This window comes from Martes martes (genome assembly GCF_963455335.1).
Source record: "Martes martes genome assembly, chromosome: X".
NCBI classification, from domain to species: domain Eukaryota; kingdom Metazoa; phylum Chordata; class Mammalia; order Carnivora; family Mustelidae; genus Martes; species Martes martes.
The window spans coordinates 24,479,259-24,551,347 of NC_137897.1; the positions used below are offsets into that span (position 1 = coordinate 24,479,259).

The 72,089-nt window shown below is 39.6% G+C and overlaps 1 long non-coding RNA gene and 1 pseudogene across 2 annotated transcripts; one reads left to right on the top strand and one right to left on the bottom strand.

Moving 5' to 3' along the window:
- Positions 1–33,132: 33,132 nt before the first annotated feature.
- On the bottom strand, positions 33,133–37,397 carry LOC308336941. Its single transcript, XR_013966285.1, has 3 exons — positions 37,121–37,397; positions 34,368–34,578; positions 33,133–33,834 (listed from the first exon to the last, which is right to left on the bottom strand). It is a non-coding gene; the product is annotated as an uncharacterized lncRNA (long non-coding RNA).
- Positions 37,398–55,623: 18,226 nt separating this feature from the next.
- LOC308337099 (large ribosomal subunit protein uL22-like) lies at positions 55,624–56,183 on the top strand (annotated as a pseudogene). Its single transcript has one exon. The product of its transcript is annotated as a large ribosomal subunit protein uL22-like (transcript).
- The last annotated feature ends 15,906 nt before the right edge of the window (positions 56,184–72,089 follow it).

Here is a 72,089-nt window from a genome sequence, read left to right on the forward strand (position 1 = left end):
CGGCTATCCCTGGCCTTCCCAGCTGGACCAGGGCTGAGTCAGCTGACTTTTAAAGCTCCAGGATCCAAGTTCCACTGGTTTTACAAACTCAGGGAATTCATCCTCTCTGGTTTTTAAAGCCAAAAGTTCTGGGGATTAGTCTTCCCGGTGTGAATCCCCTAGTGTGAAGGCCCGTTTCTCTGCCCTCTCCATGCATCCAGCTCCCTCTCTCCTGGGGGGAACTTCCTTCTTCGGCCTTTCTGACCTTCCCAACCTTCCAGATGCAGCTTCTTCTCTATATTTAGTTGTGGAGTTTATTCTGCCTGTCTTCAGATTGCTTTCCTGGTTTCTGACTGGGATATGGATGATATCTAGTTGTAAACTGGGATGGGGTGAGCTCAGGGTCCTTCTACTCCACCATTTTCCCAGACTCCTTACAATCAAGGTAATTAACACATCCGTCACCCCATATACTTACCATTTTTGTGTGTGGTGAGAACACTTGAGAACTACTGTCAGCATATTTCAGGTATACAAGACAATATTATTAACTATGGTCATCATGGTGTACATTACATTCTCAGAACTTACACATTTTACAACTAAAAGTTTGTACCCATTGTGTAACATCTCCCCATTTCTTTCACTCTTCTCCCTAGCCCCTAGCAACTACCATTCTACACTCTGCTTCTCTGGGTTTGATTTTTTTTTTTTTTTAGGTTCCACGTATGAGTGAGATTATACAGTATTTATCTTATATCACTCAACATATTGTCCTCCAGGTCTACCCATGTTGTCACAAATGGCAGAATTTTCTTCTTTCTCATGGCTGAAAAATATTCCATTGTATATATATACACCACATTTTATCTTTATCCATTCACTTACGTTGTCTTCATATATTGGTTGTTGTGAATAATGCTGCACTGAGCAGTTATCTCTTGGAGATAATTGATTTTCTTTCCTTTGGTCATAGACCCAGTGGTAAAACTGCTGCATCATATGGTGTTTCCATTTTTAATTTTTGGGGGGAATTTCCATACTGTTTTCCATAGTGGTTGCACCAGTTTGCATTCTCACCAACAGTGCACAAGTTTCCCTTTTCTCTACTCCCTCACCTGCACTTGTTCTTTCTTGTCTTTTTGGTAATGATCATCCTAACATCGGTTATGTCATACCTCATTGTGGTTTTGATTTGCATTTCCTTGATGACTAGTGATGTTAAGAACATTTTCATTTATTTTTTTGCCATTTGTATGTCTTCTTTGGGAAAATGTCTATTCTGAGATGCTTTATCTAGAAAGAATTGTGGGTCACTGGTGATAGTCACCAAAACAAATTTCTCAAAAGAATCTCTATTCCTCCTTGAGGTTATTCCTACCCCATTCATCTATGGAATCTGCTTTGGCAGGAAATTGGAATAAATATCTATAAATTTAGAATAAGGAAAATGAAGGATATTTCATGTGTATGGATAATCTTCATAAAGTAGAACCAGAGCTATTAAATATAATAATACTTGCTTTGTGGCAAGCACAAAACTCAGCCTCAGAGAGCAGTCACAGAGCCAGTAAGTGATGGAGCAAGGACTTGACCATAAGTCTTGGGATTCCAAGTCTAATGTTTTTCTAAGACTCAGAATACCAAAATTATTAATTAATTAATTATCCACTGCACTTTACTACTAGTGACCTAAATTGGGAGTGTACTTTTGTTTGTCCTTTTCCTTTATTGGAGTTCCCTTTCTCTTTCCTTCAGAGACTCAAATTCTACCCATCTTCCAGGGCAACACAAGCTCCAGCTCCTCTGTCTTCATTGACTTCCCTCTCATTTCACTTTCTTTTTTTTTTTTTTTAAGATTTTACTTTTTTTTTTTTTTTTAGATTTACCCCTTTTAGAGAGAGAGAATGAGAGGGCAGGGAGAGGAGCAGAGGGAGAGGGACAAGCAGGCTCCTGCACTCTGCACACAGAGTCCGATGTGGGGCTTGAACCCAGGACCCTGAGATTATGACCTGAGCCAAAATCAAGAGCCAACTACTCAGCTGATTGAGCCACCCAGGCACTTTCACTTTCTAAAGCATATTAAAAATTTGCAGTATTACCATGCTGTCATCATTATTTTTTGAACATTAATCATCCCTACCAAAACATACTGTGAGCTGCCCGAGGGCAAGACCATGTTTTATATGCCTTTGGTATTTCTTGGCAGGGTCATAAGCCCATTGTAAATGATAATAAATGCTGGCTGTTTAACTTTTATTTTGCTTTAAATGAGCCTTTCCTTTTTTGGCCTTTTCTCAATGAGAATAAAAAGGATTTATTCAAAGACTGTCATTGAACTTTAGCTATCAGTCATTCTGCATTTTAGTTTTGTAATATTATAACAGTAATTCTTATTAGGTTTCTCTTTTACCCATTCAACATAAAATAGTAAATGTAAAACATGGGAAATAACAAATTACTTTAGGAAGCATTCTGAACGCCCTTTGGAGTTCTCAGGCTGACCTGAATAAATAATTTGAAAATCCTGGTGTGTCCTGCATTTTTATGCTTCTAAAATGGTCTATGAAGAAAAATTCTTAATCGTTTATGAAAAACAAACACAGATCATTGAGACCCAGGAAAACGTAGTAGGCAGAGTAAGATTAACCCCTTTAGTTGCTGATGTCACATCATACTGTCTAAACAACATAGGGGTGGGGAGACCCCTCAGTACTGAGTACTGAGTGCTGGCTGGTGCATGTGCACCGGCTTGCTGCTTCTTTCTTTATGGAGAGCTGTTTCTCTCCCAGGTCCTTCACCTCTGCCTTGCACCCCTCCATCCCTCCCTTCCCCCTGCCTGGCCTAGCGTCAAAACATTTTGTAGGACTAATCGAGTCTAAATAATTTCATTTGAATTTTGGTAAAGTGACATTCAGAAGTTATTTCTCTTTGGATAAATCTTCCTCTTAGTAGGTATAGGTCTCAAAGATATAAAAGAAGAAAGTCATATATATGTATATGTACATGTAAATATGTGTATATGTTAGAGAATATCTCCATACTAGCTTGATAAATAAGTACCTAAGTGATAAATATGTATATCAAAGGTATAAAAGAAGAAAGTCACATATATACATATAGACATACACATGTGTATTCGAGTGTATGTATGGAGAGAGTGGGCGAAGAATTCCCCCATATTAGCTTGGTAGTCCATTTAACATTCCTAGTGATGATTCCTTAGATGGAAAGTTTGTATCCTTTTTGTATCTTTTTTCTTCCTACATCACCCTTTTCTCAACTTTCTTGTGCATTAATGATCCTGGTATAGGCATTTTCCAAGATTGATGGACGACTAGCTAAAAGGTTTCATAGCCCAAGGCAAGGGCGAGGTCCATTAACTTCACATGGTCAATAATTTCCCTGGGTAATGCCCTCTTCTGAGATTTTATTGCTAATAAAACCCATGTTTTAATGTTCAGAAAAATTAAACATCATTTTAAGTTGCTCATTCTTAAAATTAAACCTGTCCTTGTCTTTTTGCTGTGTCTTCATTCCTCAAATATGAAGGTATACTCTTTTCACATATTTCTTTAAAACTTAAGTTTAATTTTCTTTTTATAAATTGAGTCCTACACTTAAAAACTAATACTCATTTTCCAGGGACACATTTGTATAATTCCCTTAACTAAAGGAATCCGGCATGGTATTCTGAAATGGAGTGTCTGTAACTAATAGCTTTAGTCAAACCATGTATTTATATCTGGTAGGTATATTAGGATTTCTAGGTTGCCAAGTCCACCTGAAAAATAGGGAAAAAGGAGAAAAAGACACTCACCATCAGTTGGGAAAAAATAACATAACTTTGTTGTTTCTGTGGTGTTTAATGAATTGGCTGAGCCAGGCTGAATATAAGGCCATCTTTCCTGCAGACCTTCCTTTTTCATCCAAAGAAACATTTTGTGGACTATTACTGGCCTTTTAGTTGAATTTGTCACCCCAGTCTGACATCATTAATTCTTTATATGACTTTCAATTTTTAAATATCTTCAGATCACAGAACTTAAAATGGTGCTTTGCATTTTCTGAGATAGGATGAAATGAGTTTTGATTTTTATTTAAGAAAATAAGTTTAAATAATCTTAAATTTAAATAAGTTTAAGTTTATTTATTTATTTAAACTTAAAATTATTTAAGTTTAATTTAAACTTAAATAATTTTAAGTTTAAATAAGTTTAAGTTTAAATAATTTTTATTTAAGAAAAAGTTTAAGAAGTTTTTATTTTTATTTATTTATTAAAGGGTCCAAAAAAGTGAGAAAGTCTACTTAAATATTTTTCACTTGGGGAAATTACCAGTAATCTCTAGACCGTAAAATCTCATCCACATTGTATCCAAATACACAGTACAGGGTGTCTTCTCCCAGTTTGCTTTCTTTCTATGATGGAATTAAAAAGTACAGAGGGAATAAATTGGGAATCGAAACACTTTCTTTTGAACTCACCCTTACCAGCCGGGTGACCTCTGCAAAATCGCTTAACCTGCTAATACATTAGTTATATATCACCTCCTCAAAACACTATTTAGTAACAGCGGTATTTTTGCCTTGCCTAGCTTATAGGGCTGTAGTGAGAAGCAATGAAGGCAATGTGGGTGAAAGTGCTTTCTAAAATCTAAAACCCCAAACAAATCTCATATACCAAACAGGAACAGAGCTGCAGTTCAGCCTTGCTACTTTCCTTGGCATGGAATGTCTCTCTATAAATTACTTGGCCTGCCATTGGCAACTTGGGAAAGAAAAAAAGAATCAAGGTCAAGAAAATATGCCCATGAGTTATCCGTCTGCATGTTAATAAGTGAAAATGGTACCCATTATGGCCCTGTAAGTTGTAAAACCTGGGGGAGCCATGTTGGCTAATTATGTTAATGGTTAGATGCTGGAGGATGTTGAATATTAATTCCTGTATAGAATTTGTCTAATCATCCATTTCTTACCTGCCAATCTGTTCCAACTACTAATCAATCAGGCAGAAAGCACAGAACTCCAGCTCTTAGAAAACAAATGACCACACATATGTATCCAGCCATGCGCCTGAATCCTTCGTTTTTGATGAAAACCTATTGCCTGTAATAAAACCACGTTGTGAATATTTACTTGACCTTTTCATGTAGAATGGATTTCCCTTTCTGTAGGGAGCTATATAATACATGCAGACATAAAAATGGCTGTCCAATGAGGTCAAATATTTCCAATAATATTACCCCTATAATCTGGTTTTGAAAAACCACTCCATTTTCTAACGGATAAGATAGAGAACTAAAAGAAGCTACTGATGTGAGGCTGCCTAAAATGGACCATGGGAAAATTATTAAAATTATTAAGACGTGAGTAGATTTGAAGATGGCGGAGAAGTAGCAGGCTGAGACGACATCGGGTAGCAGGAGATCAGCTAGATAGCTTATCTAACCATTGTGAACACCTACAAATCCAACGGGAAATCAAAGAGAAGAAGAGCAACAATCCCAGAAACAGAAAATCGATCACTTTCTGAAAGGTAGGACCTGCGGAGAAGTGAATCCAAAGCGACGGGAAGATAGACCCCGGGGGGAGGGGCCGGCACCCGGCAAGCGGCGGAGCGACGGAGCACAAAATCGGGACTTTTAAAAGTCGGCTCCACTGGGAGACATCGCTCCAGAGGCTAAACTGGGGGGAAACCCAGGCGGGGTCAGCATAACCCCAGGACCCGCAGGGTCACAGAAGGACTGGGGGTGTCTGAGTGCCACAGAGCTCGCAGGTATTGGAGCGGGGAAGCCGGCTATAGCGACAAAGCCGAGGAGTGAGCTCTAAGCCCAGGGTTACCTTGTGCCGGTCGCAGGCTGGGTGGGCTCGGAGCGCGGCCGGAGGCCACAGAGACAAAAGCGACCCGGCGCTTTTCTCCAGCTCCAACAATTGACTGCTTTCCTCGAGGCGCGACCGCAAGCCAGGGAGGCGGGACTGTTGGGCGCTTTGCTCTGAGAGCGCACTGAGGAGCGGAACCCCAAGCTCTCGGCTCCTCCGGGCCGAGAGACTGGGAGGCCGCCATCTTCATTCCCGTCCTCCGGAACTCTACGGAAAGCGCTCAGGGAACAAAAGCTCCCGAAAGCAAACCCGAGCGGATTCCTTAGCCCGGCCCCTGGCAAGGGCGGTGCAATTCCGCCTGCGGCAAGGACACTTGAGAATCACTACAACAGGCCCCTCCCCCAGAAGATCAACAAGAAACCGATCCAAAACCAACTTCAGTCACCAAGAACAGCGGAATTCCACAGCAGGAGAAAGCAAATCCTACCTGGACAAAATGACAAGGCGGAAAAACTCACCTCAAAAAAAAGAACAAGAGGCCGTACCGAAGGCTGGAGACCTAATCAATACAGACATAGGTAGCATGACAGATCTAGAGTTCAGAATGACAATTCTCAAGGTTCTAGCCGGGCTCGAAAAAGGCATAGAAGATATTAGAGAAACCCTCTCCGGAGAGATAAAAGCCCTTTCTGGAGAAATAAAAGAACTAAAATCTAACCAAGTTGAAATAAAAAAAGCTATTCATGAGGTGCAATCAAAAATGGAAGCTCTCACTGCCAGGATAAATGAGGCAGAAGAAAGAATTAGTGACATAGAAGACCAAATGACAGAGAATAAAGAAGCTGAGCAAAAGAGAGACAAACAACTACTGGAACACGAGGAGAGGATTCGAGAGATAAGTGACACCATAAGACGACACAACATTAGAATAATTGGGATTCCAGAAGAAGAAGAAAGAGAGAGGGGAGCAGAAGGTATATTGGAGACAATTATTGGAGAGAATTTCCCTAATATGGCAAAGGGAACAAACATCAAAATCCAGGAGATGCTAAGAACGCCCCTCAAAATCAATAAAAATAGGTCCACACCTCGTCACCTGATAGTAAAATTTACAAGTCTTAGCGACAAAGAGAAAATCCTGAAAGCAGCCCGGGAAAAGAAGTCTGTAACATACAAGGGTAAAAACATTAGATTGGCAGCGGACCTATCCACAGAGACCTGGCAGGCCAGAAAGAACTGGCATGACATATTCAGAGCACTAAACGGGAAAAACATGCAGCCAAGAATACTATATCCGGCTAGGCTATCATTGAAAATAGAAGGAGAGATAAAGAGCTTCCAGGACAAACAAAAGCTGAAAGAATTTGCAAACACCAAACCAGCTCTACAGGAAATATTGAAAGGGGTCCTCTAAGCAAAGAGAGACCCTAAAAGTAGTAGATCAGAAAGAAGCAGAAACAATATACAGTAACAATCACCTTACAGGCAATACAATGGCACTAAATTCATATCTCTCAATAGTTACCCTGAATGTTAATGGACTAAATGCCCCAATCAAAAGACACAGGGTATCAGAATGGATAAAAAAACAAAACCCATCAATATGCTGCCTACAAGAAACTCATTTTAGATCCGAAGACACCTCCAGATTTAAAGTGAGGGGGTGGAAAACAATCTACCATGCTAATGGACATCAGAAGAAAGCTGGGGTGGCAATCCTTATATCAGATCAATTAGATTTTAAGCCAAAGACTATAATAAGAGATGAGGAAGGACACTATATCCTACTCAAAGGGTCTGTCCAACAAGAAGATCTAACAATCTTAAATATCTATGCCCCTAACATGGGAGCAGCCAACTATATAAACCAATTAATAACAAAATCAAAGAAATACATCGACAGTAATACAATAATAGCAGGGGACTTTAACACTCCCCTCACTGAAATGGACAGATCGTCTAAGCAAAAGATCAACAAGGAAATAAAGGCCTTAAATGACACACTGGACCAGATGGACATCACAGATATATTCAGAACATTCCATCCCAAAGCAACAGAATATACATTCTTCTCTAGTGCACATGGAACATTCTCCAGAATAGACCACATCCTGGGTCATAAATCAGGTCTCAATCAGTACCAAAAGATCGAGATCATTCCCTGCATATTTTCAGACCACAATGCTCTGAAGCTCGAACTCAATCACAAGAGGAAATTTGGAAAGAACGCAAATACATGGAGACTAAACAGCATCCTTCTAAAAAATGAATGGGTCAACCAGGAAATTGAAGAAGAATTGAAAAAATTCATGGAAACAAATGATAATGAAAACACAACAGTTCAAAATCTGTGGGATACAACAAAGGCAGTCCTGAGAGGAAAATATATAGCAGTGCAAGCCTTTCTCAAGAAACAAGAAAGGTCTCAAATACACAACCTAACCCTACACCTAAAGGAGCTGGAGAGAGAACAACAAAGAAAGCCTAAACCCAGCAGGAGAAGAGAAATCATAAAGATCAGAGCAGAAATCAATGAAATAGAAACTAAAAAAACAATAGAACAAATCAACAAAACTAGGAGCTGGTTCTTTGAAAGAATTAATAAGATTGATAAGCCCCTGGCCAGACTTATCAAAAAGAAAAGAGAAAGGACGCAAATAAATAAAATCATGAATGAAAGAGGAGAGATCACAACCAACACCAAAGAAATACAAACAATTATAAGAACATACTACGAGCAACTCTATGGCAACAAATTTGACAACCTGGAAGAAATGGATACATTTCTAGAGATGTATAAACTACCACAACTGAACCAGGAAGAAATAGATAACCTGAACAGACCCATAACCAGTAAGGAGATTGAAACAGTCATCAAAAATCTCCAAACAAACAAAAGTCCAGGACCAGACGGCTTCCCAGGGGAATTCTACCAAACATTTAAAGAAGAATTAATTCCTATTCTCCTGAAACTGTTCCAAAAAATAGAAATGGAAGGAAAACTTCCAAACTCATTCTATGAGGCCAGCATCACCTTGATCCCAAAACCAGACAAGGATCCCACCAAAAAAGAGAATTACAGACCAATATCTTTGATGAACACAGATGCGAAAATTCTCACCAAAATACTGGCCAATAGGATCCAACAGTACATTAAAAGGATTATTCACCACGACCAAGTGGGATTTATTCCAGGGCTGCAAGGTTGGTTCAACATCCGCAAATCCATCAATGTGATACAATACATTAATAAAAGAAAGAGTAAGAACCATATGATACTCTCAATAGATGCTGAAAAAGCGTTTGACAAAGTGCAGCATCCCTTCCTGATTAAAACTCTTCAAAGTGTAGGGATAGAAGGCACATACCTCAATATTATCAAAGCCATCTATGAAAAACCCACCGCAAATATCATTCTCAATGGAGAAAAACTGAAAGCTTTTCCGCTAAGGTCAGGAACACGGCAGGGATGTCCGTTATCACCACTGCTGTTCAATATAGTACTAGAAGTCCTAGCCTCAGCAATCAGACAACAAAAAGAAATTAAAGGCATCCAAATCGGCAAAGAAGAAGTCAAACTATCACTCTTTGCAGATGATATGATACTATATGTGGAAAACCCAAAAGGTTCCACTCCAAAACTGCTAGAACTTATACAGGAATTCAGTAAAGTGTCAGGATATAAAGTCAATGCACAGAAATCAGTCGCATTTCTTTACACTAACAACAAGACAGAAGAAAGAGAAATTGAGGAGTCAGTCCCATTTACAATCGTACCCAAAACCATAAGATACCTAGGAATAAATCTAACCAAAGAGGCAAAGAATCTATACTCAGAAAACTATAAAGTACTCATGAAAGAAATTGAGGAAGACACAAAGAAATGGAAAAATATTCCATGCTCATGGATTGGAAGAACAAATATTGTGAAAATGTCTATTCTACCTAAAGCAACCTACACATTTAATGCAATCCCTATCAAAATCCCATCCATTTTTTTTAAAGAAATAGAACAAATAATCCTAAAATTTATATGGAACCAGAAAAGACCTCGAATAGCCAAAGGAATATTGAAAAAGAAAGCCAAAGTCGGTGGCATCACAATTCCAGACTTCAAGCTCTATTACAAAGCTGTCATCATCAAGACAGTATGGTACTGGCACAAAAACAGACATATAGATCAATGGAACAGAATAGAGAGCCCAGAAATAGACCCTCAACTCTATGGTCAACTAATCTTCGACAAAGCAGGAAAGAATATCCAATGGAAAAAAGACAGCCTCTTCAACAAATGGTGCTGGGAAAATTGGACAGCCACATGCAGAAAAATGAAATTGGACTATTTCCTTACACCACACACGAAAATAGACTCAAAGTGGATGAAGGACCTCAATGTGCGAAAGGAATCTATCAAAATCCTTGAGGACAATGCAGGCAGCAACCTCTTTGACCTCAACCGCAGCAACTTCTTCCTAGGAACATCGCCAAAGGCAACAGAAGCAAGGGCAAAAATGAACTATTGGGATTTCATCAAGATTAAAAGCTTTTGCACAGCAAAGGAAACAGTAAACAAAACCAAAAGACAACTGACAGAATGGGAGAAGATATTTGCAAATGACATATCAGATAAAGGGCTCGTATCCAAAATCTATAAAGAGCTTATCAAACTCAATACCCAAAGAACAAATAATCCAGTCAAGAAATGGGCAGAGGACATGAACAGACATTTCTGCAAGGAAGACATCCAGATGGCCAACAGACACATGAAAAAATGCTCCACATCACTCGGCATCAGGGAAATACAAATCAAAACCACAATGAGATACCACCTCACACCAGTCAGAATGGCTAAAATTAACAAGTCAAGAAAAGACAGATGCTGGCGAGGATGCGGAGAGAGGGGAACCCTCCTACACTGTTGGTGGGAATGCAAGCTGGTGCAACCACTCTGGAAAACAGTGTGGAGGTTCCTCAAAAAACTGAAAATAGAGCTACCCTACGACCCAGCAATTGCACTACTGGGTATATATCCTAAAGATACAAACGTGGTGCTCCGAAGGGGCACGTGCACCCGAATGTTTATAGCAGCAATGTCCACAATAGCCAAACTGTGGAAAGCGCCTAGATGTCCATCAACAGATGAATGGATAAAGAAGATGTGGTATATATACACAATGGAATACTATGCAGCCATCAAAAGACATGAAATCTTGCCATTTGCGACGACGTGGATGGAACTAGAGGGTATCATGCTTAGCGAAATAAGTCAATCGGAGAAATATAACTATCATATGATCTCTTTGATATGAGGAAGGGGAGATGCAAGGTGGGGGGGTTTGGGGGGAGGTAGGAAAAGAAAAAATGAAAAGATGGGATTGGGAGGGAGACAAACCATAAAAGACTCAATCTCAAGAAACAGACTGAGGGTTGCGGGGGGGAAGGGGGACGGGAGAGGGTGGTGGGGAAATGGACATTGGGGAGGGTATGGGCTATGATGAGTGCTGTGAAATGTGTAAACCAGATGATTCACAGACCTGTACCCCTGGGGATAAAAATACATTATATGTTTATTAAAATAAAAAATTAAAAAAAAAAATTATTAAGACGTTGGGTAGGAAATCTTCATCTCTAGGAGTTCATCAGGCAAGGAAAATCCATATTCCTTAGTAAATTAAAAAGATTCTCAAATGTGTGCAGTGCTTTAACTAGGGTAGTATTGTCATTGGGGGAAGAACAATTCATTGAGGGGGACCATCCCTCAGAGGGCAAGATGTTTAGCAGTCAAGCTCTTGCCCTGTAATGACCCTACCCATAGTCATGGTGACAAATGGCCATTAGGAAGAGAAATGTGTCCCTATTGAGAACCACTGGAAGGAAAATTCTACGTGTTAGGGTTGGACAGACAGAAATCTAGACTTTGGTCAGAGGGTAGAGCCTAGAGACCCAGAGAAAGAATAATAATGAATGGCAGGCAAATGAAACTTTGCAGATAATTTTAATTAACAATAGTGAAGAAAGCAATTTTTTTTAAAGATTTTATTTATTTATTTGACAGACAGAGATCACAAGTAGGCAGAGAGGCAGGCAGAGAGAGAAGGGAGGAAGCAGGCTCCCTGCTGAGCAGAGAGCCCGATGCGGGGCTCGATCCCAGGACGCTGGGATCATGACCTGAGCCGAAGGCAGAGGCTTTAACCCACTGAGCCACCCAGGCGCCCCAAGAAAGCAATTTTAATAGTAGTTTATTACTTATAGATGAGTAGCTTTTGCTGAAACTAATCTTTGCATAATTCTTCTTAATCACTTTGTCACTTTCAGTTATTTCTGATAAAATGCACTTGACTCCACAAAGCAATCATCAGTTATATTTATAAATTGCCAATTTTCTATCATTGACTTTAATTTTCTCAGTAGATACAATTTGCTCGAATTCCCCCAAGAGCCCTGGCTCTGCTGTCTCATCTCCTAACACACATCACCCTGTCCTCACATGGCACTGACACCAGGAATTTTCCTGTTGGTTTCTTCTCCAGATATTTATAGACTGGCTAATAAATGTCCTACCCTTTCCTTAAAACACACAGTCACGAGCGAATAGCTACAAATGCCATCACTCTTTTGACATAAGATCTGTATGACATCCTGTAGGTTCTGTGTGACTTGGTCCCCAGCCAGCTCTGAGACTATTTCCTACTCCTTAGCTCTTCCCTTCCTCTTTTCTGCCCTGGCTGCCTTGTAATCCTGGACACTGTGCCTGCTCCCACTTGAGGAACTCTCCCTGGCAGGCCATCAACCAGGACGTGTCCCTCCTAACCTTCTCATGGCCCTCTCCTTTTCTTCTTTCAGATCTCTACTCATCTCCTCGGAGAGATCTTCTAAGACCTCTAAGACCATCTTGTTCTTCCCCTCTCCCCCACTCTGTCATTCTCTGTAACTTTTGTGGGCTTCACTTCTCTTCAGGGAGCTTTCTGCCCCCTGCCATTTGTTCCATAGTAATTACCCAACAAATTCTTTATCAATGACATCTGAAATGGCTAAGGATAGGCTACCTGGGGCTGAGTCCCAGGGCTGTGCCTTCCTGATGGCGACGTTTGGCCGTTGCTTAACTTTTCAGTGTATCTACTTAGAGTAGATGCTGTCCCACCTTCCTCCTTGGCCTTAAGATATGTCTGACTTGGAAAGAACTATGGAGAATATTGACTCCAACTTTCTGTCAAAGGCAATAATATTTGTTTCTCTCTTCCTGTCCTGCATCCCCTCTTCTCTCTTAATTTTATCTCCTTCTTATTACTCAATCTCAGAATGGTGAGGAGGAAGAATCACCTTCAGAGTTTTTCACCATCTTGTGTATGTCCTTTTTATGAGAATCCTACATGGAAAATGTCAGTGACCTTAACTTCACCTCACATCTGCTTTTCAGTAAACACAGCCTTTCAACTGAACGGATTTTCTCTATCATACAATACAAAGAGTGACAGTTGTCATTTGATTATTTGATTAATTTCAAGTCTCAACAAATACACAGAATAGCTCTTATCTCCTCACAGGTGATAGGTACTGAAAGTAATAGGAGAGAGTGCTGAAAAAGTGTCAGTTATAGTCCACGTCCTTAACAAAACTTGCAATATAATTATGCATATAAAAATCAATGTTCATCAAACAATCTTACTTTAGTTTTTTAAACATCTAAGGGTGTAATTTTTTTGTTCTCTGAAGAAAATTTTTGCAGCTGTATATTTTTTAAATATTTTGGTTAAGTTAAAAAAATTTAGAACTCAGATTTTCTCAAGCATGTAAGTTTAATTACAAATCTTATACTGCTTACATTTCTAAAAGTATAAATAATCATTTATATTTACTCTTTGATTGGTGTTCATTAGCTCACAGTTAGCAGGTTAAATTCCTCTAAACAATTAACCTCAAATTTACTTAAATTTCCTTAAGAATTTCAATTTACATCTCCTGATTTAATATATCTGATTCTTATAATTCTTCACAAGGCTCCCAGCCTGACACAGTCTTCCTCACTTAAGCAACTCCTGTGAATCTGGTAGAACAGAAACATTAATAAAGTAAGCCAGGACCACTTACACATTTAAATATAGCTATCAACTTTAAGATCCTCTTACACCTTTCAAGTCAAAGTCACAAGTCTAACGTTGACAAACCATTTCAAATCAACTCATTTTACATGTCAGATTCTCCCATACATAAGCTGCTTTTAAATGTGTTAAGCATCTTAAAAAGAAAACCTACAGAGATAATAACTGAACTGGCAAAAGGTAATCCTGAACTTAACACAAAATAACATTATTCTGGCTGGGATTGTAAGTATTGCAGAGATATAACTACAGGGTCCAAGACATGGCACCGTAATTTCAGTTTGTGGTAGAAAAGTCAATGTCAGAACATAGGAGCCCCCTCCTAGAGTTTTATGTTGAGTTTCTTTTCCATTTTAGTTAGTTCAGCTAGTCTCTTATCATCTGACTGGATGCCATATTGTTTTAATATTTTTTTCCTGGCTGGTTCTCATCAGCTACCACCCCTCTTACCATAATTTTATATTAGACTACATAACATGAGTTCAAGTATCATATCTAATAGTTCCACTGGGCCATATGCACTGTGTGCACAAAAGTAAACTATTTTTGTGTTACCTGGGGAATTTCTATGAGCAAATATATGCTGGTAATAAAAGATGAGATTCTGTTTTAGCTCATGTTCATGTTTAATTTCAGAAATACACAACTACTTATTAGTGGATCTTAAAGCAAACAGGATAGTGAAAAACCCAGTGTTTTGAGTTTGATTGAGCACCTTTTTAGAATGAGAAAAATTGATTGCAAGGTTAAAAAAAAAAGAACCTAAAACCAATTGGTGTTGGGGGGGGCGATTTCCCATACAGCTTCCCAAGTTAATAAAAAACAAATAGTTTTTTAAGTCTAGTCCAGCTCATGAAACTATGAGATGATGGCCAAGTTCAATAGCTGGAAACCTGTAGTCCAATCCAACTTCATCTGTAGCCCTCCTTTTCTTTTAAACTACCTCAATTTATTGTATTAATGGCATTGTAACTAAAGCCAAAGCTAAAGAAGAGAACCAGAGGACAAGAAAAGCAGTTGAATTAACTTTATAGTCCTCTTCATATTATCCTTCAAAATCTTTACTTCTACAAAAAAGGGGAAAAAAAAGTCTTTAAAGTGGATGTTATTTAAAGGGAATTTTCAAGTGCCGGCGTTTGCAAAGCTGGCCAAGGGAACTATAGGCAATGAAGTAGCCGGAGGAAGAATGTCAGAACGAGCCTGAGGTTTCCATGTGAAGGCCTTGCTTCCTAATTGTTATTATGCTTACAAGGACACTCTGTAAAAAGAAAAATGAATGCCTTGTTCAACACCTGCTGTAAAAAGATGCTGGGACTCTGTGGCTTGCTTAAATCATTTTTTTCCAGAAACAAATTGCCGAACAAGCCCTAGGCCATTTAATTTCCAAATACCAGTAATTAAAATGAGTAACATGGTCAGAATTTGGCAGGGCCACAGCTTTCCTTTCCCTTTTCATTTTCCCATAAATTTTAGTGAAGGTCAGATTTGTTGAAGGGAGGAGAGGGGGCGAAACCTGCCGGCTGCGTGCTCATGGGAGGTTAAAATATGACTTGTTCACAGTGTCCCTCATAGTTCAGGACTTAATGGTCCTTGACGGGGATAACCTAGAAGTTAATTTTACTCTGTCCCAAAAGCAGTCATTGTCAATGTAATCTTTCTTGTGGGCTGAAGGGTATCGTCAACAAATGGTCTGACTTTCAATAGCAATTGACCGGCAACATCTCAGATCCAAAAACTCATGCCTGTGGCTCCTTATTGATCTGTTTCCTACTCAGAGCAGTGAAGATATTTATTCGAGTTTTGTTTCACTTTGTTTCTTTGCTTTATCTCTTCTACCGGTCATTTTTTACACATTTCTCGCCAAAATGAGCTCTGAATAGTTTTTGCATGATTTTTTTTCTTAAGTTCATAGTACATCCAACTCAGAAACTGTGAAATGCTTCACAGTACATCATATACACCTGTGTCGAGGGAAAAAAACCAACAAACTTTTTAAAGGGATGCCTGGCTCTTGGTCTGGGAGAGATGGAGTGCAGTCTTAGTCTCTGCTCCTCAGATGAGCTCTGCTCTTCCTAGATGGGCTGACTGAGGTCCCTCTCTCACCTCTCTCGTCCTCGTTTTCTAGTCTGTAAAAGGGAAAGATGATGAAAAGCTGCCTCAGTGAAAATCCAGTGACACGGAGCCTACAAGGCAGATTAACTTGGGGAAGAATAATGAGTCTAATTTCCACAGTGGTCATCATGGATAAACAAATAAGGCTTTTCCTTTTCCAGTCTCCCCCCACCCTAAAGAGAGCAGTGAAGTCTGAGCTCCTGGAAGTTTGGGTTCTCCTCACCCTGCTGAGAGGAGCAGGCATTGATTTTCAGAATGCTAGCTACCTGGGGTGCTGGCCACAGTGGCCCTGCTAGAAAAGAGGACTCTCCGAATCTATGGAAGCTAGACAATAAATGCCAAGGACATGAACATCATAAGGGCCTTGAGTGGCAGAGCCTGTCACGAGGGACATTGCAGTAGAACGGCTGCAATTTGATTGAAAGCCTTTAATAATGGAAACTGTAGAACTAGAGGACAAAGGACCAGTGGGAAGGTAACTTTTCCGAGGTGGGACTAAGAACACATGGAGATGACCTATTTATTAGCACATTAAGTACAACCTGATAGACTTTTGCAGACAAACGGATAGCAAGACTGAGATCTGCCTGGTTCTCTCCAGCTGAGCCCTGTGAAACCAAGAACTCCAAAGAAACAAAAAAACACAGTGTGGTTAGCCCGAGGACTTGGTGTTTCTGCAAAGGCAACTAGATGAGTCTGTACTTGTGCAGACAGACAGTTCCTTTACTCTTGGTTGGCTTCTGATCACAGATCTTACAATACAACTTGAGAGTTGCTTCTTGTCCAATTATTTCTGACCTGATCCATAGGAGAGGAAAGATGATAAACAGAGCACAATGAACACGGGAGAGAACTAGGTAAGGAGTGAGGCTCCTGTGAATTTCATGGCCTACGTCATCTCTCCAGGCCTCACTTGTCTCCGGAAATGTGGTTGCCTTGACAGTAAAAAATGGATTTTCTAGCCCTGACCAACTTTTCCAGGATGTTTAGGAAAATCCAAGAGAGTACTGCACTCAAGGACAAGTTCACTCCCAGGTTATCACAAAGCTTTGCCAGGAACATGATATTCTGGGTGGAGAAGAGCGCGGGGCTCCTTCCCTTCTGTTGAGTTGGGCTCTGCAAGCAGGGCTCTTCCTGGTCCATATGTTTTGAGTTTAATGAAATAGCTTTCTCAGCTTTTACTTGGGTTCTTTCATTTCAGCATTCACCCTAAGTGTCCCAGTGACTGGAAAAATGGATTCAAGCAAAAGGCAGAATGTTTCCCTTCCCTGGAGGACATAAGACTATATTCAGCCTGTAACAGATACTGGCCATGCCCTGTCTCCCCGTGTCCCTGAGACTTGATGTGTGTTGCTGTAGACGTCCAGCTCCCCACATCTATAACCCTATGCCTAAGCACCTGCGCAGCACTGAGGAATGAATACTTCCTGGGGGCGGCCCTCAACCCTTGATTCTCCTGAGAGGTGTATACACGTCCCAGCTCTCACACTGATGGAGCAGCTCTGGGGATGTGTGGTGTACTCTTTGCCAGAGGAATTCTGCTCCAGGTGGCCGCCATGGTAGTGGGCTTAAAGTATCGGCTACCTTCCCCGCCCTGTCTCATAACCTTGTTCTCCTACCAATGTTATCTGTACCTCCCAAGGAAGCTCCTTGAATTTGAATTCCTGCCTCAGGTCCTGAATCTGGAAAAAAAACACCAACTGAGAGAAGCATCTTCAAATAAATTCTCTTCCAAGAGTTTCTAGTGACTCCTACAAATAGATGACTCTTTGGTCATGCCGCATGCTCATTAGAAGCATTCGGATATGTCTGTGCCGTGGCAACGGGCACACATAGAGCTCTTCCCCAGGACACTTCCATGGCAGGATGACCCCAACCATCCACCAGTCAGGATGGAATTCTTCCTCGATTCAAGCCGAAACCCCTCCTCCTGTACCCAGACTATAGACCAAATCACTTTTAAAAAAAATATTTTATTTATTTATTTGAGAGAGAGACAGAGTGAGAGAGAGAGAGAGAACCCAAGCTGGGGGAGGGGCAGAGGGAGATGCAGACTCTCTGCTGTTCAGGGAGCCTGATGTGGGGCTCAGTCCTGGGACCCCAGGATCATGACCCGAGCCGAAGGCAGATGCTTAATCAACTGAGCCACGTAGGTGTCCCCCAAATTGCTTTTTATTTGAATTTGGCTTTATTGAAATACAACTGAGCAACAAAATTATAAGGTATTTAAAGTGTACATCATGGTGATTTGATAGATGTAAATATCATGGAAGGATCCCCCCCCCATCTTGTTAAGTAGCTTCTCCTCTGCCACACAGATTTATCTATTTTCATTTCAAAGAAAATATTGAAGTTCTACTCTCTTAATAAATTTCAGTCACAAGATAGCATTATCAATCAGATTGCTTTAAGCAAGAAATAGCAAAGGGGTTTTCAGTTTGCCATGATGAGTCAGTTATCAGGATCTTCTATAGTTGTTCAAAACCCCAGAGCACAGAAGGGAAAGTAATGTACTGTCGAGAGCAGCAATGATAGAAGTAGTCATTATTCTAAAATTGTTATTTCCACTTTCCAGTTTCCAATAATAATTTCCAGTTTTCTCTGAACTATTTATTCTGACACCATATATGTGTACTTTACTGTTCCTTGCTTGCTTAGTGGGCATGAGAAGGGGGTTAAGGGAGTGAGAGAAGTTTGCTTTTAACATAAACATTTGAAAAATAAGTATTTTACCTTTAAAATGGATTCTCAAATAAAGACATTTCCTGAGAACACTACTCTTTCAATACCCTTAACCCTGGTAGTTTCCATATGGTCTAATTATTTGAAACATGGTCGATTTGAAAGTCTCTCATTTACTTGTTCACCCTTAACCTTTCCTCAAAAATGAAAAATCAGGCCAGTATAACATAATTTAGGTACAAAGCTCCATGTTATTTTTTAATCTCTAAATAGAAGTGAAATTCACAAATGAGATAACTAAAATGCTGCCCATATGAATCTCTCCATATAGAAATAAAGTAGAAAAGTTACCTTTTCAAGATGTGGTAGGCAGAACCCTAAAATCACCTCCAAGATTCCCACCCATTGGTGTATACATCTTTATGATACTTTGGTGTGGGTGGAATCTGTCAATGTAATAGGAGAGTCCCCTAGTTAGAAGACTGAACTCTCGTGGTTCAGTTGACTTTGAATTAATCAAAAGGGAGATTATCCCTGGTGGGCCTAGCCTAAGCAGGTGAGTCCTTACAAGGGAGATTTGGTCCTTCCTGAAGTCCTAGAGATTTAAAGGCGAGAGGCGGGGGTACCTGGGTGGCTCAGTCGTTAAGCGTCTGCCTTCGGTTCAGGTCATGATCCCAGAGTCCTGGGATCAAGCTCTGCATCGGGCTCCCTGCTCTATAGGAAGCCTGCTTCTCCCTCTCCCATTCCCCCTGCTTGTGTTCCCTCTCTCATTGTGTTTCTCTCTGTCACATAAATAGATAAAATCTTTAAAAAAATAATAAAGGTGAGAGAGATTGTAATTCTGCCCTCAGTGGAGTTAATAGTCATGTTAATGAAGTGGCCTGTGGGGAAGGTGATATGATAAGAACCTGAGTGACCTGTAGGAGCTGAGAACTGTCCCCAGCTGACAGAAAGCAAGAAAACAGAGATCTCCATCATATATTCTTTTTTAAAAAAGATTTTATTTATTTGTCAGCGAGAGAGAGAGAACGTGAGAGCAAGGGGAGGGGCAGAGGGAGACTCCCCACTGAGCAAGGAGCCTGATGAGGGACTCAATTCCAGGACTCTGGGATCATGACCTGAGCTGAAGGCAGACACTTAACAACTGAGCCACTCAGGCGCCCCTCTCAGTCATATATTCTTTTTTTTTTTTTAAGATTTTATTTATTTATTTGACAGACAGAAATCACAAGTAGGCAGAGAGGCAGGCAGAGAAAGAGAGGAGGAAGCAGGCTCCCCGCCGAGCAGAGATCCCGACGTGGGGCTCGATCCCAGGACCCTGGGATCATGACCTGAGCCGAAGGCAGAGGCTTTAACCCGCTGAGCCACCCAGGCGCGCCTCAGTCATGTATTTTTAAGGAAATGGATTTTTCCAACAACTTGGGGAAACTTCAAAGGGAAACTTTCAGCCAGGCTTCCATGTGTGGGCATAATTGGCCAACGTCCTGGTTTCAACCTTTTGAGACCCTCAGCAGAGGGCCCCAGCTAAAATGTGCCAAATTCCTGACCTGTGCAAACTATGAGACCATAAATTTGTGCTGCTTTAACCTGCCAAGTTTGAGATCATTTGTTAAGCAGCAATATATAACCAATACACAATATTTCCTTGGAAATCGAGTGCCAGGACCAGTCTATTATATTAAAGGTCTGTAATTCCCTGCATAAATTCTTTGCATCTCAGAAGACACCATCAAGAGGATGAAAAGACAACCTATAAACTGGGAAAAATATTTGCAAATCATATGCCTAAAAGGGACTTGTACCCAGAAGACTTAAAGGACTCTAAAAAATTCAATAAGACCAGTAAAAAATGTGCAAGGAGTCTGAATAGATGATACCCCAAAAGAGATAGACAGATGGCCAGTAAGTAGAAGAAATGCTACTCAACATTCTGAATCATCAGAAAGATGCAAATCAAAACCACAATGAGACTTCACTTCGTATCTGCTGGGAGAGCTGTAATAAAAACAGGATGTGAAGAAATCCAAACCCTCCTATATTGCTGGCGGACATGTGAAATGGTGCAGCCATATTGATAAAGAGTCTGGCAGGCCCTCAGCAATCCCACTCATAGGAATCTATGAGTGGAGACATGAAAACCTATCATCACGAAGACTAGTATGTGCATGTTCATGGCAGTATTATTCATAACAAAAAGTGGAAACAGTCCAAATGCCCATCAACTGATGAGCAAATTGTGGTCTAGCCATACAATGAACTATTATTTAGCAATAAAAGGGAATGAAACACTGCTGCCTGCCTGCTGTAACATGCTAAGTGAAAGAAGCCTATCAGAAAAGACCACACATTGGGACACCTGGGTGGTTCAGTCTGTTAAGTGGTGGACTCTTGGCTTCAGCTTAGGCCATGATCTCAGGGTTGTGGGATCAAGCCCCATGTGGGGCTCTATGCTGGGCATGGAGCCTGGTTAAGATTCTCTCCCTTTCCCCTCTTCCCTTCCCCATTTCCTCCAACCCCTGCTTGCACTCTATCTGAAAAAAAAAAAAAATCCACGTATTGGGGCCCCTGGTTGGCTTAGTCGGTTAAACATCGGACTCTTGTTCACAGCTCAGGTCTTGATCTCAGGGTCATGTGTTTGAGCCCCATGTTGGGCTCCACACTGGGCTTGGAGCCTACTTTAAAAAAACCAGAAGAGACCACATACTGTATGATACTATTTATATGGAAAGCCCTGAATAGGTAAATCTATATAAACAGAAAATACATTAGTGTTTCCTTGGGGTGAAGGATGAGAAAGGAGCATGACTGTTAATAGTATAGGGATTCTTTAGAGAAAAATGGAAATAATCTAAAATTAGATTGTAGTGATGGTTGCTCAACTCTGTCAATATAGTAAAAACTGTTTAACTGCACACTTAAATGAATTTTATGGTATGTATGTTATACTTCACTAAGCTTCTTTTTAAAGGCTAGCTTCTCCTTTTTTTTGTTGGGACCATGCTTGGAGAGCAAGTGTTCTATAATAATGAGACCCCAAAAAAGAAAAAAAAAAAAGGTCAGTCCCCTGATAGGCATAAGTCAGTGGCCAGCTCTAATATGCTTTCTGATGGTGCTGGAAAGGCAGCAAAGCACAGGGAAAAGCAACAGACATGGAACAGTGAGTTTGCTTACCTTTGCTCACTAGCTTGGGAACCTCTCTGAGCCTTCATATTGCCTGGCTAGCAAAAGGAGGGATTGGACTGGATAAATTCTCAAGCATTCACAATTTTAAATGTTCTATTCACCCTAATGATTAATACAAGATAATCACTAAACTGGCATTTGAAGTATTCAAATATGCCAAGATACCACTGAAAAATGCTCTCATCTTCTTTAAATGAAAGAATTTATTTAAATCCAAAAGTGTCACCAAGAATGACCTCAAGCATTTCATGGTACCTCTTCTGTGTTACTTAGTCTTGATTTTAATGCTAATGTAAAGGTCGGGATTTCATACAAACTACCATTTATGTCTGAAGCACAATTATTTGCCTTGGTTTTCCTTATCCCAGTTTTGTTCTTTACTCTCTAACTAAATTAATTTCAGACCGTTTTCCATTTACCTGTTCTGAAAGCTCAGAAATGAGAAAAAGAAAGAACACAAACCAGTTTAATGCAATGAAAAAAAAAATTCAGGTTCACATAGAACATCTAAATGGCTTTCCACTTTCCTTGGTCACTAAATACTCACAAGGCCTTAGTCTATTAGTTACTAAGGTAACCCAAAGCTGGCAGCATGTTGATATACCTTTCAAGGCCAACAGGTTTTTCAGTATTTCACAGATAATGTCGCATTAACCTCAAACTTGTCCTTTTCCCAAAAGAACAATATTTGCTTGAATGAATCTGTTACAATTTTATTTTGGGGTGTTTTTTTTTAAGGAGCTTTTTGCTGTACTTTCCTTTGGCTCAGGTACCATTTATTCTGTTTTTAAAGTAGCATAGTAGTACAAGTCAGATATCTTTATTGATGCCTGCGTTAAACCACTCATTTGTCCTTTGTGCTGATTACTCACAGTCAGAGCCAGAATCTGTGTAGTCATCCAAATGGTGCTCAAAAGAGAGGACATCTTTCATTTATCCGGACAGCCCCACAGGAGTAGTCCTGGTGTAAATCTAGGCAGAGGATATAAGAGGGATAAAGGATAGAACTGGACAGTCTTTTTGCCTTTTTGTCATTAATGACCATGTATAGACTCACAGGAGAGAAGCAGGATGTTCTTCCCTCATGTTAAGAATGAGAAGTTGTAGCCAGGAATCTGGTATATTCCTTGTAGAACCCATCATTACAGTGGGAAGGTAGGTGTGCCACCTAGCATGTCTAAGAATCAGCTACTTGCCAAATTTACACACTGTGCTGATTGAAAGAGGGAAAAATGTGCTGAGAGTTCATTAGTCTTTGCCAAATAATCCAAATTAATAGTAAATTAAGGTAAATATAAATTTGAGGAGATATATTAAATATTAAAATCAAATATACTGATAGCAGATGATCTCTCTGTTTAACAGTGTATACTTCAGAAACATTTGAGATAATTTACATGTAATAAATCTGATCCAAGAAAATGCTGATATCTGAAATCATGGTAGTGTTTAACCCTCTCCCACAAATCAGGTACTAATATTTGTTGGTGGTGAATTCCTCCTTCTTCTGAAATTCTTCAAGTGCTTGGAGATTAAGTACTTCTTGGGAGCTCTGAGATTTATTTACTTTCAGGGCATCTGGCTGGCGTGGTTGGTAGACCATGTAACTCTTGACCTTGGGGGTTTTGAGTTCATGCCCCACGTTGGGTTAGAGACTATTTAATTTTTTTTTTCTTAGTTTATTTACTTTCAGTTTAGTGAATCTTCAGGTATCCTTAAACCTTGACCTTATTTACTTAGATTCTACTAAAAAATTATTTCTGGACCTTGCCAGTTATATCAAGTTCATATTGAATTCATCAGAGGGGTTACTCAGGTCGTGATCTCAGGGTCCTGGGATTGAGTCGCACTTCGGGCTTCCTGCTCTTCAGGGAGTCTGCTTCTCCCTCTTCCTCTGCTTGCCACCACCTCTGCTTGTGCTCTCTCTCTCTGTCAAATAAATAAATAAAATCTTAAAAAATAAATAAAGTGATAGTACTCTGTTCAATTTAGCAAATATTTACTATGTACCTGTAATAGTTAAGATGCTAAACTAAGCGTTACAATTAATTCATTGGTTTATTTTATTTACTTGTGTAACTGCCCATTTAAAGTTTAGTCTATTAAAAATAATTTTTATTATTTTCCTGTGGTAATCCAATCTAACCCTTGAAGAGTGGGGAGATTATCCACCATATGCATAATTTATACTAGATTATTAGCATCCAGTTATGTTGTAGTTGATTTGAATGTGTTGAAAAACAAATGAAACAAATGAATGTTTTGCTTACTGCAGAAACCTTGTCATTGAAAATTCAATGTTAGTAAATACCCTATTTTTGTAATTCATGATTATAAGAATGCCAATTTGCATGGCACCTTATGATAAATAATGAACAGTATAAGATTAGAATTTGGTGTTTACTTTATGTCATAATACTTCTCAAGAAATATTTTGTAGCTAATAATCCTGTATTACATACTTGAAACTTGCGAAGAGAATAAATCTTACATGTTCTTACCACAAAAAAAGAAAGAGTAATTATGGGACATAATATTGTTAGCTAATGCCATGGTAGTAATCACTTTGCAATATATAAGTGTATCAAATCAATGTATAAGTGTATCAAATCTACACATAGTCTACCCTAAACGTACACAACGCTATATGTCAATTGCATCTTAGTAAAGCTGGTGAAAAGAAATACTTTGTTGAAATTCACTGTGAACAGTGTAGAGTTTGAAAAGAGAATCAACAGAATAAAAAGCTAAAAGACAAGAATTGGGTGCATTTTTTCATAGTTGCATATTCAGGTTTGTCTAGGTAATAAGAACTTCCTTGGTGTTTCCCCCATTTTAACTGATATTTTTTCTGCTTATTTATAGTTTGTTTTGTCTTCCTTGTGTTAATGAAATTCTGAAAGGACAGTCAAATGTCATGGAGCTTTATTTTATCACCTAAACCTTTGGTTTTTCAAAACTAGACTCAAAAAAATAAAAAATAAAAATAAAAACTAGACTTAAGGGGCACATTGATGGCTCAGTTGGTTAAGCATCTGCCTTCGGTTCAGTGGGGATCTGCTTCTTCCTCTCCCTCTGCTCCTCCCCCTGCTTGTGCACATGCTCTCTCTCTCTCTCTCTCTCTGTCTCAAATAAATAAAGTTTAAAAAAAAATAAATAAAACTGGGTTCAAAATTCAATTAAGATCACATAGACTGTTCACGAATAAGCCACCTTAAATAGAATAAATTATTAACCATAACACAGGAAAATGTAAAAACATTTGGAAAGGAGCAGTGTTTGGAAAAATTCTAAAACAGTAGAGATAATCTTATAATATAATTGAAATTATATTTTCAGACACTGAAAAGATAATAAATAGCCTTTGTCTTGTCAGGTTTTATTGAAGAGATAATATACTGAGAGTTTGTTTTCTTGGTTTTTTCAGCTGTGTGTGAGTAACTTCTGATTATTTTACATTTTTACTGAATATATTTGACATATAACACTAAATTTAAGGTGTGTGTGTTACTTTGATACATTTATGTATTGTAATATGATTGCTCTTGTAGCCATACTAATAACATTATATAATTATAGTACAATATTGTTGTCTATATTCATTATACTGTACATTAGATCTCTGTAACTTATTTACTCTATCCCCAGGGTAACCTACCATTTTACTCTGTTTTTTACAAGTTTGAGTTTTTAGATTTCATGTGTAATCTCACGTGATCACACGTGGTATTTGTTTTTCTCTGACTTATCTCATTTAGCATAATGGGCTCAGTGTCCATCTATGCTGTCACAAATGGCAAGATATCTTCCTTTCTGATGGCTGAGTAATATTCCATTTGTGTATAGATACCACATCTTTTTTTTTTTTTAATCCATTTTATCTATTGGTGGCCATTTAAGTTGTTTCCATATCTTGGACTGATTCTTTTTGAAGATTTTTTAATTTATTTTTTGAGAGAAAGAGCAGAGTGAGTGAGAACACAAATTGTGGGGGAGAGGCAGAGGGAGAGGGAAAGGGTGAAGCAGGCTCTCCACTGAACAGGGAATCCGATGCGGGGCTTGGTCCCAGGACCTTGGAATCATGATCTGAGCTGAAGGCAGACCCTTAAGGTGGATGGAGCCACCCAGGCACCCCTGTCTGATTCTTTTTAAATTAAGAGACTTTCCCTTAAATATTTCATTGCTTTACTCAAGAAGACTAAACACTGTAATATATTAGAAGGAACATAGATCTTTAAAGTCAATTCATCCTGACGGGGAAAACCTAGTAATACATGGCCAGTTATAATATCAGATAAACAGGTAATAACTGAATCACAAACATTTTGCCATTTACTCAAAGCCTAACACTGTCACAGAAGTTAATGAATGCAAGGCAGTTATTACACGTTTAAAAGAAATGTAACCTTACTTTGTAAGTAGGCTAGTCACAGGATATATTGACGGCATAATCATGCTTTATCTTTTCTTGTAAACTGTAAACAACTTAAGATCTGGGACCGGTTCTTACTCACTTCTTCATTCTTCATAGTTCATATCACTGATTCCTGAATTCAGAATGTGAACAGATGTAGGAACAAAAACCAGACTTTTCCTTCTTGACAGTTTAGTGTAAATCCTGGAAAGAAAGGCCTCAATGACTATGATTTCTCTAACTGCCCTGCTTGTCCCTACTATCACACATAATCAGCTAAATTGCTATACCTCTAACAAAAGAGACCGACTCTCAGCTGCTTTTCTCTGTTAAAAAAAAGTATCTTACTCATATGGTGACCTCTCAGGATTTTCTGGCCCTTTGTAGCTATTGTGTGCTTTAATGAAGACCCATACATATGCATTGTTTCCTTCAAAACCATTGTTATGAAAATATTCTGAATACGGTAAAAGCACTTCCTAGTAAGTTTCCACCCTTGAAATCCAGCCACTTTTAATGCAAGTTACAGTAATCAAAATTCTTGGTTCAAATAATTTTTAAAAAATTGTACTCTTGTTGGAGTTGGGCTGCAGAAGATGGTGGTCTCCACAGACAAATTATGAAAACAGAATACATAGCCTGAAAGTAAAATGTGGACCTAAATATCCCTCCTCCATCTGTTAGATTTGTAACCAAAATTAATATGAATGGAATTAATAATTCCAGTGGATGCAGAGGGCATATCAGTGTTATCAAAATGGCAAAAGTCATACAGCATTAAAGTTGTATTTCAAAAGCCTAAAACGTCTAGTGATGTCCAAAGAAAACACAAAGTTTCTATAGCCACCAGAAGGAGAGAGAACAATTAATTTTAGTGGATCTTAAACTTGTCTTAAATCAACAATCTTCTGTTCATATTAATATATTGATTAAATAGTACAATGTAAAATACCCACACATTAAGTAAAAGAATTCCCGCTGGTAAACATCACCTGGATGTTTGTAATAATATATTTAATATCTATACACCATTACGTTTTAAGTTTACGGGAGGAAAAATGCAGCACAATTTTCTTTCCTCTTGTTAAGGTGCTGTCACTTAAGCATAAACCCGGAGTACTCCAAATAGAATTCAGGTTTACAGGATGAAAGCCTAGGGAAAAGAGTCAGATGCTATAAAAACGCATGTATTTCTGAAAAGAAAAAAAAAATCTCAAGAAAGAAAAACAGGCATGCTTTATCCAGCTTGCTTCGTGAAAGAGCTTCAGTTGAAATTGTCTAAAGTAACAGGTATAAGGAATATTGTCACAAGTTGCAAATGTTTGAAGCACTATGAGTACTGACTACTAGTAGTAGCATAAATATGTTCAGGATTGTTTTGATGCCTATATTTTATGAGAAAAAATTGTGGTGGAGGAGGTTGATGAATTTCTGTTAAAAACCATTCCTTTGTGTTACAGGAAATGGGGTAAATAATGGTTTACCATCTTCGTTTGACAAACCATGCATTTTAGTGAAATCAACACAAAGGAAATAGATGTATGGATATGTAATTTTGAGATTAAAGTGAGTCTTAAAATGTGAACAGAACGTGGAAAATGTCTGGCGGTGGGGGGCGGGGATTGCACTCTCTTTAATTGGCCAGTTGCACAATAAAGTTCATTTCAGTTTTCACCTGCTTGTTTTATTTGGGGCAACATATCCTCTTACTCATAAAGCATTCAAAACCTTTGAGAAAGAGAACAAGCACAGAGAGGAGGAGAAAAAATATTGACTTGTCTAGGAAAAAATGCAACTGTGATTACCCAAGATTCTAGAGGAAGAACAAGTGCTCAACCAACATGTTCAACTCAGAGCTCCCAGAAAAATCTGTTTTCTTTGACGTGGTCCCAGGTCCATCCTTGGATTTTTGATCCCCAAGAGAGTCTAGTTGACCTTTTGTCTTGGAACTTAAAGTACTTTGTATGCACCTTCTGGCAAAGCCCTTTACTATAACTTTTCTTTGTTGATGTCCAGTCATTCAGCTGCCCCCCTCCACTGATTTTCTGGATTCTACTGTGAATCCCTATAAGTCATTATATTGACAAGTTGGAGTTTATTAGAGAAACCAGTTCACTTACACTCTTGTAACTCTTCAGAAGGAAACTGATTAATTGTAAAATATTAGGAGTAGCTACTATTATTGCATATCTGATCTATTCTAGGTACAGTAGTAGGCATTCTCTACATGCCTCTTAATGATAGAGAAAAATCAGTTTGTTCAGTGGAAGTGTGTAGACCTTCATTCTGCAGTAGGTTGTCTGGTCCAGCTTGTGGAATCCTTAAATACTTAACTTGAGGTTAAGATTTCATAGCTTTGTAGTTCATTTTGTTTGCTCCTCCATCCACAGACCAGGCCATACACAGCCCACACCTGTGGAAGGGAAGTGCTCACATGTGCTCTCACCAGTGGCCTGAGGCCTCAGTTTGACTTTTTTTTTTTTTTAGCTCTAAAATGGTCTCCCTTGGAAGGTTATACACTTACAGATTATAAAATTGAAAGTTGAGAAGGGGTTATTGTTAAGTAAATCCCTGCCCCAGGGAAGGAAGAGATGAAGCAGGGATGTTCCCCACGTGACAGAGTATATGGTCACACACCACCTGTGTATGCAACATAGCATCACAAGGGGCATGTGAGCCCCCAGTTGGGTCACTTACTGCTTGGGAAGAACATTGGTGGTATTGAGACAGCCTCGTGTAGCACTTCAGCCCCCCGAGTACTGCCACAAGTGTAGTGGGTCACCTCAGGATGTTGGCTCTCTTTTTTCGGGCCACTATTTCATGATACATAACAAAAAAAGGATTTGGAGCACCTGGGTGGCCCAGTGGGTTAAGAGTCTGCCTTCGGCTTAAGTCATGATCTCAGGGTCCTGGGATGGAGCCCTGGATCGGGCTCCCTGCTCAGCCTGGAGCCTGCTTCTCCCTCTGCCCTTCCCCCTGCTCATGAGCTCTCATCCTTTCTCTTTCTTTCACTTTGCCTCTTTCTGAAATAAATAAAATCTTAAAAAAAAAGAAAGAAAAAAAGAAAGGATTTGTCTCGGCCTCTCTCCAAACTAAACAATCCATGAACAGAACTCAGAGAAGTTGTTTCACTAAATACATCCTCGCTACTATCACCATAACCTCTAAGCTGATACCAATCAAAAAAGAAGCTAAGACACCATAGCGCTACAAATGCAGGCAGATTTAAGAAAGCAAATGGTGGCCCTGTATTCTGCAACTATATCCTGTATCCAAAGACTGGGCTCTGTGAACCAGACCACACTCCTCCTCCAGAAATTGGGCAGCAACTCTCCCCAGGCCCTAGATCATGGTACAAAGACCAGCCACCCTGATCCCATGAAGGCACAGCAATCTACCTCCCATAGCACCACTTCCTGTGTCTCCCCTCTTTCTCAGATCAGAGGAAAGTGATATTTGCAGTTATCTGTGGTCTAAATGCGGGTGAAATTTTGTTGTTACTCTTAGAACGTTTTGCTCTCCAGATTAGTACTTTTGCCCAAATCCCAGAACCACTGAGTGTGGAGCTGGACATGGGACTCTATCTCAGGACCCCAAGATTATGACCTGAGTGGAAATTGAGAGTCGGACCCTTAACCGACTGAGCCACCCAGGTGTCAGGGCATTAGGATTTTTAGAAGGGATTCTCCGTAACTGATTCTAATGTGCAGTCAAGAGTGAAAAGCACTGATGGATCAGATTTTGATGATGTACCAGACATCACTTGACATGGAAATGACAGATGCAGAGTCCCCCAAGAACCTTAATTCTTGGGGAAGGAGAGATAAATGAAGGAACAGTTTTGGGAACCTAAAATAAATATTATAATGGAGGACTCTACCACAGACTGTAGAAGCACAAGAAAAGGAACCATTCAATCTGTCTTGAGGAGTCAGGGCAAACATTTCAAAGAGTAAGGCGGGCAGACAAATGAGGTGAGCACTCCAGGTGTAGAAGCATTGGAAGGTATAGAGTGCTTCAAAAACTTCAGGCAGTGAAAGTGTTTGAAGATAATGCTGGGTTTGTAGGCAACAAGCAGGTCCTGAAGGATCTTGTCAGTATTGAGAATGATGGGCAGCCTTTGAAAAGTTCTGAGCAGACGAATGATGCAATTACCCCTTCGTCTAATTCACTTGTCTCTGGCATCAGTGTGGATTTAAGGGCCTGGGGAGACTAGATGCAGCAAGATTAGACCAAAGTCTGTAACAAAACTACAAGAGAGCAAGTATGATTGTTTCTGGCTCCGGAAGAAGTCTCCTAGAGATCCGTGATAAATCTCACTTCTCACAATAACTTGCACTTGAATACTAGGTAGTCGTGGTAAAGTTTTCTTCTCTATTTTAGAAACGATATTCTTTTAAAAGCCTATTATTTTGTTCCTGGGGATCAGTGAGTATCCCATTAGGAAATACGGTTAACCCCTACATGGTTCAAAACTAAGAGATCTTAATAGAGAGCTGAGGGGAAAATGAGGCATGCTGACGCACCCAGAGTCTAGCAGGGGTGGAAAGCCATTACCACTTCTGAGGCTGAAGGGGAAAGGGAAGAAGCAGACACTAGTGAGAACCAGAATCAAGGAAGAGATGCTGCCAGCAGGTGTGGACAGAAACAGCTGCTGCCAGAACCGTACCTGGAACAAGGCTGAAACCGAGAAGCCCCCTGACCTTGTTCTCTTTGTCCTCCCCTCTCTGATCTGATGATGACTCCCCTTGGCCAAACCCAACCTGAAGCCATTCATAAAGGAGCCCAGGAGGTTTCATTCAAAGTGTTTGGACTCCTGAGAGCATAAAGAAGGTCAGAAAAGGACAGAGAATGCATCCAGAGGCCAACAGAGAATAACCAGGCTGTGGATGAACATGATATCAGAGCAAAAATATCTTAGACATGATCTCCCTCCTGATGGTCAGTAGATGCCTAAAGAAAAATCATGGTAGACTGTATAACACCACAACCATTGGCTATAAAGCAGGAACCTTCTTCCCACGGACCAGACTACCAAGAAATTCCAGAGAGTCAATAAGGACTTTTGTAGGAGAGAAAAGTAACTGCTACTAAATTGAGGACATTTTAATTAAAAGCTAAAATTAGAGAGTCGACATAGTTCAGGTATTAAAATTTTTCTTATCTACTCAAAACTTTATCCATTTCTTATTATTCCTCTAAGGTATGGCAACATCAAGAACTCATAAGAAATACAGCTAAGGGAAGTATGGTATGCCAGATGCTTTGTATATGGAGTTCAGTGAGACACACACCTGGAGTGTGCTTATAGTAACATTCGTAAAGGTGCACACAGGTATTGGGTACCATTGGGTGAAGACTGTCCTTCCTCTAGCTGGGAATTTTGGCCTCTTTTATGCAGTCTACAGCTTTGGGAGGGTTCAGTGGTTCCCAGAGAGAGAGAATACCTATGTAGACAACTATTCAGAAAATCAGCCCTGGAAATAAATCGGATACGATTTGCCACAGGTATCCCCTTGTTAAAGCATCTGGTCCCTCCTTTTGGGAAATTAACAGTTATCAAGTATCAGATGTTAAATTATAAATCCTAGTGTTTTATTAGCCTAAAAGTCAGGGTAAAACTGAACCACTGGGGTAGGTGAGACAGAATTCTTCATATAAAGTATTGCAAACTCATTACCACTATGTATACTGACCACTGATATTTAAAAATGTTCCTCATCAGGGCACCTGGGTGGCTCAGTTGGTTAAGTGTCTGACTCTTGGTATTGGCTCAGGTCATGACCTCAGGGTTGTGGGATTGAGCTCCACATTGGGCTCTAAGCTCAGTGCAGACTCTGCTTGTCTCTCTCTCTTCTCCTCCCCCCTGCTCCCTTGCCTTCTCTTTCTAAACTAAAATCTTTTTAAAAAACAGAAAAATTTAAATGTTTCTCACAATTCATTTGCAAGATTGTGTGGTAGTGCTTTACACATATGTAAAGGCATTTGTTTAAAAATATTTTCATAAAACTTGTCTGTGGATATACCCTTCTGCCCCATCAGGTTGTGAAGGCCCGAGGGTTTTGTCTTATTCCTTTTGTAGTTTTTACACAGGCTACTACATTTTCTTATATATTGTAGCTGCTCAGAAAATCTGTATCAAATGCTGAAAGGAACTGCTACATTAAATATGAGTACAACTTAAAAATTATACTTCTCATTAGTCAAATAATCTGTGGAACTGAAGGTACTGTACTTCTGTGGCACACTTGGATCATCAGTTTTAAAAGCATTTAATTTTCAGTGGAATAACTGTGGTGATCATTTTGCAGTATATACAAATACTGAATCCTTACATTGTAGGAAACATGTTTAATACTGAGATGATACTGAAGTCATTCCATCTTTCTTTGATAATTTAGGAAAGCTTTCAAATATTTCAGAGCCTCAGGGTCACTAGTGAGAATATCAGTTTTCAATGATCTGTGTGGGAGAAAGCATTAATAGGAATTTCTAGTTGACAGAATATCAGAAAAACTAGACTTTATTTTATTATGGTTGGTTTTCACTGAAGTAACTGGAATGTGGCCTATTGACCTTTTTACTTAAAAGGCTCTAATCTTAATAAAGCTAGCTCTTGGTATCCAAAATTCCTTGCTTTATCCTGTTCCCCATAGTCCATTCTATGAAGTGGGAAAAAGTTTTTAAGTTCGCCCAAGATGACTGAAGTTGACCCCCAGGCTTGAATGAAAGAGACATCTCGTAGGTCCATAGTGAAGATCTCAATCCTTCTAAAGATCTCCTATTTCACTGCCAGGGGCTAAAAAAAGAGCTTTGTAACATTCAGCTGTCCAGCAGGGTTTAATACTTCTACTAAAGAAAAGCTTTTATTTTGGATTTAGGCGAAATGTTCCCATCACTCATGAGTGTGTTGCAAGACTATAAAATTACTCATACAGTTGCAGCAAAGACAAGGCATGTTTGAATGAGAAAAAAACATGAATTATACTTTTTAATAATAGAAGGGATTTCTTACAACCTTCATTCCCACACACATCTAAGCTTGATGGAGAGTTGTACAAATTCAATTTCATAAAAGTAGTTTCAACTTCACACACTTTTTTACTTCTTTCAACACATAACATTCTTCTGTATATCACCCCTAACATAAATCAGTTTTCGTAGATGAGTTTTTTTTTTATTTCCTATTTCTTAGATAACTAAAAACTATTATTTGGGTTATGGTGCTGGTTATAGATCTCTGATTTTTTTTTTATGTCAGGTTGTGCCTTGGTAAACCAGAAGAATTCACACACGTGTATGTGCACACACACACATGCACTCACACTTGCTTTTTGGCTCTTCTTCCAACTAATTGGCTGACAAGGCAGGAGAAAGGAAGGTCCTGGCTTCCATGTTGCCCCACAGTCAACCAACAGGGTTGGTGCATACTAACAGAAATGAATAAGTGTTCTTTCTAGTGCATCAGTTCTTCTGGGAAGCTGGTGTGTTCTCTATGGCCATGAGAGAGAAATTCTCAGTTACCTTCAGAAAGTATGGGGTATCTGTTAAGCCAAAAAGAGAGAATTTTAATGAAGATAAGAATAATGATCACCAATTAGGTATAGCTTGTCCCCATTCCACTAAGTCCCAGCCTTCAAGCACATATTTCAGTTTTCATCTAATTTAGCCAATAGTCTGGTGACCACGTAAAGGGAGTCTCATTATAAGGTGGATATTAATGGCCGTGGAGAAAACCAAAGACCAGAGAGATGTTCCAAGGATTTCCTCCAGTCAAACATGCCATTTACTAAAAGAGGTGAGTTCAGATGGAAGAATTTAGAAACTACTTTCACTTATATCTTGTCAGCAAGACTGTATTCTATAAATTAAAGGGAAAATTTAGATAGACTTAAACAACTAGTATTGCCAACTTAAAAAAAATGTGAAGATGAGAGAAGAAGTTATGAACCCAGTTTTTAAGTAACTGTGAGGATGAATTTACTGATCTAATTCTAATACAGTAAAACCCACTTGAAAGCTGAAAGATACAGGGTAGTGCTAACAAAGGTGCATAACAATCTTAAAGAAGTAGTACCTCCTGGAAATCTGGAGATTGGATTTGTGACCTTTCTGATCGTGCTTCATCTCGGTGGTTCTTTAGAGATTGAAAACCAGACTGGATACTCGTGGCTGATCCAATGGCAGAAGCTTACCCTTATTTAATTTTTCTCCAGTCAAGGGTACAGTGTTTACTCTGGTAAATCATCCTTGAGTCTTGACTCTCTTCTTTTAAACTTCCTCCCCAGCTGATAGGAAAGCAAGAGATTGAGACACCATTTGTGACATCAAGAAGGGGATGAACACTGGGGAACCTGGGTGGCTCAATCAGTTAAGCATCTGACTCTTGGTTTTAGCCCAGGTCATGATCTCAGGTTCCTGGGATCAAACCCCAAGTCGGACTCCAGACCCAACAGGGAGTCTGCTTAAGATTCCTCTCTTGCTCTGTCCCTCCCACTCATGCTCTCTTTCTCTCTAAAATAAATAAGTAAAATCTTAAAAAAAAAAAAAAAAAGGAGATGAACACTAAAAAAGGTGAGGGGAGTCACCACCCAGGATGGGTTAAGTGTAGGGTTAGGGGAAATTTTAGAAGAAGCCATACCTAAGTAAATTCTTTTTTTTTTTTTTAAGATTTTATTTATTCATTTGACAGACAAAGACCACAAGTAGGCAGAGACAGGCAGGCAGAGAGAGAGGAGGAAGCAGGTTTCCTGCTGAGCAGAGAGCCCCATGCGGGGCTCGATCCCGGGATCCTGGGATCATGACCTGGACTGAAGGCAGAGGCTTTAACCCACTGAACCACCCAGGCGCCCCACCTAAGTAAATTCTTGATATATGTTTCGGGTTGAGCTAAGTAAAGAAACTGGGGAATGTGTTCCAAACAGAGGAAACAAAAGGAAAAGTTTGAGTCTTGACATGACATGGCTTGTGTAGAGAATCATAGGAAGTCTGGTATGAATTCAGAAAGCATGAAGTGGGAAGTGGTGGGAAATATGTTTGTAGAGAAATTTCTAGCATGGACCAGATCCTGCAGGTGTATATCCTGCTAACAAGTTGTGTTTTGCTAAGTCACTTAGTATAGAAGATAAATTTGAGGGACATAGTGCAAGAATCAAGGTGGTTTCTTAGGCATCCAGGTAAAATGCTTCTCCCTCAAAATTGTCAGCATAAGTCTGTCTCAGAAGACTTCACTGACACATGTAATGAGCTATCTCAAAAACGAGCATCAAGACGTTGCATTGAAGTTCAATCTTCATGTGAGATAAAATTTTGCACCGACAATTCAATAATTGAGAAATATGGAGTAAAAGAAGAATTTAAGACCGCTTGCCAAACCCATTGGTTGGGCAACCAAACCTTTAGTTAGACAGTATGTCCTAGAAAGAACACTACATTCGGACAACGGCTGCCTCCTCCTCCTTAGATATTTTGAGTAAAGATTAAAGCAGCACAGACTTCTGTGAACATTACCATTCTAGTGCTAAATAGACACGTCCGTCTCATGAGGGCACATCTGTGCTGGCTGGGATCAAAACACGGGCCTGAAACCTAGCACTCCAGTGGCACGTGGTAGGTTTTACGTATCTATTTGAAAACTGATCTCTGCAAATGGCTTCTTCCTTACCAGTAGCTATGTAACTTGAGAAAACCTGACATAGCTGGGCTTAACAACAGCCCAGTAATTGTGCGAGAAACTGCATCTTGTGAGGATTGAAAATGAAGGACAAAACAGGAAACAATGTAAGAATGCCTGGAGTAATACATGGGCGTGTGAAATTTGCCTGACTTGGCTTGTCCACATCTCCTCTGGAAAATTTATTTCATCGCATTTATCCTACGCAAACTGCCCAGTAGTGCTCATTACTTCTGTTGGTACTGTGTGTGGTAGGCAGAATACTGGCCTCTCAAAGACGTCTCCATCCTGATCCCTAGGACCTGTGAATGTGTTAGGATATGTGGCAAGAGATAAGTACGGTCGCAGGTGGAAGTAAGGTTTCCATTCATCTGACTTTAGGATAGAGAGATTATCCCAGACTATCTGGGTAGACCCAAGGTCGTCACAAGGGCCTCTTGCAGAAGTGGGAGGCGGAAGAGTCAGAATCAGAGAGGTGGCACCGTGAGAAAGAACTGACTGGCTTTAAAGCTGGAAGATTACCACCAGTTAAGGAAAGTAGGTGATCTGTACAATGTGGAAAAGGCAAGAAATTCGATTTACCCCTAGGGGGCTCCAGAAGGAATGTAGCCCTGCCAAGACCTTGATTTTGGTCCACTGACACCCATTTCGGACTTGTGACCTCCAGACCTGGAAGAGAATAAATCTATGTCGATTTAAACCACTATTGGTGGCAATTCGTTATAGCAGCAGTTGAAAACTGATACATCATGTATGCAACAAATGTCATTTAGCATTGTTCGCTGAAACTTACATCGATGCATTAAGAGGGATCTAAAGCCCCCAGTTTCTACTCAATCCACTCTTTTATTCATACTGCAACATCCTCATTTTTGTCAAAGGCAATAGGGACACAATAGGACACCAAAGAACCTTGGGGAGATAGGAACAAATATGCTTTTCTATTTTTCATTAGCTGATTAGATACGGTTTCATACGATGTTTTATTTAAACTCCTTCGTTAAATACAATCACCTTCACCCCTTGGAGGATTTAGCCAGAGCAATTTGGCAAGTGATTATGTGAACTGAGAATTGCTAAAAAAAAAAAAAGAAAAGAAGAAGAAGAAGAAGAAAGAAAGAAAGAAAGAAAATAGGTCAGTGCTGAGCTCCTTTTACCTTAACCAGACTTGGTGTTGTTTCCACTTACTTCTTCTTGACCCTCTTTCATTCAATTTCTTCTGTTAACTGCTGTCTGTATCCAAAGAACAAAGCACGCAGTTTCACTCCGCATTTCCCAGGCCTCCCAAGGAGGACCTGGTCCTAAGGTCAGCACATTGAGGCACTGATGAGAACGGACTGTCCTGCTGTGGGTAGCTACAGCTCCACCTCTGGGAAGGCCTTGACAGCTCTCCCACCCCGTCCCCCACCTCCGGAGACCGTCCCCCTCCCGCTCCCTCTTGCGCTGCTGCTGCCTGAACAAAGCATCCAAAGCATCCCATCAGCGCTGTTTACCACAGGAAGCCGGCCAAGGAAGTCGTAACAGGACAATAGACATACAATCTGATAACCTTGTGAGCTCCAATCAAAGCTCCTAACAAGTGGGAGAGGTTGGTGAAGTGGGATAAAACTGCTGCAGTATTTGGGTTTGTTGAAGTGGCTTTTCAGGTTTTCTTTTTCCCCAGCTGAAGGAAAAAAAAAAGTAGTATTTCTTATCCGTTTATTTAAGATTAAAACCAGGCACAAGGACACTAAACAAAACAACATGTACAAGGCTAAGGTTAACTTTTAAAAGAATACAAATTATAAACGGAGAGGGATCTACAAAGTTTGTAATTATCTCCTAATGGAAAATAACATAAAACTTTCTTTGTGTTGCCAGATCTCTGCAGAAGTGTAGTAAGTGTGGAATAACCTTCATGATCCAGAAAAAGTTAGGGATATGAATTAATTTGTGTAAATGATAACCAGTAATGAACTCATTTCAGATAAGAGGGCAAGGATGATCAAGGTCTTTGTATTTTCTGTTGTATTTACTTCACATTACAGGATACTGTTTCAATACACAGAGGTCTGGCCAGGTTCGGTTTGGCCTCTTATTCCCTCCCTCATACCCACCTTGTGCTTCAGGGAATGTTCTGACCTTTAAAAATATAATATTAATCCCACAGTTATCTCCCTAGTTCCGCAACGGACATTAACATACATTCCACAACTGTCTAAACTGTGGCGTTTTACACAATGTCTTAGTCACCCTCCCCCGCCTTCAGTTCCCGAGTTCTTGCCATTTCCATGATCCTGCAGGAAATAGCACGGACCTCCAAGTCAGCCCTGGGCACTGCTCAGGCCCCAGGACCTGGTTAGTCGTCTCTGTGCCTCAGTTTCTTCATCTGTAGCAAATGACAGGATCATAAACAGATTCAACAAGTGGGCCTTTGGACACATTTGAGTGGGTCATTTTTACATCTGGTGTTAAAGGTTAAAAATAGGTGAAACTTGACTCCTCCTGATGAATCTTTTGCTCTTGTGTTTCTCTGAAAGATTAATTCACCACAGCTAAGTTCATACGGGCTTAGTACTCTGTATCTAGGTAGGGCATTTTATTGTGAACATTTTGTTCAGCCATACTTTACTGTTTTACTATTTGGAAGTCCCAAGCAACGATTCAGAGTGTGTGTGTGTGTGTGTGTGTGTGTGTGTGTGGTGTAGGTATGTGAATGTCCCATACTTGGGAAAAAAAAGCTTCTTCTGTGGCATTGGAAAATTGTAGTGATAAACAGAAATCACTTTATTTTTCCTATTGGCCTTTATTTGGGAGGGTGATAAAGTGGCGTTTCTCCAATTATGACTTGGAAAGTCTGAAAATAACAAAAAGGCCTGTGTTGCTTCCTCTCCATCTTGTATATAACTTAAATTGAAAAAAATCTCAGAAATGAAATTTGGAGAGGATAAAAATCATTATTTTTACACATATGGTACATGTGTAGTTTCAATTCACCAAGATGACGGTGAGAAAATAGAAAAAGCAGAATAAAAAGCAATGTATTTGCTATGTATTTGGCAGCCAACTACATAAATAGGTGGTGTATTGCAGGGTTTATCTAACAATTACATAAAACGATTGAGTCTTGGCAGTGAGAAGTTCAATATGGGTTTTCTGTTTCTTAGCTTTGAGTGTTTTTAGTTTAAAAATATTCCTTTACGTAGATTTCCAGGTAGCCTTTTACTTATATGTCTATGAATCCATTGTTTAAAAGGCTTCACTGCCCTAAATATCTTCACCACTGGTCTCTTCCAGTACCTAACACTTCTAGCAATTTTACATCTTCGTACGAGGCCACTGAAAGATTGTTAGAGAATCCACAGTATTTGGAACGGATAGATAGGTCATCATTATTCAGCAACAAGTCTAGCATGAATTAGTTTAAAAAGGTATGGCATTTCTTGGGTTAGTGATCTTTATGGAGTCTTAGACTTTGAACATGGTAATTCAGATCTAGCTGATTCTAACCTTATTTTTGTATATCCAACTCAATTGAAGGTTTAGTTTCATTGATAAGCATGCTTCTTGGTACTAGACTGAGTCTACCTGTAATCACCAAATCATCTTTAGGAATACACTGAAGGAAGAAATACTATTGGTGATGAAGATCTAAATTTATTCAGTGCCTCCATGTCTTTTTGGAATTCAAAATAACAAATGAAATTCAAAATACTGTATCAGGGGTGTTTGGCTGGCTCAGTCAGTAGAGCATGCAACTCTTGATCTCGGAGTCATGAATTCAAGCCCCACAATGGGTAGAGAGATGACTTAAATAAATAAAACCTTCAAAAATACTGGATCATCCAAAGGTAAATACAACAACTATAAAACGAGAACATATACCATCCCCAAAGACTAACCACTGCCTGAAGTAGGGTAAGGCAATTAAGATGTCCATGAAGTATTTTTCCATCCAGAGGCCAACTCTAAATATTTCTAATGCAACATGTTGAAATGAGACAGTGTTTTATGTTCTAGTATGAAAATATTGACTCAGTTTAGCTCACTGATATGAAATGTGGAACTTGTGAAATTCAAGTATACTCTGCAAGTCCCATTTTTTTTTCTAAAAAGGGCTCTTACCTATAATCAAGGTGACATGTAAATAATTAGCTTGAGTTTTTGAAATGTAAATAGGAGACGGTCTATTAGCTTGCTAATTGTTGGTCCCTTAGAACGTGGAGTGTAATTCGATTTTTAGCCATACTGGAGGTATGCCAAAGAGTGATGTAATTGAGAATAAGAAGAGACTGGATCCACTGCTAGCTAAAGGCAGATGTGATCATCTGCCTTTATATCCATTTGGCCTTTCATCTCTGAAATTCTAGCAATCCAGAAAAGTCAACTGAAAGGGATTTCAAGACAGGACTCACCTTTTGTTTATTCTGTGTTTCCTACTATATCTGGCACACCACTGAGTCTGGGCTTAGTAGGCAAAGCTTGGCGCAGAGTTGAATGAGAAGGAATCAAGAGAAGTTTGTTTCTGAGTTCCATTTGAATGTTGTCAAGGGCATTTATTCCCAAAATTGATTCATTTTGATCTTCAATAACTAACGTTCCACATTGCATTTTCTGCATCAAAACATTCAAGTTGTATTGAAATGCCTTAAGATCAAATTAGATATTTCTAGCATTGATAGGCGTCACTTGCACTGGACTTGGACTTAGTCATTTCTTAACTAAAGAAGTAAATATTGTGTTGATTTTGCCAAACAGGTTATTTGAAATAGCAGCCCATGTTCTTAAATGAAAAGTTACCTTGTGATGCAAGAAAACAACTATAAAACACAGAAAGAATGGATATTTTATATGGTTTTTAAAATACTGTATCTACTAGTTTTATAATTAATGTAATTCACATAGTGCCTGGGGCTTATTAGAGAAGTTACATGAACTGGAGTGGTAGAATCTAACTTCTTCGATTCTAATGTTAACAAGAGAAGTCATATATGAGTGACTACTTCTCAGACCACAAACTTAGCCTTCTGACTACTGGAGTAGTAAAACTCCAAACTGAAATACCTCATTAAAACATTCTTTACATTTGCAGCTGCTTTTGCTTGCCCTTAGTTGCTCGGCTCCAACCCTAAATTTACAAACCGTGTGTGTGTGTGTGTGTGTGTGTGTGTGTGTGTGTGTGTATGTGTGTGTGTTCCTCAACACACTAGTACCCTTGGGAAGCGTATAATCTTTTAAACTGAGATATTTTTGGTACAGATTGTAAATTAGAGCAGTAACAAAAGTGACACTGTATCTTGATTGAATTTCAAATGCAATCTTTGTTCAGTTAAAAAATAACGAACTAGATTTATTTAGAGTCTCAGTTATGACCTTGCAAATAAGGTAGCTTTGGAAATGACGTGCACCCTTCTGGGTTCTTATTTTACTTTCAAATGGCTTTACCTATAATTCACAAATTGATGTTAACAACCCTGAGTAATTAAACAAATGACCCCATGTCAAAACAACAACAGAAAGAAGAATGAAATATCCTTCTGGAAGCAGGGACTCTCTGGGCTTTGTCATCATAACACTATCCACAGGAAAATGACACCCCTTTACACAGTGCCTTGCTGAGGTCAGCATCTTGGCTTCCCAACATGATGATGCTCAAACCTGTTTGAGTATTCTGTAAATGCTAGAACAAGATACTTGAACAAGAGATGTAAGATTGCACAGAATCAGAATTTGAAAGTAGGAAGGAGCCTAAGTGGTTGTCTACTTCAATCTGTTAGTACAGGTTTCCTCCACAATCCTAGCTTTCCAGAGTTTTGGCTTGTGACCCAGAATAGAAAAGAGATGCATAACATACATTCTGATGCTCTATATACCAACTGGGGCCTAACCGGACCTGAGAGTTTCCATAAAACAGTACTTACTGTGGGCAAGGAATTCAGATACTTTCCCCCTTGTGTTCTATTTTATATCTGTTTTTAATTTGCTGATGGGTTGAAACTTGTTCACCATCCTTGCTACAAAAAGTGTGGTCGGTGAACCAGCAGCTGCAGCATCACTTAGGAGTTTTTTAGAAAAATGCAGATTCTCAGGCTGCCTAGGTGGCTCAGTCAGTTAAGCATCTGCCTTCAGCTCAGGTCATGATCCCAGGCTCCTGGGATCCAGCCCCATGTCGGGCTCTGTGCTCCATGGGGAGTCTGTTTCTCCCTCTCCTTCTGCCTTTCCCCCCAGCTCATGCTCTCTCACGCTGGCTCTCGCTCTCTCAAACAAATAAAATATTTTAAAAAGAGAGAAATACAGAATCTCAGGCCTCAGCCCAATCTAGTGAATTAACAGGCACGTTTTAACACGAGCCCCAGGTGATTCCCAGCACTTTAAATTTTGAGAAGATTGTTCTACCTCATCCCTAAGGGCAGTCAAGCCTTTCCTTGAACCCTCTCACTGTGAGGTGTTTTTGCCCTCCTCAGGTACCACCTTTTATTTTCAAACAATTATGTTTACAGAAATATCTTCGTTACATTAAGTGGAAAATTGGTACGTAAAGCACCAACTTGGAGACCAGCACGGAAACAGCATTTCACAAATGATAAACCCTTGTCCTTTCCCACAGAAGCTCCACCCACTGGCACTAGTCTATCTTCTTGTGAAATTAACTTAAACTTATTTGCACAGGGCAGTCTCTCTGCTAAAAATAGAGGACTCTCTGCGACTCCTGATTTCTCTCTCATCCTACACCTAAACAGTCAACAGTCCTGATGAATTTACCTTCCAAATATTTCTCCAATTAAGTATTTCTCAAATTAGTGTCCAATAAGCCAAGGATGAAGGAGGACTGTTTGATAAACATGGAAAGTCATGGCAGCAAATTAAGCATTCACGATGCTCATTTAGTGAGACATTTAATCCACATTCTGAAAAAAAAAATGGCAATTCTCAGTACATTTTGTTAATAAAGAGCTATTGTTTTGACCTCCAGAGACCCTAAAGCTCAAAAGCATGCCACCACCCAGAATACCCTAACATCTCCCGGTTCTTATCAGACTAGTGCCCAACTCCCTGGCATCTGATTCATCCCTCTGGAAAATCTGGAATATTCTGCACACGTTCAAAATGCAATGAATATTTATTTCTTAGCATGCTTTCCATTCTGCCCACCTGGAGCTGTTCCCATTGTTCATTTCAGTGTACCTCCCACTGTGTCAGCTGTCGAGTTGGAGACCACTCGGTGATCCAGCTGCGACATAAAATGTAATTGCGAATCATCCCTGGACTGAGACATTTTCTCCCTTGAGACTCCACGGATTGAAGCTGGGTTACATACAAGTGTGCGTATAAACATATTTCCCATATCTTTTTGACACTCAGAATGGCTTGTATTCTTATGAACAGAAGAGGACTTGGTATTTAAGAGAATGTCATTGGGTCGATAAGATAAAGTCATGAGAACAGTCTTCCCATTCTTTGGGAAATATCTGGGATGTATGTTGAGGGGTAAGGGAGTTGTCAGGCCAGTTCTATGACCCGGTTCCCTGGAGATGAAGTTTCCTTCTCAAAATCAGTTCTTGCCATTACTTATTACTTTGCTGACATTGGGTCAAGGAAAAATGCTTTAAACCTTTTAAGCTTTAGAATTTCAGGCATGGGGCTGTCTCGTGAACAGGAAGATGGAAGAAAGAACATTTCCCAACTTTGTCCTCTGTGTGAGTTCTTGATAACAATCCCGTGTAATAGACCGAGCAGCCCTCTGTGTTACTGGGAAAAGGGCTGATGCTTCTGCAATCGAAACCAAACAGAAAACTTTTCTGCCCCTCATTGAGAATTGTTTTTACTGTTTTGCTTCATGCCTAACAAACTGATGTGAGTTGTACCGAGTAAAACAATACAACTAGACTCTTGTATCAATGCCATGTAACCTACCAGATGACCTAATGTTGTTAAGTTTTGTTAGGAGTGAAGGTGAAGAAACACCTTTTTAAAAATGGCTTTATTGACATACCATAAATTCTCCCATTTGAGCTGTACAATTCAAAGGCTTCTAGTATATCCACAGAGCTGTAGATTTTTGAAAATTTTTGAATTTTTGATTTTTGAAGCCATTTTTGAACATTTTCATTACCCTGAAAAGAAACTGCACACCCTTTAGTAGTCTCCTGCCATCTTCCCTGTCCCCCACCCCCACTCCTGGACAGGCACTAATCTGCTTTTCATCCACATAGATTTGCTTGTTCTGAACATTTCATAAAAATGGAATCGTACAATATGCAATCTTTTGTGACATTCATTCCTTCTTTCATTTAACATAGTATCTTCAAAGTTTACTCATTTATTGTAGCATGCATCAGTACCTCGTTGCTTTTTATAGCTGAAAAATATTCTGTTGTAGGGTTACGCCACAATTTGTTTATCTGTTCATTTGTTGGTGGACATTTTGGTGGTTTTCCACCCTTCGGCCATTACGAATAATTCTGTGATGAACTTTTTGTGTACACAGGCATTTAAAATTCTCTTCATTATTCTTAGAAATATGGAGGAGGGCGTGGATTTCATGGAGCACTGCGTGTTATATGCAAGCAATGAATCATGGAACACTGCATCAAAAACTAATGATGACTGTATGGTGACTAACATAACAAAAACGTACAATTATAAAGATTTGGAAAGAAAAAAACCTTTTAGGTCATAATGGTAACTCCATAAGTAAATGTTTGAGCACTGCCCAAACTGTTCTTCAAAGTGGCTGCACCACTTAGGGTGCCACCGGCAATATATGAGGGTTCCCTTTGTTCCACGTCCTCAGCAGCATGTGGGATTATCTATTTTTTTTATTATAGTCATCCTAGTGGGTGTCAAGTAGTATGTCATGATGATTTTGATATGCATTTCCAAAGAAAACCACTCTTAAAATACCTCTTGCCCACACGTAAAAAGTGAACATTTCAGTTCAATTAATTTCTGAATAGACCATGCCTGGAGAGGCTGCTAAAATTAGAAAAAAAAATCACCTGATGAATCCCCTGTCTTCATGGAAGGAAATTTTATTACACAAGAGATTATTTGGGTTTGGGATTCAGAATTCATCATTTTAAATAATTAAATTCCCAGAGCTAGTCCCAGGCTTAGCCCTAATCAATGATTTTGCCTTTATTAACAGTAGAGTTGGTAAGAATGAGGGGAAAGTTATCTTGTATTCATCCAGCAAATGGTACAAGTGAGTCATTCTCTCTGAGACCAAGTTTTCTCAACCACAAAATTAAGTTAGTAATGCTACCTAACTCGGGGCACCTGGGTGACTCAGCTGGTTGAGCATCTGATTCTTGGTTTTGGCTCAGACTGTGGTCTGGGGTCGTGGGATCGAGCCTTGTGTCAAGCTCCACACTCAGGATGCTGTCTGCTTGAGATTCTCTCTCCTTCTCCTTCGGCCCCTCCTGCTCATACTTGCTCTCTCTCTTCCTCTCTCTAAAATAAATAAATAAATCTTTAAAAATAATGCTACCTAACTCATGCCATCATGTGAGGATTACGTGAGATTTTTCTTTCCCATGTGAAATGTAGTACTTGACTGTACAGTCAGTTACTGTAGTTAGTTGCTATTAATGGACAGGGTGAGTCGTCAGAGGTCTTCTCTGTTATAAGAACTTAAGAAGGGGCACCTGGGTGGCTCAGTGGGTTAAGCCTCTGCCTTCAGCTCAGGTCATGATCTCAGCGTCCTGGGATCGAGCCCCGCATCGGGCTCTCTGCTCAGCGGGGAACCTGCTTCCTCCTCTCCCTCTGCCTGCTGCTCTGCCTACTTGTGATCTCTGTCTGTCAAATAAATAAATAAAATCTTAAAAAAAAATAAGAACTTAAGAAAACATCTTCTGCATGGGCTCCTGGGTGGCTCAGTCATTAAGCATCTGCCTTTGCCTCAGGTCATGATCGCAGGGCCCTGGGATGGAGCCCCATGTCCGGCTCCCTGCTCTTCGGGAAGCCTGCTTCTCCCTCTCCCACTCCCCCTGCTGTGTTCCCTTTCTCTTTCTGTGTCAAATAAATAAAATAAAATCTTAAAAGAAAACATTCTCTGCAAATATGGAGGATTTACTGAACATTTTGATAAGTTGTTTTCCATCTCTACAAAAGGTGTTTTTCAAATTAGCTCCAAAATTCCCCTTGAAACCTAAGTTAGCTTCCAGTAAGAACAAACTGTGAGATAGGCTGGTTGGGGAGGTGGCATATTGCCCTCCCCAGAAGTCTTCAGTGTGGGGAGGGTTTGAAGCCTTCCAGCAACTTAGCTGTCATCCCTCCAAGGCATAGAAGTGGCGTCTAGTTTCCTCAGCCTAATTCTCTGTTTGCTACAGACTGAAGGTCTTTGGATTCCCTGGAAACCTAGGAAATAATACTCCCTGGCCTTGAATTACTTGGCCTTGTCCTCAGAAGTGATGCTGGACAGAACTGTGAAGTAGGTAAGCTTGGGGTTTTTCTGTTCTTGTTTGCTGCTCCTTTGTTCCTTCTATTGCCCTTTGGGGCGCCCGGTGCCCACATGAGGCCCCTGTTTACAAAGCATCTTCCAGCACAGATCCTACTGTCTTCCTTGTCCCCTCAGAAACACAGGTGTGAGCCCTCTCCATCCTCTACCCCAATTCCATCTAAACCTCCCTTCGCTCTGAATGACTTTTTACATAGCTGAGAAACAAATACATTCATTCAGCAAGCCTGTATTGAATAGTTCCTCTGTGTCAGGCACTGTACTAGGCCCATAGATCACTGACCATATCATAATCCAGGCCCCGCAGTAGCATGGAGAAGATCAACAAACATGCCAGTGGTTATAAAACAGTGTGATAATAACGGATGTGACATTCGCAGGGTTGCTAGGAGAATTCAGAGAATAATTGTAAAACACTTAGAACAGTGCCTGGCCCAGAATCAGTGTTACATTCATGTTTATCGCACCAATTACATGCCAGTAAAAGGCTATGCCCTGGGGGCTGTGGGAACATGTACTAAGGCCATGCATCCTAACCTGAAATACTGAAAGCCTGAGCCGGGTTGAAGACGATAAGGGTTTTTACCAAATTAAGATGTGGAAGGGATGTGTTCCATGTAGAGGGAACAACATCTGAACATGAAGAGACATGAAAGAACATGACACAGTTCAAGAAGTTCAAAAGTTTCATTATAGCTAGAATATAGGCAACATGAGAAGGCACAGGGGATGAGACTCCAACGGTATAGTGTGTGGTGCGTAAATTGCATTAATCGCCTCTATCAGCCTCTAGGATGTACTTTGCCCTCAAGGAACACTGGGGAGGGGAATGGGTGTTACATGGGCAAGTGGCAGTATTTGCCATTGTAGTAACATCAGGAGAGTTGTTGGGAAGTATTCTGAGGTCTTAAATATCCTTCAAGTGAACATTATGACCTATGTTTGTAGTGATCTTTTCTTCAGTGAAATAATTAAAATTGGATAAAGCCACAGCGTGTTTGAAAGAATATGAAAAAGTCACTGAACTTTCTAGACTTTATAAGAAAAATCTAGCAGTTGCTCAGTTGAGTGCTGCACTTTTCAGGTACTGAGAGGGTCAATGGCATTGGTAGATCAAGGTGGAATCCCGACTAAGATGAAATACTGAATAAGATATGGGTCCTGGTTTACTATTCAGTGAGCTTCGCTTGATGAGTTAATTAGCTCTCAATACCTTTTCAGTGGGGGGATCCTACTGATGCTGTATGGATGACATTTCCAATATGAGTAAGTCCACCTCCCACTTAAGTTCCAAGGAGTTTCAGGAATAGTGTGTGTGTTAAAATACTATAGATTTGAAATAAAAATTGGCAGTAAGAATTACAGAAACACACAGTAACATCTTGTTGTGATAGGTAGTACAATTTGTTCTTCTAACCCCAGCAGATACTTCATGTGCCTTTATAGGGATATTTTTATAGAATATAGAATATTCTATAGATATAGAATTCTATATTCCATATAGAATTCTATATCTGTAGAATATAGAATATAGAATCTATATCTATAGAATATTCTATATTCTATAGATATAGAATATATATATAGAAATAGAATATAGAATATATAGAATATAGAATATAGAATTCTATATTTTTATAGAATGCTTTCAAATTCATCAATTCTCTGTTGAAATCTGATTACTTGGGGGATGCTTTAACAAAAACATTTATTACTACAAACCTGATACATTTTATTTTTCAATGATAATATCTTCAAAACAAAATTTGCCACAATGTCTAATTCTTCAAAACTAAATTTGATTATTCCGTGAGAATTTCTGTGGTATCAAGGCGCCTGCATAACTTAGTCGGTTAAGCGACCAGCTCCTGGTTTCGGCTCAGGTCACAATCTCAGGGTCCTGGGATCGATCTCCACATCCAGCTCTGTGCTCAGGGCTTAGTGCAGAGTCTGCCTGAGGATTCTCCTCCTCTCCCTCTTCGCCTCCCCCCACTTGCATTCTCCCTCTGTACCTCTCTCTAAAAATAAATAAATCTTGAAAATAAAATAAAATAAAATTTCTGTGGTATCTTAGAAGCTTCATGACCTATTCCTAGCCCACATTCCCAATCTTACTGGTTTCTAATCCCAAATATATTCTCTACCCTAGAGTCAAATCAAAGCACAGTACGGACTCTTCATTGACCTACTTGTGCCTCTTTGCCTACTTGGTTCCTTGCTTCTTGATGTTTTTCTCTCCCTTCTCTGATTATTTGATTCCTCACAGTTGTTCCATGTCTGCTCTTTCTCTGAGGGCTCCATCATTCCTCTGATCATAATTACATTTACTCTTTTTTTTTCTAAACACTTTATAATTCTCTTTGTTGAGTCCTGTATTCTATTTGAGCTAGTTTCATATACTTTTCTTTCACTGTTCAGGCTACTGCATTCTGGTTTCTGCCTCCGCCACACAACTGAACCTGGCTTTCATAAAATATTCACATTCTCCTGCTTGCCAAATCTAGCAGAAATTTTTTCCATCCCTTTGATACTTTTACTACTCCTTCATTTAAAGATTCTCTTATCTTTTGTCCAGCCCCTGGAAGACTCGTTTTCAGGCTTGCTATTGTGCATTTGGGCATTAGCTAAACTCTCTGGGCCATAGGTTGTCTACAGTGGGTGGGTCAAAGGTGCTGCATCATCATGACCCGCCACAGCTCTGTAGAGCCCCCCCCCCCCCGCCACCGATGGAACATGTTACTTAGTCGTCACATTGACAGAATGGGAAAAAATGACAAATTATAGCTGACCTAGTTTATATGTTGTTCTTCTGAAACTTGAGGTAGTAACTCTCACTTGTGACGACTATTGGGAGAATTAATGCTATCTAGCATACTGTGTACCTTCCCTATGTAACTTCTTTCCTGCTTCCACCACAAAAATGTAAGCTCTATGAGGACAAGGCATCTTATGTGTTCGGTTCACTGTTGTATCCCTTGCTTCTGGAACTGGACCTGGCACATAAAAGACACTTCAGGAAAAATGGTGGAATTGTTGGTGGATGGAACATATTTAATACACAGTAGTCATTCAGTGAATTTCTGCACTACTGAATCACAGGGAATTCTATACTGTTGTTAATTATTATAATTTAGCTATGGAAGTTCATCTGTCCCCTTGTGGTAATTTAATCTATGCTTTTACTGTAGTTGCTGTTGACTATTATCTCTTTCCTACTTTTAGTTATGTGCACATTTTAGCTTGGCTTTATGATAACTTCCTGTTACCTTCTATTCTAAGTGTGGCATCCACAGGTGGGCTTTTTAGAGAAGACTTGGAACATTAAAAAAATGTGTCATATGCTTCAAATTGCTTTTGAAAGAAGGCAAAGCATAAATAGGCAAGAATATGTTGGATGAAACACAGAGATCTCTTTATAGGTAGAGGCTAGTCTTCCTGGCTATTTTTAACTCAGCACATATTTTTGTCATTATTGAAAGACCTTGAACCCCAAATGCATTTTGGGTTTTTTCAGTTTGTTTATTTGTTTGTTAGAGAGAGGAAAGGAGAGTGGGGGAAGGGGAGAGGGAAAGAGAGAGAATCTTAAGCAGACTCCACGCTCAGCATGGATCCCAATGCAGGGTTCGATTTCATGACTCATCATGACCCAAGCTGAAATCAAGAGTTGAATGTTTAACTGACTGGGCTACCCAGGCGCCCCTCCAAATGCATTTTGAATGGTAGATACACAGAAATTGAGTGATTTCTTTGCTGGGTTTCTCATATATGAGATTGGGCTATTCATTCTTTATCTGTAGAACCTGCTTCACGTGGTAATCCCAGTCATGATACAACCTCTTTGTACATTGGCTTGTCAGGTGACCAGAAACCAAAGTTAGGCGAGGCGAAGGATATTGCTGTTACCATGAAACAGAAATATACTCAGTGGATCATATGGGAATAAAACCATGCTTTTAGCTTCACAAATATTTTATTACTTCCAGACAACCGATCTATTCACGCTGGTTACTTTCTGGCAGCTCATGTATTTATTCAACAGCTATTTATCATCTATCAATTTGAGTCCTAGCTTCATACTTAACAACTGCATATTTTGGGGCACTACCTCTGTGCCTCAGTTTCCTTATCTGTAAAACAGAAATAATGTAGAACCTGCTGTATAAAACTGTGGACAGATTAAAAAGTAATTACACTTAGAAAAAAAAAGAAAAAAGTAATTACACTTAGAATAAGCTTCAGCAAACAGAGTTCTCAAGAGATGTTAGTTATCCTCCCATTATCCTAGTGGCAATACATTTCCTTTTTATTTATACAACTTTACATTAAATTGCCATTGTTTGCAAGCAAGAGTCTCGATTTCAGGAAACTGCAGCTCAGAGAGGTAACATAACCTGCCTGGGATCATACAACAAAACGAGTGGCAGATATCTCTGGAGACCCAAATGATCGATGTCACAAGTCAGCTGCCCCCAAGCAAATTATTGAGTCTCGAGGTTCCCCTGTACGGCTGGAGCCTGTGAAATTCCTACTGGTCAAAACAGACCCACCGGATGTGGGAAGTGGCACTGCCTACAGTGTGGAGACCTGCTTCCCGACGATATTCTCTTGATATCAGAGCAAGCTTGAGGTCCCCGGTGGTTACCCCCTTAACACTGCCCTCTCCATCCTTGGTAATCCCAATCTCTTCAAAAGCACCTTTAGACAGAAAGGCTGCAGTAAGGTAGCCCTTTCATTTCTCTGAATTGTCCAGAACAGAGGAGAGAACATGCCTTGCATGGGGCTGCAAGGTGTACCCGGGACCCGAGTTGAAGAAATCAGTACTCCTACCAGGAGAAAACCTTCAGTCTCCACTGAAAGACTTGCCTGGCACTTTAAACCGTATTATCCCTGAAGATGCAGATGAAGATGTAGATGTATCTAAAGATACAGAAATATACATGTAGATAAAATGTAGATATTTTAAAGGGCTAACTTTATGACCTTATCACAGTGTATGCCCATTTTTTTTAAAGATTTTATTTATTTATTTGACAGACAGATCACAAGTAGGCAGAGAGGCAGGCAGAGAGAGAGGAGAAAGCAGGCTCCCCGCAGAGCAGAGAGCCCAATGTGGGGCTCGATCCCAGGACCCTGAGATCATGACCTGAGCCAAAGGCAGAGGCTTAACCCACTGAGCCACCCAGGCGCCCCAGCGTATGCCTATTTTTATACCAGACACATATATCTGGCTATAACATAGTTGCTTGACCACTTCAGTGCTAGGTTGTAGGGCTCAGGATTTCACCTACATTTTTTTTTCCATTTAACACACCCATATGTTAATCATGATTATATCTGTCTGGTAGTACAACAGACAGTCTTAATTTATGGTTTTTTATTTATCAAGTTTTCCACAGTGAGCGTATATTATTTTAGGATTAGTAACACAGTTAAACATGTTTATTATTTTCCAGGAAATAATCCATCTTGAGCTAAATGTTTAGGAAATTCGTGATATGTTTCAGGAGCCAAGTTCTAATTATTTTGGACACAGTTTTTTCATTTAGAAATTCCATGAGGTCGATATTATTATCTTTAATATTTAGAGAACAGGGTTCATTAGCGTAGCTCATTCAAGGACATCCGGGTAACAAGTAGCATAATCTCCAAGTCTTTGAAGCATATAACAGCAGAAAAAGTAGAGGAAAGAAAGAAAATGATCAAATTCAGATTCACTGTTGGCAAATCTGGGAATGAAGGCTGAATATGTTTGCCAAAATTGTTCTAATAGTATCTGTAGCTTTAATATCTCCATCTCCAGAGAGCAAAAAGTATAATAATAATGGTTTCTGAAGGGGAACAGTCATGGTTGGCAGGACACGTAAGCAATTCAGAAAATAATTTAAGTGAAGTTGAAACCAGCCTGAGCATATAGCCATTTTTCTATTCACCAAGAGTTTGCTAGTCATGAGTAATTGCAGAGGAAAATGTTTGAGGAATATATCCTTTGAAAAAGTGACGGAGGTGAAGGAACTCAAAAAAGAGCTAAAGATGATTCACATTTTGGGAATATAAAGTTCTCATGAGCCTCAAAGACGGAATCCAGTTCATTCTAAACAGGTCAAATGTTACTGCAGCGGGCTCCTCCCTGCTAAATTTACAACTAGCAGGCACGGACTTCACACTCACGAGGGATTAACCACGTTCACTTATATCCCTTCCAGAGAACATTTCCTGCAGCTTTGCTCCCTACTGAATGTTTAACAACTAGAGTCATCAGAACACAGAAACATAGGTTTTAGCTTCAAAATTAGATACTCCTGTGGAAAGAGAAAAAACTCAGACTAGTTCCTCTCTTCCTAAGTGTACTTGTAATCCTGATTTCAGCTTGATGCTCAAAAGGAAACTCTTCACATGAAAGTAAGCAATTACCTTTGAATTTACTCAAAATTCAAGTGAGGACTTTCAACATTGTAAGATTATTAGAAAACTTAGGATGATCTCAAATATATTTACTTACAGTCTATCCATTACAAGTGAATAAAAAAAGCATTTGGGACTTTTGGATGGTTACATTTTAGGATAGTGGGAGTAACTGGCCTAGCCCCAGGGTCCTTAGTATACCCCTCCAGAGACAATTACACGCACGCTGTCCCAGGACCTCTAACAGCTAACTACATCTAGTTGCACTGTCACCACAGGGAAAGGACACAAATTCAGTCTTCAGTGTCTTCTACCATCTTGTATAAAGGACGCAAAGGAGATGCTCAGAGTGGCAGAATTTCCAGTGCTCACATAAACAGTCAGGTTCTTCCTACTTTGTAAAAGAAAAAGACAATTTCCAGGACAGAGCAGTTAGCTCTATGAATCATGTATCACAGTCGGAACATTTTTTGATGGTAAAAATAACGCTCTGCCTCCTCCAGTCCCACTTCGCTTTCCAGTTACTGCCCCATCGCTCTCCTCCTTCATGGCCAAACTTTTCAGGACCATTGTCTATACTTGCTTCCCACGTTCTCATCTCTCATCTTCTCCTCTACCCATTCCATCTGGCTGTCATCCCCTCGTCTCTTCCCTCTGGCGAGGTAACCAATGACCTCAACTACTACACCTACTGGCTCTGTTACTGTTGCCTTCATGAAGCTTACATTCTCATTGGGAGACACAATTACTTGAATCACCATATGTTTAAATCAGAGTTGCAAACCCCCCAAAAAAGCGATATGAAAAAAAAGTTAAGTGGACTGTGAAAGCCTCGAATAAAGTGCAGAAGAGGACTTTTTCTTCGTATTTTTTTGGAAATGAACAATAAATGTCAGTTGGTTATTTCCTCCTTTTTGAAACACAATTTCCTTGGAGATCATGACAATATGTTCTCCTGATTTTATTCCTACTTCTCTGAATCTTCCCTTCTATTCTCCTTAGATAACTTATTCTCTGTTCCCCATAGAACAAATGTTGTCCTTTCTCTGAGTGCAGCCTTAAGGCCTCTTCCAATCTCACCCCATGGTTGCCCAATTAGAGCCCCATAGTGCCCCATCCAATGCCCAGGGTCAGTATCTATCTATCTGCCAATGGCTTCCAAATATGAGTTTCTGATACATATTTCACTTGTTAAGTCTAGTTTTGTGTATCTAATGGCCTTGTTGGCCAATTAACTTATTTCAAATAAAATGTCCAACTTGGCCCTCTGCCATCACTCCAGACCAGGTTACCCTCATTCTCTCACCTAGACTAGTGCAGTAGCCTCCTCCTCATTTCTCTGCTTGCAGTCTTACCTTCCACAGTCTATTCACTGTGCTACAGCCATAGTGATTTAAAAAAAAAAGTGGGTAACGCCTGGGTGGCTCAGTTAATTAAGCATCCGGCTCTTGGTTTCTGCTCAGGCCATGACCTCAGGGGTGTGGGATTGAACCCTGCATTGGGATCCATGCCCAGCCCAGAGTCTGCTGGAGATTCTCTCCCTCTCTTTGCCCCTCCCCCTGCTCGCACACTCTCTTTAAATAAATATATAGTCTTAAGAAAGAATGTTGTTTTATCTCTATTAGGATCGTTTAGATGTTAAATGAGATTAGTGGAAAACATACATTTTATGACATGTGTGAAATGTCATATATGCAGCTTTATTATTACCGTGCCATTTATAATAGCAGTATTGGAAACAAAGTTTTCATATATGTGTTTGCAACAACATGGATGGACCTTAAGGGCATTATGCAAAGTGAGATAAGTCAGACAGAGAAAGACAAGTACTGTATGATCTCACTTACATGTGGAATCGAAAAAAGAGAGAACAGGTTGGTGGTTGCTAGACTGGTGGGGGGTAGGGATAGAGGACAAGATGGGTGAAGGAGGTCAGAAGGTACAAATCTCCAGTTATAAAATAAATTAGTCCAGGGATGTACCATATGGCACAGTGACTATAGTTAATAAAATTGAATTGCAAATTTGAATGTTGCTAAGAGCGATCTTAAAAGTTCTCATCACACACAAAAAACTAACGATGTATGGTGATGGATAGTAGCTAGACTTAACTAGGGTAATGATTTGGCACTATGTAGCATTATTTTGTACAAATAAAACTAGTGCAAGGTTATAAAAACATTTTCATATATGTTTATTAATAAGCAATCAGCTGAAGAAATTAAGATATATTCTACCCACTGGAATATTATGCAACCATTAGAAAGAATCAACTCTGTGTATAAGAAGAGTGTGGATGAATTCCAAGATATATCATAAAATATAAAAGTAAAGCCTGAAAGAGCATGTGTCATATGCTGCCACTTGTGTTTGATAACTATAAAATTTATACGTGCAAATGTTTCACAGAGAAATTGATCTCACTTGCTCACTCGGGGGAAGGGAACTGAGTGGTTAGAGAAAAGCTTTCCATTTTATACTTTTTTGTATCTTGGCATTGTCTATTCCAAAATATATTTTTAAAGTTTAGTTTAAAAAAAAATCAAGGGGTGCCTGGGTGGTTCAGTTGTTCAGTGTCTGCCTTCAGCTCAGGTCATGATCCCAGGCTCCTGGGATTAAGCCCCATGTCGGACTCCCTGCTCTGCGGGAAGCCTGCTTCTCCTTCTCTCACTCCCCCTGCTTGTGTTCCCTCTCTCGCTGTATTTCTCTTTGTCCAATAAATAAATAAAATCTTTTTTAAAAATCAAGATATATACTAAGATCCTAGCCTTAGAAATGTTAAGCATAGCTCTTCTAGGTGGCCTGAGGTGATCTCTGAAAATGGTTCACTATTCACTTGACCCAGAAGACCCCACAAAATCATGCAAATCAGGAGGTTCAGATCTTCACGTTCACTACAAGAACACATGTGAAACTGCCCAGACCATCAAGGGTATGCGTGTCCAAAAAGCCACCAAGTATCTGAAAGATGTCACTTTGCTGAAGCAATGGGTGCCATTCCGTCGCTCCAATGGTGGTGCTGGCAGGTGCACCCAGGCCAAACAGTGGGGCTGGACATAAGATCGGTGACCCGAAGAGGGTGCTGAATTTTTACTGTGCATGCTTAAAAATGCAGAGAATAATGCTGAACTTAAGGGTCTAGATGTTGATTCTCTGGTTATGGAGCACATGCAGGTGAACAAAGCCCCCAAGATGTAGGGTAGAACTTACAGGGCTCATGGTCAGGTTGACGCACCCATGCGCTCTCCCTGCCACACTGAGACATCCTCACTGCAAAAGAGCAGATTGTTCCTAAGCCAGAAGAGGAGGTTGCACAGAAAAAAAAAAAAAAGCTATCCCAGAAGAAACTGAAGAAACAAAAATTTATGGCCTGGGAATAAATTCTGCATAAAGTAAATGCAAATAAAAGTAAAAACAGGGGAAAAAAAGAAATGGTAAGTATATAAAGCCATGTACATAGATAGACACACACACACACACACACACACACACACGCACGCACACACGTGTATGTTTGGCCTGTTAGGCAGAGGCTGCACAATTAGCTATTCAGATTTTCCTGCAGATTCAGGAAGCAAATCTAAAAGTTTTTTCATGATTTTTCTGAGTACTCATTCTATGAATATCTCTGTACACCTGCCAGCTAAATCCTCTAGAAACAAACTTTTAAAATTTAATTTGCTATTTGTAGAACATCTAGAAAACCATAAAAGCACACATATCTCATAGGTGGAATGATTGAAATTATGTGTTTTGCTGCACATACCCATACTTACTGGTTAGGGTCCTGGTTCCTTTTTTTTTTTTTTTTAATTTTTCTAAAATTTCTTTTCAGTGTAACAGAATTCATTGTGTATGCACCACACCAAGCGCTCCATGCAATACGTGCCCTCCATAATACCCACCACCTGGCTCCCCCAACCTCCCACCCCCGCCCCTTCAAAACCCTCAGATTGTTTTTCATAGTCCATAGTCTCTCATGGTTCATCTCCCCTTCCAATTTCCCTCAACTCCCTTTTCCTCTCCATCTCCCCATGTCCTCCATGTTATTCGTTATGCTCCATATGATAATAGACTCTCTCTGCTTGACTTATTTCACTCAGCATAATCTCTTCCAGTCCTGTCCATATTGCTACAAAAGTTGGGTATTCATCCTTTCTGATGGAGGCAGAATACTCCATAGTGTATATGGACATCTTCCTTATCCATTCGTCCGTTGAAGGGCATCTTGGTTCTTTCCACAGTTTGGCAATCGTGGCCATTGCTGCTATAAACATTGGGGTACAGATGGCCCTTCTTTTCACTCCATCTGTATCTTTGGGGTAAATACCCAGTAGTGCAATTGCAGGGTCATAGGGAAGCTCTATTTTTAATTTCTTAAGGTATCTCCACACTGTTTTCCAAAGTGGCTGCACCAACTTGCATTCCCACCAACAGTGTAAGAGGGTTCCCCTTTCTCCACATCCTCTCCAACACATGTTGTTCCCTGTCTTGCTAATTTTGGCCATTCTAACTGGTGTAAGGTAGTATCTCAATGTGGTGTTTTTTTTTAAGATTTTATTTACTTATTTGACAGACAGATCACAAGTAGGCAGAGAGAGAAGGGAGGAAGCAGGCTCCCTGCTGAGCAGAGAGCCAGATGCGGGGCTCCATCCCAGGACTCTGGGATCATGACCTGAGCCGAAGGCAGCAGCTTTAACCCACTGAGCCACCCAGCTGCCCCTCAATGTGGTTTTAATTTGAATTTCCCTGATGGCTAGTGATGATGAACATTTTTTCATGTGTCTGATAGCCATTTGTATGTCTTCATTGGAGAAGTGTCTGCTCATGTCTTCTGTCCATTTTTTGACATGATTATCTGTTTTGTGTGTGTTGAGTTTAAGAAGTTCTTTGTAGATCCTGGATATCAACCTTTGTCTCTACTGTCATTTGCAAATATCTTCTCCCATTCTGTGGGTTGCCTCTTTGTTCTGTTGACTGTTTCCTTTGCTGTGCAAAAGCTTTTGATCTTGATGAAGTCCCAAAAGTTCATTTTCGCTTTTGTTTCCTTTGCCTTTGGAGACATATCTTGAAAGATGCCTACATCAGAAAGGACGAATACCCAACCTTTGTAGCAACATGGACAGGACTGGAAGAGATTATGCTGAGTGAAATAAGTCAAACAGAGAAAGTCAAGTATCATATGGTTTCACTTATTGGTGGAGCATAACAAATAATACAGAGGACAAGGGTAGATGGAGAGGAGAAGGGAGTTGAGGGAAATTGGAAGGGGAAGTGAACCATGAGAGACTATGGACTCTGAAAAACAACCTGAGGGTTTTGAAGGGGCGGGGTGGGAGGGTGGGGGAACCAGGTGGTGGGTATTAGGGAGGGCACAGATTGCATGGAGCACTGGGTGTGGTGAAAAAACTATGAATACTGTTACGCTGAAAATAAATAAAAAATTGGAAGGAAAAAAAAAAAAAAAAAAAGAAAGAAGTTGCTGTGGTTGATATCGAAGAGGTTACTACCTATGTTCTCCTCTAGGATTCTGATGGATTCCTGTCTCACGTTGAGGTCTTTTATCCATTTCAAGTTTATCCTTGTGTATGGTGTAAGAGAATGGGTGAGTTTCATTCTTCTACATATAGCTGTCCAATTTTCCCAGCACCATTTATTGAAGAGACTGTCTTTTTTCCACTGTTTATAAATGTCTATACTGCCTAGAGAAATCTATACTTTTAATGCCATTCCGATCAAAATTCCACCGGTATTTTTCAAAGAGCTGGAGAAAATAATCCTAAAATTTGTATGGAATCAGAAGAGACCCCAAATTGCTAAGGAAATGTTGAAAAAGAAAAAACAAAACTGGGGGCATCACGTTACCTGATTTCAAGCTTTACTACAAACCTGTGATCACCAAGACAGCATGGTACTGGCATAAAAACAGACAGATAGAACAGTGGAACAGAGTAGAGAACCCAGATATGGACCCTCAACTCTATGGTCAAATAATCTTCGACAAAGCAGGAAAAAGTATACAGGGTCCTGGTTCCTTTATTTTCCCTTTTCTACTCAAGGAACTCTGGCAAGGGAATCTGCTAGAACTCACAGATCTTGCCTAAAACCTCCTTGATGGAAGAACAATGCCATGAGAGATGATAATGGAGAAACAAAGCTTAGGTGGCTCAGCCAGAGAAGGCTTCTCTGAGGAAGCAAAAGTTGAGCAGAAATCTGAGGCATGAGTAAGAATTGGTGAGGTGATGAAGATGAGAAATTAGCATAAGCATATGTCCCACATATATTTAATACCTCCCTCCCGAAACAACTATGAAATGACTGAAAAGAAATTAAATTGGCATAATCCACAAAAACAAAGGGAAAGAAAGAGGATATGGTAAAGAGGAACCATTGCAGCCAAGTGTTGGAAGATGGAAAGAAGATAGTAATCACTGACTGAGAAGACCAAGGAAAGCTAAATTCAGGCCGTGTGGGTAGCAAGATCCAGAAATTAACTGATTGATGCTCTAGAACTCCAGAAAGGTTTGGAAACCGTAGGCTTGAGTTACTAATTAAGGCATAGATACAGGTAGGACTGAAAAGGAAGAGGCTCTGTAATGGCTTTATTGACCCCTAGACCCTAGGTCTCCTCCCCTAGTGGACAGGAGGTATACTCTCTGGCAAGGTTGAGCCAATACTTTCTATTGACTGCATGTTAGAATCAGCTGGAGAGCTTTTATTTAAAAAAAAATTGAGTGGGGTGAGGAGGAGCAGAGGGAGAGAAGCCGACTCCACTGAGTGTGGAGCCTGATGTGGGGCTCGATGCTGAGATCATGACCTGAACCAAAAGCAGTGGTTGGATGCTTAACCAACTAAGCCACCGGGGTGCCCCTCTGGGGAGCTTTTTAAAATTCCAGTACTCAGGCTTCCTTCCAATACAATGAAATTAGTGTATCTGCAGATAACACCTTGTGAATTATGACTTTTAAAGCCACTCAGGTGATTACATTGTGAAGCTCTGGCTGAAAAGTCACTGGTAGTATACTAGGCAGAACCACTAAAAATGAAAGAAAAATGTACCCAATCAGCATAGAGACAAGCCCACCTGTACCCATACATGCAGAGCCATCAGCCACCACTTCAGTGCCAGTGTGTTGTATATATAAACATCAGCCAAGAATTACTAAACATTCGAGGGAAGCCAGAAACATCAAAGCCATGGACAAAAAACAAATGGTTACAAGCATAAGAAGACTTTTTAAATACCTGTAAGTAGCCTCCTCAGCGACATAGGAGAAGGTTGGTTTCCATGAAACAAGAGCAGGATGACATTTTTGTAATTCAGAGCATAACAAAGAGCCCCTGGAAATGAAATGTAGATAGTTGAAGTAAAGAAAAATGTTCTGTAGGGAAAAAAAAAAGAAGAAGAAAAATATTCGGTAGAAATGTTGGAAGACAATGTTGAGATTGTTCTCCATGACATTGAACCAGAAGGAAACAGATAGAAAAGAGGAAAGAAAAGAAAATTGCAAAGTTACTTAAGGATATATGACATCTTATAAAAAGGAGGTAGAGAAAGAGAGAACCACTGAAACAGAGTGAACAGAGTAAGGGAAATATAAAAATAAAAATATGAGACTACATCTGCAAAACTGAAGGATGCAGATTTCCAAATGAATGCCCAAATACTATAGTTATAAAATTACCCACACTGTGATACATGAGTACAAGATTTCAGAATGCCATGGGAAAAGAAGAGGTTCTAACAACCCTCAGAGCTAAAAACAAACAAAACAAACAAAAAAAAAAACACCAAACTGGTAGCATGATGTATATTGAGGGTGAGAATGGCATCTGACTTTGTGAAAGCAGAACTACAATTTGGGAGGCAGTGGAGAATTACATGCAAAATTCTGAGGGAAAGTGGGGCGCCTGGGTGGCTCAGTGGGTTAAAGCCTCTGCCTTTGGCTCAGGTCATGATCCCAGGACCCTGGATCGAGCCCCGCATCAGGCTCTCTGCTCAGCAGGAAGCCTGCTTCCTCCATTCTCTCTCTCTGCCTGCATCTCTGCCTACTTGTGATCTCTGTCAAATAAATAAATAAAATCTTTAAAAAAAATTCTGAGGGAAAGTGATTTCCTAACTAGAATTCTATAACATGCCAATCTACTAATTGAGGAGGAAGGGAGAATAAAGGCATTTTCAGATCAGCAGTGTCTAAAAATGTACTTTAAAGGCAACTTCTCTGGAAGCTACTGGATGATGCTTCACCAAGATAAGGAAATAAGACAAGAAAAAAGATACTTGATGCAGGAAACAGGGGATCTCACACAGGAGGGATGTAAGGTGATTTTCCAGGAAGATAGTGGATTGTTTCAGGATGGTATTGTGCAGACCTACGGAACAATCAGTCCAAATTGGAGTAGGAAGACAGAAGATTCCAGAAGGACTAGCTCTCCACACTCTAAAAAATGTTATTGGTAATTTGCTTGATGTATTTGAAAGTACTGAGAAGAAATTAAACTTCTGTTATGAGTTTAGGGATAAATCAGCAAGTAGTCCACATTACACTAGAAACAAAGAAAATACAGTAATTATGAGCTCCAGGGGAAACAGAAGTAGGTACAACAGAGGAAATATCAAAGTATGCTTTGTGGCTCATCAATAAACACCGTTTATATCATCATAAATATGTCCATATTAAATACATATTTAGCCAGCAATTTTTTAGAAGCCACAACTTTTTTTTAGAGGACTGGAAAAAAAGGGAAGTGTGAAAGGAGAGGAGGTATTGGAGGTGGTGGTAATTAACGGGAAAATTGTTTGTGATTAATAACTTTGTCTTCCATAGTAAGAAATCAGTGTATATTATGTAAAATTGAAAACCAGGAAATCAGGTTATAAACTTACAGGGCCAAGACCCATAATTATTTTTAACAAATCCCATTTCTTTATTGTATTTCAGGCCTTAGAAATAGGCTATGTTTCTTAGTCTAGGTTGCGGCCGTGTGATTTGGCAATGGCCAGCGGGATGTTGTTAGCAGTAATGTTAGCCTCTCCCAGGCCTTGCCCTTAAAAATGCACCCTCCACCCTCTGCCTTCAACAAAGGCCATATAACCCTGGAATCCATGAGCATTGCAAGATGATGTAGTATACATGTAGATAACATGTATAATTTTATTTATTAATCTAATATATTAGCTATATAAATATATGTTATTCATTCGTGTTTACTTGGAACTTTACCCCTTAATGTTTACTTGACACAAATACCAGTTCAAAAGGAATGGGGCCATTATTGCCTAAGCTTCTCTGCAGGCTTCTGACATTGCTGGTTAAGTTGCTAAAAATAAAACTGGTGTTATTACTCCTGTTCCCTACACAGAGAAAGAAGGGTCAAGGGGAAGCATGAAGCTGTGTATGACACCTGGGTCAATCCCCCTACAGAGCTGTTCCAGAAATTCCGCTTACTACTTCTCTTTACAAACTACTAATCAGAACACTTTCTCATGAGTATCCTGTGTATCTGTAATGTTTTTTTTTTTCATAACCCCAGCATAAATAGGGCCGGTTCTGGAATTTAAGCTAGCAACTGGGGCAAACTCACTGAAAGTGATCAAACAGTATGGGTGATAACCTCTCTGTATTCGAATGGGATGAACCCTAAGCAACCATTATTCACTGGCTGCAAGCGCTCACAATAGTATCACCCTGTTTTTCTGTTCCTAGAACATATTGCTGTCCTTAAATTAAACAATATGGAGGGAAGAAGGAAGAAGCCAAGAGTGGCATGACTAAATTGAACACTGCATCTCTACCTCGTTTTCCCTTCCATATTTATAACCCTGTTATCTACCCCTCTAAGCTAAGGTAACCGAAGAAGCTGAGTCAAAATGTCTTTGAAAAAGAAAATGTCTTTGAGCCAAATGCCACCTGTCCAAAAATTCCCTAAGCTGCCATTTCATAGTTATTTTGCGAATGAAATAATAAACTTTGATAGCTTATAGTTCACTTGATGGTGACCCTGGCCAATGCTACAGTGAAGTACAGGATGCTTCAGAAACTGAATCCTAATGATTAGTTTTAACTAGATATGACTTGTATTTCGATGCTGCCAATTTACTGCATGCATTTGTCATATTCATTTTTCGTTCTGATTAAACCAGTGGAGCTGATATACTTAGCAACCTATATATTTCTTATTTTTAATTTTTATTTATATTTTTTATTCAACCATGTGAAGCAATTGAATGCTGTAGCTGGGTTTATTTGGGTCCATTGCATCAAACAGTTACTTGTTGGGCACCAGCCGGGTACCTGGAGAGCAGTGGCATAACAAGGGCAGGGTGGTGGGAGCAGCTCACCCTGAGTGTAGGCAAAAGGGAGTGCGGATCTATAAAGAACCCAAACAGTGATACAGCCAACTAGAACCATCCTGCTTTTTATTATCACCGTGTGCCAGCAATTGTAAACAATGGCAAAGCCTTTTGTGTCCCTAAGTTTTAGGCAATTGCTGTGGATACTGCTGAATTTCATTAATATATACTTTAGCTTCAATGTAGCATGTATATACGTTTTTATTATTATGTTCACTTAGCCAACATTAGTACACTGTTAGTTTTTTTTTTTAATTTCTTTTCAGCGTAACAGAATTCATTGTTTATGCACCACACCCAGCGCTCCATGCAATACGTGCCCTCCATAATACCCACCACCTGGCTCCCCCGACCTCCCACCCTCCGCCCCTTCAAAACCTTCAGATTGTTTTTCAGAGTCCATAGTCTCTCGTGGTTCATCTCCCCTTCTAATTTCCCTCAACTCCCTTCTCCTCTCCATCTCCCTATGTCCTCCATGTTATTTGTTATGTTCCTCAAATAAGCGAAACCATATGATAATTGACTCTCTCTGCTTGACTTATTTCACTCAGCATAATCTCTTCCAGTTCCGTCCATGTTGCTACAAAAGTTGGGTATTCATCCTTTCTGATGGAGGCATAATACTCCATGGTGTATATGGACCACAATACACTGTTAGTTTTTGATGTAGTGTTCAATGATTCATTAGTTGTGTATTAAAACGCAGTGCTCATCACAACAGCATGTGTATATTTTTAATATGCATTTTATTCCACATGGAAGTTAAGAAGTTAAGAAGGGAAACTCAGTGTTTTCCAGTGTGCTGTCATCCCTGACACGTGTGTACTAGCCTACACATATTTGTTTCCTGAGTAATTTCATTACAGTTTGGAATTTTTCAAGCTTGCTTTGGGCACAGTGTTTGTTTGCAACCCTATGGAGTTAAGTATTCTTGTGGTCAAACAGTAGATTCAAAGTAAACAAGAATAGTAATAAATAGATGATATATAGATAGATGACAGATAGATATGAAGATAGATAAATAGATACAAAGATAGATACCTAGGTAGATAAGGTAAGTATTATAAAGAAGAATCAGAATTTTCACATTTTGCATAACCACTTAGAGTTTCGTGTCTAAAGTTTAAAACAGTGAGGGACACCTGGGTGGCTCAGTCGGTTAAGTGTCTGCCTTTGACTCAGGTCATGATCCCTGGGTCCTCTGATGGAGTCCGCAGTTGGGGCTCCTTGCTCAGCAGGGAGTCTGCTTCTCCCTCTGCCTGCCACTCCCACTGCTTGTGTTTTCTCTCTCTCTGTGTCTCTCTCTCTCTCTCTCTGACAAATAAATAAATGAAATCTTTAAAAAATAAAAAATAGGAAACCTCCTTAAAAAATTTAAAACAGTGAAACAGTATGAACTGTGAAGTATCATATTTTTGTTGAGAAAGTGTAAGTAATTTACCCCATATCCCATCCATGTGTATACTCTGTATCAAGTATCTTTAAAGGGGTATGTGAATAACTTCTTAAAATTTGCTTTACCCTTGTTGTATGTTTCTGTACTAAAAAAATGAATCACGAAAATATGGTTACTATTGATTATTACATGATTATTACTGAAAATAATGTTGCCATTTAGAGAAGGAGTTTGTTAAAGAATGATCTTCTCAGAGTGTCAGATATGCTAGGTACATAACCACCATAAAATGAGCCAGCCAGACACTCACTACCCTGTCCTTCTGATGCAAAGAGTGAATTAGACATGAAGCAGGAAAATAAATGTGCTAATGTATTCAAGATACATTTTTATGCACTTAGGTCATCTCTGCCCCCCAAGAAACATAGTCTTTAATGCCAAGCTGTCTAAGTCCAGAACTAGGAAGAATGTTCTTGGAATGATTTTTGTCATAGGTCCCTTTAACTCTCTTAGTAGTGGTGTTGACAAGTAGTGTAATGGTAATGCTGCCTGAAGTCAGCTTTTGTAACATCTTCATTAATATATAATTCATATACCATACAATTAATCCATTTAAAGTATACAACTCATGTATAATAATATGTAATATGTATAACTATCATATATGTAATATGTATAACTATCACCACAGTCCATTTTAGAATATTTTTGGCATCTTAAGAAGAAACCTCTTATTTTTTTAGCATTTATTGTTCTTTTTTTTCAGTTTTTTATTTTAATTCCTGTATAGTTAACATATTGTGTTGCATTAGTTTCAGGTGTACAATATAGTGATTAAACAATTCTATCTATTACTCAGTGCTCATCATGATAAGTGTACTCTTAATCCCCTTCACCTATTTCACCCCCCACTCCCACCCCCGCTAACTATCAGTTTGTTCTCTGTAGTTAAGAGTCTGTTTCTTGGTTTCTCTCTCTTTTTTTTCCCTTGGCTCATTGATTTTGTTTCTTTAATTCCACATATGAGTGAAATCATATGGTCTTGGTCTTTCTCTGATTTATTTTGCTTAGCATTATACTCTTTAGTTCCATCCATGTCATTGCAAATGGCAAGATTTCATTCTTTTTATGGCTGAATAATATTCCATTGTATATACATACCACATCTTCCTTATCCATTCATCTACCCGTGGACACTTTGGCTGCTTCCATAATTTGACTATTGTAAATAATGTTACAATAAACATAGAGATGCATATAACTTTTCAATTAAATGTTTTTATTCTTCGGATTAATACCCAGTGGTGTGATTACTGGATCATAGGGTAGTTGTCTTTTTAAGTTTTTGAGGAATCTCCATGCTGTTTTCCATAATGGCTGCACCAGTTTGCATTCCTGCCAGTGGTACAAGAAGGATCCTTTTTCTCCACATCCTCGCCAACACTTGTTTCTTATGTTGCTGATTTTTAGCTGTTCTGACAGGTGTAAGGTTATATCTCATTGTGGTTTTGATTTGCATTTCCCTGATCATGAGTAATGTTGAGCATCTCTTCATGTGTCTGTGTCTTCTTTGTAGAAATGTCTGTTCATGTCTTTTGCCCATTTTAATTGGATTATTTATTTTTGAGTTATATCTGTTCTTTATATATATTTGGATACCTTACTCTTTGTCAGATACGTCATTTGCAAATGTATTCTCCAATTCAGTAGGTTGCTTTTTAGTTTTGTTCATCATTTCCTTTACTGTGTAGAAGCTTTTTATTTTGGTGTAGTCCCAGTGGTTTATTTTCCCTTTTGTTTTCCTTGCCTCAGGAGACATATCTGGAAAAATTTTGCTATGACCGATATCAGAAAAATCACTGCCTATGATCTCTTTTCGGATTTTTATGGAAACCCCTTATTTTTTAGCTATTGTTTCCCTATTCCCCTGTGCCTCCCCAACCCAGCCCTAAGAAACCACTAATCTACTTTCTGTGTCTGTAGATTTTCCTATTCTGGCTTTCACTGAAAGAAATCAGATAGTGGTCTTTTGTAACTGACTTCTTTCATTTAGCATGTTCTTGAAGTTCATCCATGCTTTACCATGTATCAGTGTTTCATTCCTTTTTACGGATGAATAATATCCTGTTAAATGGATAGACCACATTTTGTTTATCCATTCATCTGTTGGAACGTTTGTGTTTCCACCTTTTGGTCATTATGAACAATGCTGCAATGAACATTCATGTTCAAGTTCTTATGTGGACAAATGTTTTCATTTCTCTTGGGTATATATAAACCTAGGAGTGGAATTATTGGGTCACATGGTAACTCTGTATTGGATCATTTAAGGAACAGCCAAAATATTTTCTAAAGTGGCTGAGAGGTTTTCACTCTAATCTTTGCTGCTGATGAGGCCAGGAGAAGATTCCAACTGTGTACAGAACTTGCTCTTTTCTGGCAGGAAAGGAAATTCTCAGATGGGAAAGCATACTGTACTCACAACCAGGAGATGTGGATCATGATCTTGGCCCTGCTTTTAATTATCTGTACGACCTTGTGCCATTCATCTTCAGTGGGCACAGAACCTCTGTCACTGTGTATAAATTAAGGGAATTGGATTAGATGTTACCCATCTCTGAACTCCACCCCCAGAGGATTGCAAGTAGTGTGACATTATTCAGTAAACTGACAAACCATTGTACTCATGTTCAAGATTTTGTTTGGTAAAGAAATAGGATATGGTTTTTCTCTCTAGATTATATCTTATTCCTATAGAAAACCAAAGGTTTCCTATTGTTGCTTGTTTCATTTTTTCCTTAGGTAGACCATGTGCTTCTAGTTCCATACACAAAGTTCCCATAACCTAGAAGTATTTCCAATCTCTTTTTAGACATGGGTCTTTTATTGGTTAGAAAGAACATCTTCACAGAACTGAAACTGGCTTATAAGCCTGCCCAGTTTGAATATGTCACACCAGGCAGAAAAACAGTTGTTCCTTAGGTCCATGCTACTTAGTGTGTGGGGTCACAGACAAGCGGTGCTGGCATCACATGCAGCTTGTTATAAATGCAGATTCACAGGCCCCATCCGAGGCCCTGCATGTCAGAATATCTGGCTGTGGGGTCCAGCAATCTGAACGTTAACAAAATTTCCAAGTGAATCCTCTTCACACTGTCTCAAAATTACTGCCTCAGACCCTAGGCCTTGTGGCCCTCCACATTAGTATATTATATTCCAAGCTTGTTTCTAGATTTAATATATAATCACTTTTTAGACAGAAGATCTGGGCTTCACCTAAGCATCTTTTATGAAGGGTTTGGAACTAAATGTGCTGGGTTTAACAGCTGACACTTAATCCATGCCAAATGGGTGATGACTAGAAGCAACAGCTGAATCAGTAAACCTTGGTTTACTTTGATCTGACCCAGAAAGAAAATCACTTTCTGACTGGATAGTTGTACAAGTGAGCCTGCCTGTGTGCTTTATCCCCTCCCCCCCACCTCAGAATGAATTACAAAATCTTCAGTGTATTTCCTAATCATTTTTCATATTTGTTTCTCAAGGAAGAGCCATACAAGGAAAACAACAAATATTTGGGTAATGTTTTACAATTCCAGAGTTGTTTTCATGTGCGTTTTATCATTTGATTTTCATGGGAACCCTGTGAAATAGTATGATAACCCTCTGACTTTCCATGTAATGTGCCCAAAACTTAGTAGAGCCAGGGTTCATAGATCTCAGAAGATTGGGGTAAGAGAAGGTGACTTTGACAATGAGAATGATCTATTCACATTGGGGTTCACGTCCAACCCTGGCCAAGCAACAATGCTTAAGGGTTCAGTGGGGGTAATGTAAGGAAGTCTACGCAGTCCACAGGAAGTGACAGAGGAGATAGGAGGAGAGCCCCAATATGCTAAACAGATCACCAGAATTCCCAAGGGAAGATCTGGCTCTCCAGCTTGACAACAGGAGACTCAAATCTGGGAAGTGAAAAGAATGGGGTCATGGGAATCGTTTCTCCATTTGTTCTACAACCTGAACTCTTATTCTCTGCCAAGCACAGTGTCCTTCTCTGGGACTGCACTTGAGGGAAAAAGCACAGGTGGTCCCTAAAAGTCTTGTGTGGGAGACAGAGATTAATAGACAGAGATTAATAAGTTAACTCTGGCAATTAATGTATAATTGGAATCATGAGTTGAGATCAGTGCTCAGGGGAAAGATGATTCACACAGGTTTATGAAAGAGGATCTGACCTCATTGGGAGAAGGAAGACTTCCAGAGAAGTGGCTCTTGAGATGAGAACTGAGAGACTGAGTAGGTGTCAGCCAAGCCAGCATTCTTCAGAGCTATTATTTATTTTCTGCCTCATATTTTTGTAATACCTAAATTTGAGACTGTGTTATATATAACATATTAGTATATCTATATATGGATGCAATTCATAATAATAAACATAGATAAATAAACATAGATTTGGGGGGGGGTTGTTTGTAAACTCACCCTTTCAATTTGTGTGGCCCAAGGCATGGGGCATGAAATGATTGAATAGGAACGTGTATTAGTGGGTGGGAACAGAGGACAAACCAATTATCATTATTTCTCACTTTTGGGAAAACTGAATCAGCTTGAATGCCAAAGAACAAATAACTAACAGACCTTTAAAACCCTCTCCCAGCTCCACAACATACACAAGAATGCTAAACCTATAGGGAAAAGTGCCACATGGGCATACAATGTGGAGCTAGAACTGCAGCCCTGTATTATCTATTACTGCATAACACATTATCCCCAGAATTAGTGGCTTCAAAATAACATTTATAACCTCACAGTTTTTAATGGCCTGGGAATCCAGGCATGGTTTAGCTGGTCATCTGGCTCTGGATCTCCCACAGGCTAAAGTCATCTCGAAGTTCTGACTGGGAAAGATCTGCTTCCTATCTTGCTCACATGGTTGTGACAGGATTCAGTTCCTCATGTCCTCTTGACTGAGGCCTCGGTTCCTCATAAGCTGTTGGCCTTCCTTACTTCCTTGACACATGGGCCTCTCTGTAGAACATTTTCCAGTATGGCAGCTGGTTTCATCACAGTGAGCAAGTGAAAGGGCAGGAGAGAGTGCCAGCAAGAGGAGGAGGGCTAGCAGGGCACGTCAGTCTTATAACCTAATTGCAGAAATGATATTCTAACACTTTTGCCATATTCTACTTAGAATCATGTCACTAGGTCCAGTCTGCACTCAGGGGGAGGAGATTACATAAGAGTGAACAGTGTGAATACCAGGGGCAATGCACTTTTGGTCTTTGCTAGTAAATTTTCTTTCACTGAGGAAAGAAAAAGACCTTTAGAAAATACTCCATTTTGGGGAGCTACTGATTTCCTGATATTTCCCTTTGCAGTGATTTTGTGTATAAACTTGGTTGTGTGTTTGCTTGTTTTCTTTGTGAAGAAAAACCAGTGAAATACAAAAACCTATTGTCAAGATATATTTTTTATGGTTTCCACAAACAAACTTATCTCATCCTGTACTGAGAATTCACTTTGCTAAAGCAAAAGATTTCAAAATTTATTCAGGACTCATCTTAAATGAATGGCAAAAAGAATGTTTTTAAGTCAAAAGACTCTGAATGCTTTATTTATTTAGTCTGACTCATCTGAGCCAATGTTTTAAGAAATATAATGATATACAAACCAAGATCTTTGGACAAAATACTGTGAGAAATTATGAGGGACACAAAGATAAGTCAGGCTCATATAAAGGTAGATGGACAGTAGTATAAAGTATAATTAAGAATGTGTGTTGTCAAAGATAAACTCAAAATGGATAAAAGACCTCAGCGTGAGGCAGGAATCCATCAGAATCATAGAGGAGAACATAGGCAGTAACCTCTTCAACATCAGCCACAGCAACTTCTTTCAAGACGTGTCTCCAAAGGCAAAGGAAACAAAAGTGAAAATGAACTTTTGGGACTTCATCAAGATCAAAAGCTTCTGCACAGCAAAGGAAACAGTCAACAAAACAAAGAGGCAACCCATGGAATGGGAGATTTGCAAATGACACTACAGACAAAGGGCTGATATCCAAGATCTCTAAAGAACTCCTCAAACTCAACACCCAGAAAACAGATAATCACGTCAAAAAATGGGCAGAAGACATGAACAGACCTCTCCAAAGAAGACATACAAATGGCTAACAGATACATGAAAAAATGTTCATCATCATTAGCCATCAGGGAGATTCAAATCACAACCACACTGGGATACAACCATATACCAGTTAGAATGGCCAAAATTGACAAAATAAGAAATAGTGTGTGTTGGAGAGGAGGTGAAGAAAGGGGAACCCTCTTATACTGTTGGTGGGAATGCAAGTTGGAATGCAAGTTGGTGCAGCCACTTTGGAAAACAGTGTGGAGATTTCTTAAGAAATTAAAAATAGAGCTACCCTATGACCCTGCAATTAGACTACTGGGTATTTACCCTGAAGATACAGATGCAGTGAAAAGAAGGGCCATTTGTATCCCAATGTTCATAGCAGCAACGGCCACAATTGCCAAACTGTGGAAAGAACCAAGATGCCCTTCAATAGATGAGTATATAAAGATATGGTTCATATATACAATGGAATATTACACCTCCATCAAAGAGGATGGATACCCAACTTTAGTATCAACATGGACTGGTCTGGAGGAGATTATGCTGAGTGAAATAAGTCAAGCAGAGAAAGTAAATTGTCATACGGTTTCATTTACTTGTGGAGCATAAGGAATAACATGGAGGACTTTAGGAGAAGGAAAGGAAAAGCAAATTGGGGGAAATTGGAGGGGGAGACAAACCATGAGAGACTGTGGACTCTGAGAAACAAACTGAAAGTTTTGGAAGGGAGGGGGTGGGGGGTTGAGTGAGCCTGTTGGTGGGTATTAAGGAGGGCATGTATTGCATGGAGCACTGGGTGTGGTGCATAAATAATGAATCTTGGAACACTGAAAAAATTAAAATAAGTTAAAAAAAAAAACAAAAAACAAATGTGTGTTGTGAGGGGCACCTGGGTGGCTCAGTTGGTTAAGCGTCTGCCATTTATAATTGATATCATTATGTATATACATGGTAAATCCAACATAATCAATAAACAAATTAGTAGAATTTAATAAGATTGTTGGATATGAAATCAACATTAAAAATAAATTATAGGGGCACGTGGGTGGCTCAGTCAGTTAGACATCTGACTCTTTGTTTCAGCTTAAGTCATGATGTCAGGGTCCTGGAATTGAACCCTGGGTCAGGCTCACTGCTCAGCCAGGAGTCTGTTTCTTCCTCTCCCTCTGTCCCTCCCCCTACTCATGCTCGCTCTCTCTCTCTCTCTCTCTCTCTCTCTTTCCCTCAAATAAACAAATAACATTTTAAAAAAGAATGTGTGCTCTGGGGCACCTATGTGGCTCATTCAGTTGAGTGTACTACTTTTGATTTCAGCTCAGGTCATGATCTCAGGGTTGTGAGACCAAGCCCCACGTCAGGCTCCATACCAAGTGAGGAGCCTTAAGATTCTCTCTCTGCCCCTCA